This window comes from Orussus abietinus, unplaced genomic scaffold (assembly GCF_000612105.2).
Source record: "Orussus abietinus isolate OABI.00-Male unplaced genomic scaffold, Oabi_2.0 scaffold225, whole genome shotgun sequence".
Taxonomy (NCBI): domain Eukaryota; kingdom Metazoa; phylum Arthropoda; class Insecta; order Hymenoptera; family Orussidae; genus Orussus; species Orussus abietinus.
In genome coordinates, this window is record NW_019394375.1 from 1 (window position 1) to 72,089 (window position 72,089).

Below are 72,089 nucleotides of genomic sequence, written 5' to 3' on the forward strand. Positions count from 1 at the left end.
AGCCATCGCGATTGCGCGGGCCCCTACCAGAAATTCGTTGCGCCGCCCTTGGGGGCAAAAAACGGTGAAAGCTAACGTACGAAATCAGAGGGCAGCACACGATATGCGATCGCGCGACCCTGCCCGTGAGCAATCACCCAACTCATCTCTGTCAAAGAATACAGAAGTCTCCAGACTACAGATGCTGGAGACATCTGCATTCTTTGTCGTGACATGCGTGGCACTTTCTATTTTTCACTATGCGTCGTATTTTCAGAGCTAGATTTTACTTACCATCGGTAACTTCCCTACTAACGATAAAGCAGAAATGTACATCGATATAACATTTAAGTACATTAAATAATACATGTAACCTTATGGTGACACATGTTTTAAACATTATTCAGCATGCTGCAATTATTCCTGAGTTTTAACCAATACGGCCGTTTTCGGATCACATGTTAATAATGCCAGTCATAGTAGTCATCTTTCAAACGTCACGTCTTGTGTTGTTTACTCTAAAGGGCAACTGACAAATAAATAAGACTGTATATTTAAAGAATTATACGCTATATTTTTGTTCTAACATATTTCCTCTCATTTCGTTTATAAAATTCATCACTGAATTTGCCTCAAAATCCAAGTTTTTGTCGAAAAATACAGTATTTCCAACCAAAGGAGCACTCCACGACATCTACAGGCGCAGTCGTACATTCGCTTTGACAAATGTCATGGAGTCGCTGTCATACACTCGAACATAATATTGCAGGTTGAATCCTTGATGGTTTTTCCAATGTAGATGCAGGAGAGGACTAGGGAGACCTTTGTGTTCCGTCTTATAAGAGTATCTTCGTCTCTCTCGTGAACCCAATGAGAGCAACAGAGAGAAACTGGTCTCTCAGTACAGAGAGTGGGGGCATCTCATGAGGCAACCCTTCGGTAAGCCCACGTATGTATGCGGCAAATCGACTATCGTGAAGTAGGAAAATTTGTGACGTGCTCTAACCCACATCCTTTCGCGTGAAATGTCCGAGATTCTGTAATATTTCGCATCCTGACGGCGTCCCGAGAAGCCCGCGTAACTTTGCTCACGATCGCGTCCTGCCCACCTTCCCATCGAATCGTTCGGCGTGAGAAATAATGCAAAAGCGTAAAGGCGAACGCAAAGCACGATAATCCAGGGTGAGTGAATGCTTCGGAGATCCCGAGGCCAGCCCTTTAGCTCACAGCTGGTAGTCAGTCTTTTGACTCGCATTCCTCTAGATTTTCCCGGCTGCCTTGAGTGTTTTCCGCGACGTGGAATCTTGTGAAAGCCTTCCTCCGTGATTTTCGTTATATAATGCGGCCAAGTTTACTGTTCGATATCTTGATATCGAGAAACGCTTTTTCCCTTTCACTTCGTCTGGGCAGCTGCTTAGATTTTTCTTAATCTCTCTATACCGCGATAGCTAGTTGTCGCGCGGTTGAAGGCAACGCGGAAGATGCTTGTTATCCTCCTGCAAGGTGTTTGATATTTGTAAATAATTCCTGTAAACTGAACCTGGCATTCTTGACCTAAATGCAACCTCATACTCCTACGTAGCACTTTCTTTCCGATGTTTTACAACCACGTTTGAAAACAGCTTGGTGTGCGTTCCATTAGGCAACGTAATGTTGTGGAATACAATTTCCTCATCAGGTGATACATTCGATTAGAGACTTGACATTACTAATTGCTCTGTATGAAGTTTTAAAGATAAAATATCAATGAATTAGGAATTCCTTGAATATTCTCAATTCGGGACACTGAAAGTACACTTACATACTTCATTTACATTTCTTAATTATATCTTAATATTTTTTACTTTGTTCAGATTATAGATAAAAGTGAATAATTAAAGGAGGTCTAGTGGCGTCAATATGAGTGTAAGTTTTGCTTTAAAATTTGTTAAGATATATGTGGAGTTTTAGTTCTTAAGCTAATCAAAGCTTGTATTTTAGAATCCTTACCGAGGACATCAATACAAACCAAGAGATCATGCTTCGGCATCGAGTTATAGAATGTTTTCTCAAAATCAATGTGGACCTGCAATACCTACAGTTCAAGGAGATTTGCAATCGAGCGCTACGTTTCAACACTTATCACCTGTGGTGAATCAACAGCAGCAACAACCACAGCACCTACAACAACAGTGTTATAACGATCCTTGGGATTGGGGATCGGATGCTCAGAATAATGGCAATGATTCTTGGAACTGGAGTGTGGATCAACAATCTGATCCAAAGCAGCAGCAGCAGCAACAACAGCAGCAACAAAAGCATCCACAGCAGCAGCAGCAGCAGCAACAACAACAGCAACCGCAAACATTCCTACCACCGTATTCGAGTCATAGTCAGGTCCCATCAAATTCTATTCAAGAGAATTATTACAAAAATCAAAATGGGAACAACAGACCACCTGTAATTACACAACATTCTTCATCGGGTAGAAGCACACCAAAAATACATGCAAGTGGAGAACCGATCTCAAATCATGCAGGGCCATATAATAGATATACTAATTATTCTTTTAATCCGCAATATTCTGCACCTCCAAGGCCAAATTCAGCAAAATCGACATCTGAATCTAACGACCGGTCTCAATGGTCTAACGACCAGCAATCCCAAAATATACATGTGCAACAAAAATCTGCCGTTCATGAACAGAATACCAGAACTCCACCACTGTCAGAGATGAATAGTTATAATTGGAGTAACGATAAGCAAAGTGTTCACCCTGGCCAACAGGATTGGCAAAATCATTTGGATAGCACTACGAGTGGATATCGACATACAGTGAATGCAAATTTGGGGCAAGAAGGACAAAATGAGGATAACTTGATACACCAAGGAATGAATCAAGTTCCCTCTCAGTATCAAATTCCACTCTCTTATATGTCTAGAAGCGATTCTATGAATAATGATGTTTCAACGTGGTCAAATAGTGGACAGCAGGAATGTAATGTACCAAATTACTGGTCAAATCAGAGTATGGTTACTTCAAATCAGTGGCCCAATCAACAAGGAGACAACTTTTTGGTTAATCAATCTCAAGTTTATCAGTCTGGTAGTAATGAGAGTACATGGGATCCATCGAAAGATCCAAATATATCACAGAAATGGCCACAGAGCAATTTATCCAGTGCTTCAAGAGTAGATCAGTGGATGCAACAAAAAATAGAATCCAACGATGCATTAACGAGTAATATATTGCACGAAGATATTTCCAACAAAGTCGTTACAAGTGATTGGCAACAGATCAAGCCTCCCTCTTCTCATTTTACTTCTTCCACGTCAACAACTTCTGGTTCAGCCTCGACCAAATCCAATAGTATAGAACGACAAGATAGCACAGGGCAGGACGAACCGAGTAAACTCGTTTACGCTCAAATGACAAACGAACCTTTGGATGACGGTAAAACCATTGAAGATACTCTTAAAGATTCCATTGACTGTGATGCTCATTTTGCAATGAAATCTCAAATGAATGCAGTTTCCAGTAATTTGGAAAACGTCCTTCAGAATGCGGAGGATAAGTGGAACGTAACTAGAGATTGGGGTACTGTCCCTGCGAGTGAATTATCCAATGTATTTGGTCAACTAAATATTGGCCATAAATTGGAAACAAATGTCGAAGGTCCGGTACCCAATTTTGAAGAGCACATTGCAAGTCAACACCCTGCTTCATCAGAATGGAGTTCTCAACTAACTTCAGATTCTGAAATTATTTCCGACAACTTTACATCTGAAAATATATCCACGATACCATCTGGCCATGCAAGTGGTTCAGATCATACCAGTTTGGTCGAAAGTCAACCACCAGTTATTCAAGAGCGTGTGTTACCAGAAGCTACACATCAACCCAATGCTAGTAACATTATGGATAATACTTCACGAGGTGGATATGATCAATGGTACAACCAAAATGTTCATAAACAGCCTGGAAACGAGTGGCGTGTAAACGAACAAGTTCAGCCAATGAAGCAATGGTCGCCAGAGCAAGATGTCGAAAATTCAGAGAATATTCAACAATCGTCAGATTTTATTAATTTGGAGACAGTAACTGCTGGCTCACAAGCACATGACGTGTATCAATCAAATGATTCTGTTAATCGGGAAGACATAAATAAGGAGGGTAAGTCCACAGGAAGCGTGATAAAAGAAGGGACAAGTTCTAACGATATTCAACAAGAAACAAATGAAATAGAAATATCTTCGACACAACCTGTTCAATCTGTACCAGCCCAACCTCATCAAGTAGAGCAAGTAATGCAAAATATTCCTCATTACTATGGTTTAGTAATATTTTATTATATAAAACTGTTAAAAATATTATAATTGTTTTACAGACGTCCGACAGTTACGAATTTTCCTCAAACGACAGAAATACATTTTTGGAGACAGGAGAATTAACGGACTCTCATCAGGAGCATGAACTAACTCCTCCGAATCAAGATGACGAGAACGATGAGGTTCCTAATGATATCCCTTTTTTACGTGAAGTACCTGGACAGTCAAGCTCTGCAGATCCTAGAAGGAATGATCCTACAGGACAGGAACAGTATGTTCTCAACACATCACGTGTCTCTGATCCACGAAGGAATGATCCATCGGGTCAGGAACAAAATACCCAAAATAGAAATGTACCTGATAGAGCAGACCGACGAGATGTCCCTCCAGGCCAAGAAAGAAATATTTCTTTGGCTTCACGAGGGGATTCGGATACATTAGAGCGTAGGAATGATCCTTCTGGTAGAGAAAGATCTTTGCCTCCTCAACAGTCCCGTAACGATCCGTCCGGTGAGGAACGTATCTTGTCTATACCACAAGTTAGTCTACAACCAAGTGAAACGCGCGAAGTTCCTGGAAGAGGAAACGAACCAGAGGAAATCGTGCAACAAGTAGATAGTGAAGTTAGGCAGATTCCAGGTGGCGCATCTCCTAGCGATGTTGAGCAAATGACGGATGACTGGTTTCCTAGTGGTTCTCAGGAAGTTATGCCGCCAGTTTGTATGTATACAATATGTATACATCTTTTACAGGACAAAAATATGTCTTTTTAAAGTGAGTAAAGGTTTATGCACTGGCTAAATTATACATGATTTTAGCTTTATCGACGATACAAGATCAACCTACTGATGTAAGAAACAAAAGGGCGCAAGCTGTAGGTGCATCGATGGGTGAAGGTCAGCCAATTACAGCGACACCAAATCGTAGAGATTCTTACGAAGATGGAGACGATGAAGGATCTGGCAATAGCAGAGAAGAAAGTAGAGACAGACGGAGAGATGCGAGTCCTGAGAGGCGACACTATGATTATGATAGAAAAGGATCATAGTGAGTAGACAGTAATTTAAAATGCGACATGTAACATATGTAACTTCTACCCATTAATTTGCTTATTATAAAGTATTATTTTTTCATTTATATCGTATGTATAACATATGTCATATTTAATTTTAGCTATGATCGTGAGAGAGAATATGACGATGATTACTATTACGATCGGCGACGTGGAGCAGATTACGACAGAGCCTATAATTCTCGTGAGGATTTGGATCGCCGAGAGCCTTATAGAGATGATGATAGAAGACATCCAAGCAGAGATGATCTGGATAGACACGGGAGGGATGACATCGATCGAAGGGGAAGAATTAAAGACGATTTGGAAAAACGCGATAGCAGAAGAAGAGTGGATGAGCGTAGAAGAGTTGATGATACAAGGCGCAGAGAACCCAGAGAGTTTGATCCCCGATTTCCTAGAGACAGGGAGTACCCTGATCGCGATCGCGATAGAAGGAGAGACGATAGACGAGGACGAAGGTATAATGATTTCGAATCTAGAGATCAATACAGAAGAGAATACTACGATGATCCTTACGGTCGAAGGTATGTAACCGAGTATCTTATCCTTACAATGCAGGATATATGATATAATAATTCTTCGATTAGTGTACGTTATTCACTAAATAAAATCCTTATTTGTAGTTCCAGACCATCGAGTCGATCGTCTTATAACGACAGAGATAGAGACTATTACATGCGAAATAGGGACCCTTATTATGGTTACAATGGTAAATATATTTGCTGAGATTTCTTTCTTTACGAGGTATTTAGTGGATATCACCCTATACTTATTGTAGGTTACGGTGGTTACGATTATGGTGCAAATTACTATGCGTATCTCGAAAATTTGCGAAGAACTGATCCTGCTGCGTACGCCGAGTGGTACCATAAATACTATTCCAGTCAACAACAGCATCAGCAGCAAATACCGAGAGGGGTAGCCAGTTTTCCAGAGGACAGAGCCAGTGTCCATTCAGGACGTAGTTCTTGTGACGAAAGGTTAGTATTCTAATTATATTTTCGTAACACGTGTTCAGCTGAATGGAACGGGATTGAACCTTATATAATTTTTTAAATTATAATAATTACAATAATTTCTAAGATGAAGATTCATTAATGAAGTATTTTAGGGTGGAAGGAAAAAACTTCATTTTTTTTTTAAACCTGTGTTTTAGTTTGCTATATTCATGGGCCCACAATTTCCTTATGCAAATACTCAAACTCTTGCCAACTCTATTGACGAGATGTTGTTCTTTTTTATCTGATCTTTAAAACCATTATATTTATTTCGATTGTATATCAGATTGTTTGTGAATCCAAGCATTTGCGTCCGATCGCCGAACAAAGCATTGTACGTCCCTTATTTCGGATTTTTTGGATGGCCAAGATTTCCTTTACGGAGGCGCATGGCGATATGTCGTACTTCGAATAGGTGAGACCGAGTAATCCAATCTCGGTTTGGTAACCAGTACGCCAGAGATTATAGTATCTTAATTGAAAAATACTAGGCGTAAGACGCAGTATTATGTATTTGTACTTTCTCGAACTGAACTATCGCATTTGATAAATATGCTAAGTAGAAATGCTCGAAATTCATGTTGCCGTTTACGTCGTTCTCTGCAATTATGGACTTATTAAAGTTAAAAAACAGTTAATACGACGTTAAGAAGATACACTAAAAATGCAGTATCATCTTCTTATATTTTCTTGGAGTAAATTGCCGCTTCTAGTTAAGAAAAAAGTAAAAACATTTGTAACTCAATTTGTTACACAATTGTTTTCGCGTGAGTGAATCGACACCTATTTCACGTTTTCTGTAGTCAATATTGCTGTAGATCTGTAGAAGCTAAGAAATCATTCATGCCGTGAATGAAATTTCACATTTTCTGTTAAATATATTAAACTAATCATTGTTTTCAGGACTACGGGTGATAAGCGGGCCTTGGGTGATACTTCCTTGTTGGAGGACTCGAGAACTGCATCAGCCCGGATGACGCCGACTAAATTCTCAACTTCTCATGTATACGGTATAACGTGTTTGAAATATTATCGCTATTTGTTGAGATATTTTTTACCTAATTCAATTGACGAAGAAGCACATTAGAGATTACCAGGAACTAGGAGTAAAAAATTGAAAATATTCAACTAATATCATCTAGTTTTCATTTTGTCAGTACTTCTGTTTTATCAAGCCAAGTTTAATTATCCATCCAGTTGTCATATTTATAACGTATTAATACTTTGTTTCGTGATTAGGGTCATTTTCAATTGGTTCCTTACTACACGTGCACGCAAGTTACCCAGCTGATGGGGAGAGGGCAAAAGTGGACATTCTCCGCGTGGAGAATCTGTTACTGCATGATCCTGTTGCACGTGAGCTGCGAGCCTACCCTGGACCTCTAATTAAGCAAGTGTAATAATTGTTCGATATAAGCATGCGTGGAAAACATTCAGTATTTCATTCTAACATCTAAATCTTTGAAATTAAATCAAACGTACAATTTTATTAAATTTACATTTCGAGTTTGCTTATACCTTTACTAAAGGATATTGCTCTTCAAAATTTCGTATCAAGAATATTATCTAAAATTATAATATTGACATTTGGAAACTGATATGTTTGTTAAATAGCGAACAAAATACTTTTATATTTAAAATGGTTGTAAAACCGCCAGTTGATATCATTGTTTTATAAATTTGAGTATGAGTTTTTATCTCGCGTGCTGTGTATTTAAGAAGGCTATTTGATTTTCACCTTATATTATTATATATCTTAATTCCATAAATTATTGAGTAAATCATATTTATATAGGGGAGTTACGCACAAGAAGACGATAATTGAATATTGCGAAGCAAAGATTAGTAAGGCAGCGGCCAATGAAGAAATGGACGATCGTGCGTCTTATATACTTCTTTATCAGTTGATGATTATGTTGATTCAACAGAACGGAGTAAGTTTATCAATCGTATACATGAACATGACAAAATAATCATACATTACTGGATCTGAAATTCCTGTTTAGAACGTAGTTGGTGTAGATATAGCGTCTCTCCTGCTAAGGAATAAAGATGCATACCCTTATGAGTTGAACAAGCATGTGTCAAGAAGGGAATCGGTAATGTCTCAGCGAACTGGTGGTACTGGCACTGATGGAAATTTGAATGATACCACTCAAACATTTGAAAAAAGTGAGGATGTAAAGCGAAGGAAAACCGTTGAACGGGTAACTGATGAATTCAGAAATACGCTGCTCTGCGGATTAGTTCAAGAAGCATTGGGTGAGTTTTCAATTTTACTTATTAGAATTTAATTCATTGTTTTCGAAAGGATTGGAATAAATAAATATAATTTAACGTATATTCTCGACAGAGTTTGCAATGAATGAAGGATTGTGGGGTCATGCTCTTTTCCTGGCAAGCAAATTGGATAAACGCACCCATGCCTCGGTCATGACGCGCTTTGCCAATAGCTTACCGGCACAAGATCCTTTACAAACATTGTATCAACTTCATTCTGGACGTGTACCATCCAGTGTCACCGTAAGTATAATTTTCTAAATATTTTTAATATTTGGAAAATTTTTCTAAATATTTTTAATATTTGGAAAATTTTTCTAAATATTTTTAATATTTGGAAAATTTCCAATAAATCTGACCTAACCGCAATTTTATAAAACTAATATTCTTTCTTTCATAATTTTAGTGCGTTTCTGATCCTAAGTGGGATGACTGGAGACCTCACTTAGCTATGATCATTTCAAACACTTCTGCTAATCCAGAAATTAATCGAAAGTCTATTACGACTTTGGGAGACACGCTTGCAACCAGAGGGAACATACATGCCGCACATTTCTGTTACATCTTGTCGCAAATTGATTTTTGTTCATACAACACTACTTCTGGCAAACTGGTTCTAATAGGCTCGAATCATCATAAACCCTACGCGGAATTCGTTACCACTGAGGCAATCATGTTAACTGAAATATACGAATATGCCCGCAATCTTAGCGAGCCGGGCTTTAGTTTGGTGGAGCTTCAAACCTTCAAGTTCGAATTGGCAGTGAAGATGATTGATTACGGTCTGATGGAGAAGGCTTTGTTGTACATAGAGCAAATAGCTGTGAACATCAGCAATTCACCCTCCAAGTACAAGAAATCCTTCATAGAAGAGGTGTACACCCTTGGCGATAGAATCAAATATCAAGATCCAGTCTTTAAAGACTCTGAAGAAGACCCAGCGAACCTTGCTTGGCTTGACAATCTTGCCGAGATTGTCTGTAAATGCCAGGTAGAAATTATTATCATTAAATCAATAATACGTTTAGAATGGGGTAGATATAATATTTTAATGTATTCGCACTACTGCAGGCTGGGGAAATAATTCAAGACGATGCTCGGAGTCACGTAACAACGGACTTGCATACTGCAGTGCAAGGTCAAGACCGCAATGAATTTCAACAACAACATCAAAAATGGATCACTGCACAACCGGATTATTCCGAAGGATCAGTTTCTTTGATGGAAGTCCCTCCGGTGGATTCCCAGTCAGACTGGCAACCCATGTCTTTGCCAACCAACCCTCAGGATCCATACACTATGAACACGCCGAGCACACAATTTGCAGGTAGTGGCATAGAGACCAATCATTATCAACAACAATCGCAGCCGCAGCAAAGTTATTGGGAACCACCGCCGTACCATCAGCAAGAGTACACGACCCAAGAGTATTCATCTAACGAATGGCAGCAACAATCATCTGCACAGTATCAGTCCGAGCAACCGGATTTGGATAACGCCCAAGATCCTGGCAACTGGAATTACGAGGTAAAGTAATCCGATACCTTGCATTTGCTACGCCATACATTAAAGATTTAAGTGAACTCTTTAATTGCCACATGAGGAAATGACAGGTGCCGGAAAAAAATATTTATTTAAAAAAAACACTTCACAGAACTATTCGCAATTGATTATGAATTATTGTTCTGCTGGCTTTGTATCGATAAGGGGCTACTCTCGATTTTTGTTTTCTGACCAATCATGAGTATCCCCTGATCTCGGTGCCTACACAATTTATGTAGAATTAACATGTTTCGCCTCCTTCTTTATGCTCGCGTTGGACAGTCGGAAACGGAAGAGAAGTCGGCGACATCCGAAGTAAGTAATCCAACGCTTGCTTCGTCCAATACTCTCAATCAGAAATGGTTGACGGAGACGTCTACTGCTAGTTCACTACGTCGTCGTAAAGTCCCATCTAAACCGGAAACGCGTACTTCCTCCGAGCCTACGAGTGGCAGCGACCCTGTTCAAACAACCGTACCTCCGAAGGTCGACACTCCCGATTTGCATACCGTTTCCAAAGAGAAGTCCCAAAGGCCTATAAAGTATCCCAAGATAATGTCGGCATATCCACCGATTCTGTCGAATAAGAAAATTAACCATAAAGATCCTCCGAAACCGAGAAAGATCGACCCTACCATCGTGAGACCGCCACCTTCGCGACCACCTGTTTTCCTGAAGTGCAAAGTGCCCGAGAAAAATGAGGAACAATTCTCCAAAGAGTCAACCGAAAGAGAACCGGAAAACGTAGAATCAGTCACCGCTAAGGAAACAACGGATCTGGATATCCAATTTAGTAAACTGAAGCTCGATTCCTTCACCCCGCCCGATTCTTCGACGAAAACCGAGAAACGCTTGATCGTTGCTCCGAAGAGTAACAATCAAACGTTTACTCAATATTGTAGCTTTGAGGAGAAAAAGGTTGTAAGGGTTGCGCCGCATATTCGCCGGAAGGACGTTATTTGCGACACGGTTGATGCTTGGAGCGATGTCAACGGTGGACAGAATGTTGCAGAAGTTACGCGTTATAAGCCGCTCGTTTTCGGTGGAACTTATCCGATCGATGTTCCTCTCAGAGGTAGAACAATCGGCCGTGTTGAGCAAACTAGAGTAATCGATGCCACTGCACGCCATAGCGCAAAAACTTTTGACATTGACGCACCGATGAATTACAAGTGAGGAACATCTTAGCGGTGTTGGGTATATAACAGGCACGTTTGTACTCAAGTACTGTTGTTATAACAAATACAAATGATAAATGGGGTGTCAATAAATTGGTTATTGGGTAAATAAATTTGCTAATACGTGCGATTTGTTTATCTCTGCTGATTTCGACTAGGACTACATAAATGTATTCATATTTTGCCGGGTACTAAGCTGTGTATAGTATTTTCCGAATTTGTATTTATTTGCAAAATAATTAACCGATTGCAAACATGTCCATCCCTGGCATTTACTATTTTTGTAGAATGACCAAGGGACACTAATGTCACTTCGTATTTCAAGTTTATGTACCGCATTTGCTTCCTTTGGTGTACTGCAAAATCTTACTTTTATTTATTCTCTAAATATTCGCAGAGTGTATAGCACATACCGGACAGCCTTGTGAGTCGCGATGCTATTTTTGTTTAGCAATTCTGAAGTTAAAACTGAATCTTTAATACCCGTGATATATTATCTGCCACCCAGAGCAAGCTATTTCATTTTAATATTTAAATGTCACAATGTATATACGCTTATTGTTACATAATATGACATTCGAAATAAAATATGTTATACCGCACCTCGATTCTTATTTTTCAAGCGGGCAATTAATTGATATACCAACTTAGATGAATAATCCGATACGCCTTCGCGTTTCTTTTGTCTTCTCTGCGATTATACCCGTTTATTATAAAATTGAGATTCTTTCGATGAAGAGAATACGAACTGTAGTTAATAATAATGCGATTATAATTGTTTCAAACTTGATGCATGCAAAGTTTCTCGTTGTTTACTGTGATAGTGACGCATTGTAGTAATGAATATATTTCATTCACTGAGCTGTTTATAAGCTATTCGGAATCGGAACTGTTGCAGTAAGCGGCGATGAACTTTGCAGGAACAAGTTTGCGATAATGAAATGTATATTTTATTTTAGCCCCAACCGACCATTTCCATGGCGCCGTCCTCCTCCAAGCAGTATGACCCTCTGGAGGAACTGGATGCCTTGGAAACTCCGAACCAGCAATCGAAATCGGGAACGGACAACAAAAAACTCCAGGAAAAGTCAACCGAGAAGAAGACCTCCGCCGGCGCAGGAGGATCCTGGTTTGGAGGACTTTTCAGCAAGCTTGCCCCAAAACCGAAGAATCAAATGATTTTGCCCGATGACAATAATCCTACGGTAAGAATTACAGCAATAATTGACAAATGTTAACCTACTATATAGTTAGTACGGTATAGTGGATGTTTCACTTTTATGTTGCTAAGGGCTCGAGAGGATACTTTTGGTAATTGTCATCTGTGATCATATGACGGATCGAACAGGAAGGCCAGTATTATAAGGCTCTGAGTGGAACGTTCAATGAAAAACTAACAAACACTAATTCGTGTTATTTATTAGTAGCTTAGTCGCAGTTATGTTAGCTTCCATCGTAATGAATTAACAATTATTATTTAATTGAGGTTCTCTCGGCCCAATGACTTAATTAGATGTATGATAATGTGTCATAATGAAGTCGTACTAAACTTAACTTGAGAATATTGATTACCCACGGTTGTGATTATTGAGAAAAGAAAAATTATGACGTAACTGTATGTTGATTTGTATATCGATGTGTTCTTTAGATTGTTTGGGATCCTGTTGCCAAGAGGTGGATGAACAAGGACGAGGATTCAGAGGGTAACTCGACGTTACTAGCGCCTCCTCCGAAAGCTTCCGACATGGGATTTAATCCACCAGTAATGGAACTACAGAAACCTTCATCGACAATGCAACCTGCAGGACCAAATGAAGAGTCAAAAACTACGAACAGTTCAAAGCTGCTTACCGGCAGTAATAATATGTTCAAAATGCCAAAAGGTCGAAGTATGCGTGCCAATTACATAGACGTAATGAATCCGAATACTGGGAAGAGTAGCGGACCGTCTGCTAATTTGGTGACTCCAGCTACGTCCTCTTTGATGCCTATGGCTGCTTCGTCGCCCCAACTCTTTGTCCCCACTCCGGGTATTGTTATATTTCCTTATTTAATAATGTTAAAAATTATCAGATTTTACTCTGGTCAACAGGCTTCTATTTTACTAGCTTTACATCCTAAAGACTGGCAGCAAAAATGTTTTCCGCGATTTTTAATTTTTTCTAACGAAAGTTATACTCTTAAGAGAAAACAAATTACATGAGGGAAAGATTGTAATATACCCGAAACAATTTATACTACAAAGTATGTATTAGTTCTTTTTTATTAGGGAAATCGAAATTAGACTGAATTGTAGATGAGAGATCTTCAATGACATTGAAACAAATTCTGTACATAATTTAATAATGAGCGCTATTAAAGGATAACAATATATAAATATTGTTATTATGTTGCAGTAAATGATCCAAGTGCTCCAGTGGACTTTATAACGACTACATCAAGTGTGACGTCTACAGAAAGTGGACCGCAAGGGGTAAGTTTGAAAAACATTTTTACTCCATCGGTAGCTATTAAAAACAGGATGTTTTTCTTAAAATTGTATGTTATCTCAGTAGGATGGAAATTAAAAATTCAAAATGAATTCACATTTTTTATTTGAAAGAACAGTCACTATAATATGTAATTGGATCAGGTTAAACTATACTAAAAGCATCATTTGAAGTTCCTATCATTTTCAATATGATCTACTCAACATTAACATTGCAGTTTTCTACACACGTACTTCCGTTTTTCAAGACAATACACAACACGTATGCTTCAGTTTATATGATGCACCATGGCTACAATATTTTGCTTTCTCGTAACATCATTTAGACGTGTTTTGAAACTGTAATGTTATAAAGTTTGTTCATCGTCACATTCATTAACATAATTTCCTCATTAAGAACCTTAATATGCCTGCCTTTGAACTGTCTCCCCGTTTTGTTCAGTATTCGTTTACGTTAACGCGAACATATTATGATCTTTTTGGGACTATGTTAAGTATCTGTTGTGGTACCTATCAACCGTAATGCATGTTTCCTTCGAGTAAGGGGATATCAAAGTAGTTGTGTCTAAATTCTAAATGAAAATGTTTTTGACAATGATAATCCTTAGTGGATGTAATATTCTAGCGTGTTGTTCATAATATGTAAGCCTTCTTGCGTATGACCTATGTTTAATTCATTTCATGTTCCTTTCCGCAAGCAGTCAGGGAAGCAGAATGACGTAGCCAAATAACAGTTATTGCCAATAGTAAGGAAACCTCTTTTTCATTTGTTTCAATAAGTCGTTGCTTCATGCTAGGAATATTTTGCATGCCCATCGGTATGTTGTGTTGTGATGTGATGTATGTGGCCATACGTCTGGAACCTACGTATGGTATGTTATGCTACACCTGTATTTGTGTGCTTGCTGTATTTGTATTCTCTGCACTGGTATCCTGTCTTTACATTTTGAGAACAGCAAGTATTTTGGATTTCCTTCCTGTATGATCTCTATAACCTCCTGCCTTCATTAACTAATAATCTATTGTGTATTTCCAATGCGTAGGAATTCTGCGGTACTTGAGAAAACTGAGTAGTTATGGTGTAGTAACAGAGCCTTATCTTATTCCTTCTGTGTAATTATAAATCTGAAATTTTGGGTTAGATGTACTCGTACTCTTGTCCTCAGAATTAAGTAAAGTTCCGCACGCAGTCAGGGCTGAATTTTGACATTTGATGCTAAAGATTTTCATATGTGTCATCCCTAACATAACAGTATGTATATGCTTAGTTTGAGAAGTCTTTTCAATGCAAACGAGTTAAATAAGCCGATGCAATACCGATCTTTAGAATGGTATGAAATTTTTGCGTATTTCTTAGGGAATACATTTAAAAGTCCCAGAGCGTGTTTGAATATTAAAATTTTGATATTTATACATTCCTCAGTAATGTCTGAATGTTCAATATATCGTTAGACAAATGGTATTAATTATTGCCAACAGAACATATTATAAATTTAGTTACAACTGTAAATAGAACAATTGTAATTCTAATTACCAATTTTTCAAGAATTACCCTATTGTGTGACAAATTGTAGTATTGTGTATTGTTGACAATCGTAGAGCAAACATTTAATTTATTCGACATCAGAAAGCACATATTCGTTTAATGTCAGCATATATCCTAAACTTGTATTTTTGTATTACAGTAATAACATGCTTGACTCAATGAAAGAGTTAAAAGTATTTTAATATTGGAGTTTCAAAGGATTGTACCAAGTGTCAAAATTTTAAGTTAATCGTGAGGGTACTAGTATAGACGTTGGAGTGTAGCATATCACTTTTATTAGTTTGTGAACGCTTCAAGCCAATTGTGAAGATCGGTGCTGAGCTCTTCAATTATAATACTTTAATATAACAGCTTTGGGCGAGTATCAGTCTATGAGACGATATTGTTGTGTTATATATGGAATCTAGCTCTCTCGATGGAGCTCGACCAGCTCACTATCGCGAGAAGTGCAGAGCTACACGATGAGAGATCCGCGCCTCCTCCATCGGGAAAAGGTAAACATTTCCAGCCATATCACTAAGCTTGGTACAATATTGGTCACTGTGTAACAGAGCAACTTTTATAACGACAGCGAGAAAGGTGAAGGAAGTAAGAGCTTCAAGAACGTAAGATTCATTTTTAACAAGCGATGTAGTTCTTACACCATAGTGGGCCGCAATTTATCTGCTGTAATGGTTTGTCAATGATGTTCCTAATATGCCATGGTTAATATTCCTTACACCCATTTTATAATTTCGCACACAAAATGTTGCAGCAAAATTGCGGAAGAGCTTGGTGAAGGTTATGTCATCATTAGTTTTATGCTTTCATTTCTTCAAAATGTCTCCTTTCACATATAAGTTTCTGTCGTCATTACATCATTTACACTACTTTAAACCTCTGTAGCAAAGACTTTAATTATAGATTAATTAATGCTGTTCGATTTGTATTGAGAAGTTCAGGCCTGATATCTATAATGTATAACATATCAAACCTGGATTTAACCTCTAGAGAATATATATATGTGTGGGAAACGCAATGGTACTTAATTAAATATTTTTAATATCCCCAGGGACCAATGATGTTTAATCCGTCGGACATGAAAGATCGATCAATGAAGAATCCACAGCGCAGCAGATACCCACCACGGTAAAGCAGATATGGTTCCTGCAGATAAAGCTACCTTAAATCAGTGCTTCGAAAGATGTGCATTGGACTTGTTAATGTCTCTGTGAGGCATTCTTCGCAACAGCTGTAGGTTTCTGTAAAGATTTCAGGGCTGTAGAATTTATTGTAAGACAGTAGGAAAGTATCACTGCCGCTTGGCATCTAGGACAATTTATAATTTTGATCGCAAGTCGATCAGTTTGTATTCTACTTATGATCTATGATTATATTCAGAATGGAATCACTGGTAAGACATTTTTCAAAGCAGATTAATTAGGAACATCAACGTGGAATGCTATGGTGCAAAGAACATTGGGTCATTGAACTTTTGTACATCATTCTTGTAAGATGATGCATTCACGAGTACTGAGCGGTAATATGTAAACGTTCCATTTCCAGGTATGTAGATAGAGGTGGTATAGCCATGGGATCTTGTTACCGTTGGTGTTAATTCTTAACGGACTTTATACTGTCGGGATGTTTTTCAAGACATTTTATTGTATAAATACGGCTTTCTATACACGACGTTCGATTGGGTCATTACAAATGTTTTGTGTTTTTACATGAATTCTCTTGAAATCTTGTTACAATCATAAAGGATGTTTGCATCATAATCTATGAGGTGAATATCTGCACTATTTTTTTTTGCAGTAGAACGTTCACGGTACCATATATAAATAAAATAATTGTAGTTAGGATTTAATTACTCAATCTCCATTTGTTCAAAGGATTAGATCGTTCGGTATGGAGTAAAGGTTATATAGTTATCAACATAATCCTAATTGTCGATTGTTCTGTAACTGGACTTAAACGCTAAATCCTTTGATGAAATGTTACTTGCGAGGGTCTATCACTAATAAGACTAGCAATGATGTCAATGGGAATTTGTTAATTATGGCCTGAAGGTGTACGCTACGATCTAAAGTCTGATTTTATAACCTGACAAAAGTTCGGTTATTGCCACGAAGATAAGAGTCGCTAAAACCCTAATGTCAGATTGGTCATGGTTTCGTAAACTTTGATCTTGGATGAACCTGCTTAAGAAACTGTTGACATTATTTATGCGATGTGGAATTTGATCACAATGGTGCAGGTCAAGAACTGCACCATTTCGATCAAACAGATGTACAAACTGTCTGCTAGGATCAAGTTTATTCAAGCTTTGGAGAATTGTGAATGTTGAGAAAGTAGTTAATGATCTAACTTTCTTCTGTATTTCATGGGCAGTGAAAGACATTTGAAGTGAATCAGAAATGGCCAACGTTGCCTGACTATCTTAAGTTGCTTAAGACCTCTAATATAGTTTAAAGCTTCCAAGTCGTTACTTTAAGTTTTGCTCCGTGTTGCTAGAATTTGTATAGTTGTCTCAAAAACTTCTATATGTATATCATATGCAGGACTGCACTTTTTAATTTTTGGGCTTGCCATGAAGATACCTTAGTTTTCTCAGGTTAAACTCTATTTGTCTATTACATACTTTTGAACGAACAGCTATAAATCTTGTAAGCTAAATGTGGAGTGAAACAGAAGAAAGTTATTTGGGAATCTTGTCCACTCTTTACTTACGTTTGTGAGACATTCACAAGGTTATCTATTTATATTGTGAATAATAATTATTGTAAATAAATAGACGGTTCGTGGAATTGATTACCGATCACTGAATATGTGTTTGGATGAAGTTCATGAATATCGATGTCAAAGGGGAACACATCTTGTAACGTTTTAAATTATGGCTTTCGAAACATTCCTTACTATACAGACATATGTTTAGTACCTTGGCTACGATATCTTTCCTAGAAATGATTGTCCAGCTCTGATTTCTTTTCTGAGCTTTTGTGTCATGCTGCTCTTGGGATCGACAAGTCATTCCTAGGTAAAATGTAATTTTATAAATTGTTGGCTACTGTTTTTATTCATCAGACATGAAAAATTATTCTTCACATGCTGTGTATTATTTGTAATATTAACTTATAATATTGTTTAATAGCAAGTAAACATGCAATTCAGGTATAATTTGTAAAACCCCTTAATATGTTAAATTCGTTACATCGGGTAATGGATAAAAGTACTTTCTGTGTGTTGCATTCGTGTGGATTAGATAGCAATACAACTGTGCAAATATAATTGTAATTCCTTTCAACCAAATTAACTGTGAATCTGTCAACAATTCCACTTGTCAAATTTAATGTCCATACTTCTTTCGAATTTTTATTTGTTGTAAGGTCTCGTCTATTATTCACAATAATGTATCTCTAGAAATCGGCCTTAAGCGTAACATTATTATTATATATATATACATAAATGTATTATTAAAACAGTGATGGGTAAATAGAAATATACTTTATTCATAGTTTCCCTAGCTTCATTCCATTTTTTCAATTTTAGGGTCACGGAGAAGTGTAGTAAGGAATATTTATCTACCATCTTGAAACTTTACTTATTTTTAGCAAAAAAGTTGAGATGGGACATTGTCGGTAAGCTTCGGGTTAGGTAACAATTCCAATATTAGTATTAATATGAAGGTGTGTATGTATTTAGCAAACGACTCTAGCAAGTTTTCTAATATTGAAAAGGAGTATTAATTGCACTGTACATTGTACACGTAACAAGATGGGTGTTGCGTATCGGCTCAGCTTGAGACGTAACATTATACTGATAATTCTTTATGTCCCAGTTAAAGTTAATATACATTTATGAAAAATATGGTTAATAGTGTATAACCTATAACATCTCATTCCATTTATCGTCCCGTGCTGTACCAAAGGTAAAGTCTAAATTATGGTAGTACCGTAGAATTGAATTTCTACTACACTTCATTAAATTCAATTGAATTGAATTTCGCGCCATCAACCGTAGTATGGTGGGGTAGTTAATGTCGCGTCACGGAGGTATCAGTCAGTATCAGTATTTGTCGGTTACCGCTTGCTTCGGTGTACTTCTACGAAGAATTGTTATAATAAACTAAACGGTGTTCATTGATAATCGTCTAACATTCACAAAAATGAGCAGAGGAGCGTTAATAGTACTGGAAGGATGCGACCGGGCTGGAAAGTCAACTCAAGTTAAGATGCTCGTGAAAGCGTTAAATTCTCAGGGCATATCTTCGGAAGCTCGAGTTTTCCCAGGTAAATTCAAACGGTATTATTTTATTCATAATAAATTCTATAAAATTAGATACTTGTCTTAATTACGTACTTTTAATTATCAGTGAATAATTCAATGCGTTGGGTACGTGTTTATAAACTTGGCGGATCCGATGTCAGTGGCATGACTCTGTCACGTGACTTCCAGGGCTGTCCGATATCTTACTCGGGGTGTCTCAAAATTAACGGCTCACTGCAGAGATCAGTTGAGAGGTTGCTCACGGGCAGGGTCGCGCGATCGCGTCCTGTGCTGCCCCCCGGTGGAGGATGTGGGCGGCTAATGCCCTTGCCACCTGATACCCCCCAATGGCGGCCCAATTCAGGGATCCTCCTCATCTCTGTGATAAACATCGTTTAAAATCTTTTAACATCTCTTACTAACAAGTCCAGCAAGATCTGCGGCGTTGAACCACCATGATGGTTTGAAAAAAAAATGGATCCTGTTATGATCCACCTAAACCTGGAAAGGGGCACAAAAGAACGGGCAGACCAAAACATAAAAAAAAATCCAGGAAGTCTGAGATTAGACAGCGAATAAGTTACTAAATTCAAGAATATTAATGGTAGATCGATCTCGTTAAATTGACTGAACTGGTATTTTTCATATCACTAAGTAGGAGAAAATTAATTTAAATGTAGAATCGACAAAATATAATCGAAATGATCGCTGTTCGCCGTCTCTTCTCCGTCAATCCTGACGAGTGACATAGAAAAAAAATAGGAGGGACAACGTGGTCAAGAAATGGATGGTTGTCCGAAAGAACGGAAGGCCATCGTAGTTGCCTTCTTCTTATGGGGCCACTTCGGCATATAGCCTCTTCGACTCTTGCACTCTCATCGGGCAGAGCTCCCTACGTCTCGAATACTTGGCAATCCCCTGATTTTTCGCATTAAAAAAAATTACTCCGCGAGCTAATTTGAAAGCGAGCAAAACGACGACCTACGATTCGAGGATGCCCAGTCCGGGCGTATTGCACATTTATCCGGATTCCCAAGCAGGGTCTAATTAACTTCATTCCTTTTCAGGCCTCGCCCAGTCCGGGAGCTGGATTGCGATACTCCATTATTAGAATAAATTATAAATTATGTAGTTACGATTCAATAAGGGTAATTTGCACTCGGTATACATTTTTAACGGATTTGCTCATTTACTATTAATCATATTAGAGAAATGTTATTTTTCTAAAGCCTAGTAAACGGAACTATATATTTACATAACTTTGAAATATCTCTTTACTAGTTACCGCAAGAAATTGAGTAGTTCATTAAATGGATTCCGAATATCGGCGCAAATATAACGAGTTATAAGTGAAGTATGACCAAACGATATCGAAGTATTGGTATCCGTTATTGTAATTTGATCTGAAACTGTGCCGTATAGTACTTCTTTTGATTAAAAATATTCAAAGAATAATGTTGATCGTTTTACGTCTTTGTTCGTGATGTTCTATAGACAGGACCACTCCTGTGGGAGAGTTGATCGACAAATTTCTAAAGTACAATAAAGACCTTCCACCGGAGACAATACATCTGCTCTTCTCGGCTAATCGTTGGGAATGCAGTAAAGAGATGATAAACACTTTGAAAAATGGGACCACCCTTGTCGTTGACCGGTACGTATGTTGCTAAGATTTTAATTCATCTGATAAAAGCGATTGTTAAATAACACATTATGAAAAAAAAAAATGTATTCAAGGTATGCAGCATCAGGTGCAGCATACACCGCAGCTAATACAGGTAGAGAATTGGCTTGGTGCAAAGCGCCCGATAAAGGCCTTCCACGACCCGACATGATAGCGTTTCTGGAGGTTGCTGAGAAAGAACAAAGTCAAAGGGGTGACTGGGGAGCAGAAAGATTTGAACACCGAGAGTTCCAACGAAAAGTAGCGGCGAATTTTAATAAATTACACGATGACACATGGAGATACATAGACGCGAACGAAGACGCGGAGAAGATTCATTCCAAATTACTGCTCGAAACTCTTGAAGTTATAGCGAAGGTTAAACATTGCCCTATCGAGCAGCTATACGAGCCGTAATGGTCTGCCGATTATTCAGATCTGAAAAGATATATGTTAGTTTCTAAGCGAACACGTTGATCCGCACAGATTTTCACGGATAGATAAATAATCGGCTAAACATTTCTTTTATATCGTTGACTTGTGCTTCAGTATTATGAGGGTGTTTTTTATAAACCATGGTAGTTTGCAGACAATATTTTCCCACCTATTTCCATTCTTACAGTTTGACAGTTAGATTATTAATTGACGAAGTTGCCTCGGGTAGTATTTGCACTTTTTATGTCGTCTTTAACGTGTGGGGCAAATTGTTTAGGTCTTAAGGATACGATTATTAAAACAGAAAAACAACGTTAAAACCGTACTCAGAGTTATAGAACATAAGAAACGGTTAATTTTATTTAAATGTACTTATTTTAACGTGCGGTACTTCAATATTCTTTATAATAACTTGTACTATGGAAGGGTGAAAGAGAACATTTTAATTACATCAGTCTGACAAAGTATATGTCTATTTGTTCATACCCTCGAGTGAGGTTTCTCTGCAACAGAATGATCCTTATCAATTACGTTAATGAATCCTTCCTACGAGTAATCAAATTCCAAGAAAACTCAACTTTATCGTCCCTTTCGCGCGTAGCCCGTCTTCTCTCTTATATTCATTAAATTTTCTTTTATTTCAGAAACACCTCGCCAATATCCGTTCATAGCGTCAATTTAATCGATTTCCGTTCAAGGAGATACACTCTGGTGCGATCAAACCCGCGTTCAGGATTCCCCAACTGCAAGAAGACGTAGAAGATTACGTCGTTTTAACGCGTTCTGGACACTTATAAGAAACGCGATTTGTACACATTTACTCCATGCCTTACGTATGATACGCTCTTAACCGACACCATAAATTATTACGAGCTCGGCGACATGGCACGCTATAAATCTTATAACATCACTAGCACGCAGTTCCCATGTCGGGACGGTGCGGTATCCAATTCGCATTATTCAAGGCTAGACAACATCGGAATAATGCACTGTAGGCGTCGCATGCGACAGGACTCAGTTGATATTAATAAAAGCTCGACAGTAGATCACAACTCTCCGAGGAGTCCGGAACATGTATCTAGAGGTGGCGTGTTCAACATGTCCATCTACTGCTTTAAGGGGGGAAACCACATTAGGAGGCTGATTTTCAGCCGTTTTTTATGCATTTTTTTTTCACTGTGAAAAATTAACTGCTATTCGATCTAACTTTTACGTTATTTTATTGATACTTTGAATTACATTTACAAATTTTTTCAAGTTAGTTTTGACGAAAATGTCGAATTTTTGGACTGTTGTCCACCGAAGGTCGTCGTCCGAGTTCGTTGTTCGCGGGAAATGTGGAGGTCGCAATTTTTATCTCAAAGTAAAATGGTTGTTTTTTTTTACATTATTAACATGTTTTCGAAGAATATAAACCTCATTGCGAGTAGAAATTGTACAAATTGAAGTGTTGACAGGTGTTTGAAAAAAATGTCTCGATTTTCACCATTCTTTTTTTATTTTGCAATAATAAAACACCTTTAAAATGGCATATACTCAAGACCTATCGATATTAATTTCCGTTAATAAAAATCTACACAGGGCTCCGATCAAAGTAACGTCAAAGTGAAAGATAAAGGCAACATTCTTTCGTGGGCTTAAAAAAATGAAAATATGCCGCCAGGATTGATCTATTCTGCCCCTTTTTCAATACCTGAAATATTCAGAAATTACGTTTCGTCCCAATGTTGCGTGATACGAGTTATTAGGTAATACAGGAGCACTGTAATAAACAATGCGATGGTACCGAGTAGAAATTGAATCTTGAAACTTATGAAAGGCTAATTACAGTGACTTTATTGGACGTCATGTCAAGACGAGGATCATGTATGTTATATTTTTCTACACATTTTCCATCGTAGTTATCCCCTCCCTTCCATAGTAAAGATCGTATAAAAAAACCCATTTACAAATGCATGTACACTATCTCGAAAGGACCATTCTCTAACGCTAGGCCATTTATATCCAGCCCTGCGTCCGTGGATCTTTCGCGCAGACGTTTAAGATGCATCATCAGAGTAGGGACATAATGTAAGGTCTCAGAAGTTCCTCCAGATCTTCGATTACGTTTCTTCGAACTAATGCACCATTTTCGTTCATTGCAGATTCATTGCCGGATCGTTACTTCTTGGCCGAGCGAGGAGGGCTCGGCGAGTTTCCGCTCATCGTAAAGATGCATCTCTTCTCGACTTCGTTACTCCTTGTCTGAGTGTATTGGGTCTTCTCGATAAGTTTGCAACACTCTATGACGCAGTCATCGTCAACTTCGTCGTCAACGTTTGCGCTCCTTTGATTTGGAGGGTTCGACGAGCCCGACCCGAACGCAAAGTTCGTCTGGTACTGGAGGTGCCAGTTATCTCCAGTTTTTGCCCTCTTCTCGGCCGGCTCTTCGGTGTTGTCTTCGTTCGAAGAATCCTTACTTCTTTTCCTTTTCGCCGAGAGCACCAGAGGATCGTCATCGTCCGAGCCATCGTTCTCCAGAGGAAGAGCCATGGCTGATGTCGATTGCGCAGTCCCTTCGGGTCCTTCCGATCTGGTCGTCGGTCGAGTCTCCCGATTGGCGAGGAACAATTTGACAGGATTTTTCTGAAGGTCTTTGGAAACAATCGGATTGATCCCTCCTTCGCCAGGGTCCTCGTCTAGATCCTCGCTGTCGTAGGGGTCCTTCCGTTCGTCATTGAAGTCCTTGCCTTCCTCGGTCAGAGACGCGATTTCGTTGGGGTCTTCGGGATCGTTATTCGAGACCATGCTCGATTCATTTGCAAGTGAATGTAATTTTTCAGGAACGTTCTCCACGTATTCACTTGCTCGTCCTGGCGATTCTTTATCACTGGACATATTGTTCGTCCTCCTCCTTTTCTTCGCTCGACTCACGTCTTCGGGGGTGTTACTTAAGAGAGCGTTGGATTTTCTTAGAGAATCCGAAGACCTTCCTGTAGTCTTCGGGCTTATTATCGGCGAGGTGGTGGAATTCTTAAATGATCTTGCAGAAGTATTGGGAACGTTTTCGCAGGACTCAATCCGAGGGGAGGAGTCCGCGTTATGGCTGGTTCTTCTTCTGTAGCAACAGTGTACTTTACTGACTGTTTTTTTAACACGTTTCTCCCCCAACTCGGAAGCACCCGAGGTCGACGGTAACGTTGCGAAAGTCTTCATGCCTTCGTCGACGGCGCGAACCGCGTTATCAACCATTTCTTCAATTTTCTCTTCGTCGTCACAACGGTCCCAAAGTTCGGAGCGGAAATCCTGAATGAAGTCGACGTCTTTACCGCTTCTTGTGGTATTTCGTACCGATTCTGTCGCAGGATCTTCTCGACGTCTCCTTTTAGATCTAGTTTCAGGCTCCAGGCTGTTAAGCCACTTCCTGAAGAACTCGTCATCTTCGAGAGGCTTGACCTGATTTTCGGCGTTCTCTTCCTCCAGGTCAACGGGTACCTGTCCACCCCTGGAGTAGGTTTTCCTGAGGTTGTACCGGTGCCGACCTCCGGCATCTCCCATTGTAGGTGTGTCCAAAAGGTCGTCATCAAACGTGACGAACCTCCTGAAAGTAATCCCCGCTTCCTGGTTGTCCCAACCGGTACAGTCGAAGTCGAGAAAACAGTCGTCCGATCTAAAGTTCGTCCTCTGGAAGCTGAAGACCACCAGATCTCTAGGGATCTCCTCCCAGGAGGCGACCAGATTCTGGATAACCGTTTCTGGGTCCCAGAGAACGCATTCTGGGGTCGTTTTAGAGACGTATTTCCTGCGGTAGATCATCTTCATGTACTGGAAGACGTCCCTTCGAAGAGGCCTCAGCTTCGGGGGGAAAGCTTCGGGGAAGAAGACCAGAGTTACGTGACTCGGGTTGACGTTCTTCAGGGTGTGGAGTCGACTCCTGTGGAGCAGAAGAAGCACTCGACGTCCTTGACTGGCCATCTGCTCGTTGAATTGAGTCAACCACTCGTTGAAGAGCTCTTCGGAGATCCGCGAATTCTCGTCGTAGCGGTATCGGCAATTTGGAGGACCAATGTCGCCCTGATAAGAGCCACTTATCACGAGAGGAAGTTTCTCCGTGCCGGTGGCGTTGCAGCAGACCAGGACTGTGACTCGGTTGGTCTTCGTCAGGTCGTGTCGGTGACTCCAGGAGGAAATCTTCTCGGGCAAGATGTCGGAGTACATCGTCATCTCGTCCACGTGGAAGAGGTCCTTGTACCGATATTGGATGAACAGAGGCTTCATCAAGTCCACCCACACTCTATAATCCGTAAAAGTTGGGCCACGGCAGTCAGTTAGTGTCGATGAGAAACCGTGCTTCTTCAGAAAGGACATCAACCAACTCTCTGAACACTTGAAATCTGGAAGGAGAAAGATTTACCTTTAATTAATTGTATTAATAAGTAAATAGTCGGGTGGAAAGGATGTGGAAAAGAACTATTACTATATTATATTACAAATACTTAACTATACACATGCGCAGAACTTTTTGTGTCTATTTTATTTATATGATTCAGTTACTAATTTTCCTAAACGCTGTATCATTTGTTACGTAAATGTTTAACATTGATAAAGAGCATCAAGTAAGGTTTTTGACTGATAGATAAGTGGCAATTAGGTTCAGAGTATTTTCAAAGGGTTACTTGTACCGTTTGTTTCAAGATGGGCCGACAAATCAAGGGCCTTATCTCTCAGGATATTCCTATCAAGAGGACCGTTGATAGCGTGCCTTTTGCATATCCATTTCAGGAGTTCCTCCCTCAACCTGTTCATGGAGCTTTTCGAGGAACGCTTTTTGGAGTACTTCCAGGGTGACATATTTGCGAGAATCATTCTTTCAACCATATTGTTTCACGTGCAGAACCATAAAGTGTCCCTGGGGAAGACGTAAACGAGCTCTCCCAAGATGCGAGGAACCTTGATGAACAGGAGGCGTGACTTCCAGTGACAGTATTCTTCTTTTTTGCGAAATAATGGAAAGTCGACAGTTTACGTTGGATGTACGACGGAGTGTCGGTTCAAGCGGGGACTTGGTAAAATTTTGGCGTTTTCCCGGATCCTGCAAACTTGTAGTTTTGTTATTACGAATATTATGTTACCTCCGGAGAAATGACTTCTCTAAATTTTGGTTAAGCGGACTGGTGTGTTTCTGTGTATTTCTCTTTTTTTTTTTCTTCCGAGGAGAAAGTAGAATGTCGGCCGAAAAGTAGAAGGTCGGTACGTCATCGCTCCTTAACTGGCATTTTGACTTTTGGGAAATTGTAAATAAACGCTTTTTCGGGAAAATTACAGACCCAAACATTTCTGCGCAACTGAAATGTATTTATTAGCTTAAAACAAATGTTGTTATGTTGAACGGAAATAAATAAATAAATTTCACTCCTCTGTTATGGTTAGAAATTTTAAAGGACGTAATGATTCGTTAACTCGCGTTGTTTACCTATTAATTTCTTTCATGATTCATCAAATTTAATAACATCTTGTTATTGGCAGGAGAACATGGTTTCTCATATAGGTAAGTCTTAGAGATCGGCAATACGGTCGTATAAAATTAATTTCGTTCTTATTTCTAGGATGTTTTGTCTCCTGTCACGTAAAGATGCCTTCTTTTCATCACGCGCGTTATCACGCGCCGTCGTTACTCTCCCTAATCTCCATGAAAAGCTTAAAACTCGTCTGACGTCGCGACGCAAGTCGTCGCCACGATGACGTTAAAAACCCGTGTAAACGTCGCCATATTCATTGAATAACATTCTTAGGATATTTCTCACAATTTATTAATCCCTATAAAACCACCACTGAATCAATTTTTATCATTTAGGACAAAACAGGCTTAAATACTAATTACGATTATATTACACATTGAAAACTGTTAAATAATTCATGCTTACATGACACGATAAGAAAATAATATTGTTGAACTTCTAATTATAGTACATGTAAATATGAATATAATAGATATTTAAAAAATACAGATAGACTCGAGTCCTCTTCCGTACTTTTAACGTCTTTCCATCTTCTAACCTTTCCTGCTTGTAACCCACTACTTCTCAACAATTTTCAATTTACAAGGTATGTACCTATATTTGCAATATTAATAGACAGGAAGTGTTAGTGATCTCGTTCTTTCATATAGCGAATACGTAATTCGGCGAATAAACCCACGTGAGATGGAAGTACGAGAAGTGAGCGCTCTCGTGAAAAATATAGCGAATACGTAATTCGGCGAATAAACCCACGTGAGATGGAAGTGCGAGAAGTGAGCGCTCTCGTGAAAAATACGTAATAAACGCTAAACCACCAATTAGTACATAGATCAGTGATATAGGGTAATTTCAACGGGTCAAGGCGAGAAATCGCAACTTCAAGGCATAACGTAATCACGAGTTTACAGAGGAAGGATCAAGCCCTTCAATGATAAACAGGAACTGGCTAAGGTTTACGGTAATAATGTTGTCGAGAAGGTGGGTGGGGTTCTGAGGAACCAGCAAGGATTAACGACCTCGTTAATTCGGAGTGATCGAGTTGATGGCGACACTAAATCGGGAGGACGGCCCACCCTCTTCCGGATGCTGCGGAAGAAGGATGATTAAAGCCATCGTGCTTAATCCGACTGTTGCGATTGTTAGGATAGCCGGGTTTTCGCCCTTCGAGGGGTGGATTAATCGTCGCCGATAGATCGCCCATCGGAATTAACGGCCAAAGGCCGATGCAACGGGGACGATGCAGCGTTAAACGCTTTATGAGGGTTGTTTCCCTTAGATGGACCACCTCGACCTTCGGTAAATCGGCGAAGCTTTTCGTCGCAAAACGAGCTTCTACCTCTTTGGGGAAGAATATTAAAAATACCGAGATCCTCGAGATGGATGGTCACAAAGCTCTAAAAGCTCTAAAAGCTGCCCGCTCCCATTCCTTCGCATAATCTCTACGGAATGGGCACCTCGGCTTGCTGCTGGAATCTTACATGTTCAGCTTTATTAATTCGGCAGAGAGAACACATACTCCGCCGCATTTTGGGCATTCGTTGCGCGTCTTGCATATTGTAATTACAGTTTTTCCAGGGCTGGAATTAAAGTTAGCCCTGTATTTTCAGTAATTAATGGCGACTCGCGTCAGCGATTTCAGGAGGAGCGTACAATTAATACGATTAAGTGAGAAGCTATTTTGTTTCAAAATTGTAAATGCATTGTTGCATTCGGTTGCTATGAGTGTCGTAGATGCTAAAATTTCGTTTTATTTATACTCGCACTTTTCACAGAGCTCGTTGCATCAACGTTCAAGTTAGAATTCTTAATTAAAGATTACTTAAAGCGCGGTGAGAGTTAATCGCTGGATTTTTTTGGTGATTATCTAACAGCTGATTTTAATCTTCGGCTGGGTAAGTTTTTAGGTGTAATACGAATTGCAGTTAACTAATAATAGCTAAGAAATTCACGCTAATCACGGTTGATGGAGCCGGTCATTAGTGAACGATAAGAGTTCTGTATTAGAGTAATTCATTTTTGTAATCAGTTTAATTGGATGTCGAGAAAGGCCGCAACGCTTGAAAATTCTGGAAAAAAAGTTCAGGAGTGAAATTGCGTGTAACCTGAAATATTTCCATTCGCTCAACGTGATTTTAATGCTCGTTCCCTTACGCGGTTTCGAAACAAAATCGTATTTTGTCGTACAGTTGCAGCTTTATGGTTGCCGTGTATCGTGGTTGCTCGGGCAAAATTGCATTTGCCATGCATGTACCGTTTCGTGTTATACGGATATGTAGCCCAAGAGGGGGCCAATGAAGTTCTCGCGGGTCTTGTCGCGGGAGCATCTCGAGAGGAGAGGAATGCAGGAATAATAAGTTTTCCCGGAACTTCCGGATTAGTTTGAATATTATCGTCGGATGCATTTGAGGGAAATCCATTTTTTCTTCACCGACTACACGAAGGAAGATATGAATCCCATCCAGAGGCTGCATGCATAATATCGAGTATTCCGAGGCAGATCTTTCTCGGCAGACTCGAATACTCCGAAGGAAGCTTCGAACGTAAATCTCACTTCCCTGCAAGGAACCATTCGGAACGTGGTTTAATAAACGGCTCCATATATCTCGATCTTAATAATTCTTTTTTTGTTTCTAAAGTCTTAACTAAGCTGAAAATACCACGAAAATATTATTCATTCGTGGATGAAGGGAAATTAGGCAGATTTAGATTGAATTAGGTTGTCTTTTGATTTTGGTCTGTCTCTTTTTTCCGATTAATGACTTTCTTCGAGGGAGGATCATGATCGTCAGGGTCAAAGTTGCACTCCGTGCCTCGCAATGGGTCTCGATACTTATTCACACCTTGTCCCATCCCCTCGAACGCCAGTTTTCCCCTTTACCTCGCTCGATAACTCCCTGCTGCGACGTGGAATAATATTTAATCGTAGCTGCTGGCCAGCACGCGAATGTGAGCACTGTGTTTTCTTTCCTGATATCGCTCGACCAGACCGGAACTTCAGAGCTCGCGAGGACGATCATGGCCTCGGTCAAACCTCCGGAGTACAATCCCATGTACCCCATGCAGGTACTTTTCGCAAACTCCATATATTTCTCCTCGGCTCACCTGCTTACTTTTCGCTTCCACCGCTTTTTTGTTTTTTCGAAATCTTCCTGGCCCCATTCATTGGTAAATAAATCCTTTAGATATATATCGAAACGAATTTATTCAGAAGGATGATCATGACTTCGGTCAAACCTCAAGAGTACAATCCCATGTACCCCATGCAGGTACTTTTCGCAAACTCCATATATTTCTCCTCGGCTCACCTGCTTACTTTTCGCTTCCACCGCTTTTTTGTTTTTCGAAATCTTCCTGGCCCCATTCATTGGTAAATAAATCCTTTAGATATATATCGAAACGAATTTATTCAGAAGGATGATCGTGACTTCGGTCAAACCTCAAGAGTACAATCCTATGTACTTCATGCAGGTACTTTTCGCAAACTCCATGTACTTCTCATCGGCCCATCTGCTTCATCTTCGCTTCTACCGCTTTCTTGGTTTTTCGAAATCTTCCTGGTCCCCTTCATTGAAAAATAACTCCTTATCTTCGAAGCCAATCTACCCTTATCTATCGAAACGAATTTATTGACAAGGATAATCGTGACCTTGCGCAATCCTCCGGAGTACAATTTCATGTACCCCGTGAAAGTATTTCCTACAAATTCCCCTTCATCAGTAGGTGTAGGATTTGCTTCTTCATTTCTACCGCTTCTTTGAAGTTTGTTCGCTATCTTCCTGGCCCCCCTTATCGGTAAATAATCCTTTTCACAGTTACCTCTCTTCGTGAAACAGATTCATCCACGGGGACGATCGTGACCACGGTCAATTCTTCAAAGTACAATCCTGGGTACTTCTTGAAAATCCGGTGTACTCTTCGTCAGCCGATCTAGGACTAGCTTCTTCGCTTCCATCGTTTTTCTTTCCACAATCTTCCAAGTACGCTCCCTAAGTAACAAGTTCCCTCTTCCTTATTTCTAATCATCTTCGTTTCATCAAACGGATTTATTACTTTTAATATGAGCATTTTTCTGTGTCAAGACAATGTACGTGATCGGTGGTATTTATTATTTTTTTTTACAGATCTAAGTGCAATCAATCGAATTTGTATGATTGGGCAAATATGGGTACAAAACGTAAATATTTCATTCATCGCGATTGCTTTCAATCGACATTCCTTTGATTATTCTTGTAATTGATATTGTAAGTCTTTGAGCTGTGAGAAATGTTTGTGCCACAGCAATAATAAAAAATATACTAAAGAAAGTCATTTTCAATGCTGATTAGGTAGGTAATCGGGTATTGCGGAAGATTTACTTTTTTTGGTTGGAATCAGCAGTAAAATGTATAAATCCCCGATAGACCTCTATGTGTTCTGCAAAAGCAGCGCTTGCAAAAACAAGCACGTTCGTCCTCGTGTTTAATTTAATCGGAGCTTGCTTACTATGCGTACATTCGCTCTGGTTGTTACATGTAATGCACCTGCAAGTTTTGGGAACAGCTTTGTACGTACGTTACTACGTTTTTCTATTTCCAAGAAGCTATCTTTCCAAACTAAGCGGTTTTAATTCGTAGATTCCCATTGGTACAACAGTCACGCATATTTGCCGCTATTAACGAAAGTAACCACCGATACGTGGTTGCATAAATACCACTAAATTAAACATTCATTTCTCGTTTCGGACGTTCGATTGAGATTACGTAATATTTACTGGGTATACATGACGATATTTACTTGATTTTAACCGTCCCGAAATTCTGTAAGCAGCACGCGAAGCGTATTAGCAAATTCTCCCGTAATTATGCAAACATGGTTTAATCGTTCAATATGACAGTAAATGTTGGTACAAATATTGTATTATAATATGGCAAAATTAAGTAATTAAATTGAACGGGAGGAAAAATGAAAAATACATAGAAGCGCATTTAGAGGAGACACGTAGACACGTCCTTCCTGTATATTATTTTTGTAATCACTGCTGCAGTGGGAATCGATAACACTCGTTGGCTCTTGATGTGACGTGAATAATAGCTCGTCCTGGGAAACTTGTAGCACCGTTGGCATTGCACGGCATGTTATTCTCGCGGATACTAATTGCACCAACAGAAGTGTTTCGATTCAAAACATAATTTGTTGGCTTTCATGGCTGGCTAGCGTAAGGAGAAACTCGCCATTTTTCAGATACCCTTTCAGGAAGCTGAATTCCGGCGAAACGTTTTTAACGTAGAACCAACCCTAAGGAAATCTGCAGTTTCTGTGGATACAGATTTCATTTCCGAAAGGAAAAGACACGTAGAAAAAATTCGAGGGCCAGAATCTGCTCTGTATTCTGCGGTATGTCCGATCGTATACGCATTGAGGATATTTGGATTGGCCCCCTACAGGTTTTCGAAGGATCAATTGGTACCTTCGAGGTTCAATTTGATTTTTGCTTTTGTCTTTATGGGAATTTACAGTTATATTATTTATGGTATTCTTATACAATTTCTGAACGTCGAGAGAGGCAGTCCCGTGCTTGGCCATATAGAAACGATAAAGGTGAGATAAAATGATTACTATTATTTCAGACGCGTTCGTATGTATCGGCCTGGCTCGAAGATTTAGGACGAAAACATGAACAAGTTTAAAAAAGAAAATTATGTTATCCAAGAATTGCATGGAAATTAGTCCGATTCAGGAATGGTTATCGAGATTTTAAGGGGGTCGTACTATGTGACGGCCAGTTTTTTCAATTTTTTCGGGATTTTTTTTGGGGATCATTAAATTACACAAACTTGAAATTTTTACTACATATTTACTTGCATTCGTACACTGTACGTGTCACGTCACTGTCATTGTTAACTTGATCTTGCGGTGTTTGGCAAATCTGTGCAAAGCTCTCGGAAAAGACTGCTGTAAAAAAAAGTAGTGAAATGGCTGCCACGATTCCGGCTGTTCTCCTCATTTGAAATCAAACAATTTAATTGATTATTAATCGATAGATATGTGGTTATAACTGGCATCGGAATTAAGTAAAAAAATTGAAAATTAAAAAATTGAGCCAGTTTTTAAAATTAATTGGAAATTTTGTATTTTTTTCGATGAAATTAGCGTGAGCTAAAAAAAAATAGGATAAATATCACTAATATTTTGGTGCCAGTTGTAACTGTGTCTGCTGAACATGTCATTGAAATTTGAGCACAGTCGGTTCAGTAGTTTTTCCTGAAACTTGGCAGTCAATTTGAAAAATGTAGTTTTGAGAAAAACGCGCTTGAAAGTTCATGTACGCATTACACAAAGATAATTTTGACTCACCTTAAACGGCTTTTGCTTCTTAACGACTTCGAATACGGGGAAATCCTTTTACAGACATATTGTGGGGATGATTTGGAAGTAATTTAGCCAAAAAAAGAATTTGATTTTTCGGACCCGACACATAGTACGACCCCCTTAATCGTTCTCGTTATTATAAAATATGTAAAATGTGTAATAACACGCAAGTAATATAATGAATACCGTTTTTCATTCTATATCAGTTTTTTATGGTGATCTGAAATGGCATTGTTAACGATTCCCCAGCAGAAAGGAACATGGAATTATTGAATTTTTAATTTTCTACAGGTAGTATTCAATTATTGCGTAGCAATGTGGGATATTATAATAACTATTCGATGTAGCAACAACTTTACAACTGTCTGGAACGCATATCAAGACTATGACGAGAAAGTCAGAAATTTAGGATTCGCTCGGAGCGGAAATAAACCGAAATATTGGGCCTGGTCGATGCTGATTATAAGTTTCATTTTGTGGACGATCATTAACCGAGCTGGAATGGAAGCATTTGACGAATCATGGATCTTTAATGTTCGTTATTTCATAACCTACGTCGGTACTTCCGCCTCGGTGATCAAGTTTTCTGGGATGACTCTTTTACTTGGCCAGAGATTTTATCATCTTAATAAAATGGCTCTTCAAAGTGTTCCTACAGCCACGAGAATAAAAGGAGTACCCGTTGTAGATTTAAAGGTATACCTATCGTATTTAATGAAATGAAAATGTAACTATTATAGTAGCTAATGACAGGAGTCTGCGTATGACGATTAACAAAGTTTTCGTCCTCGGATATCGAAGAACTTTTCTATTCAAACGTCACTTGAAAATATTTTCTATTTCCTGATTATTCTAGTCGTTCATTAGCATTTATTTATGATCATTCAATTATAGCCACGCTTATCATGCAACAAAATTCAATGCTTCATCAGCGGACCAGAAACATGGACTCTTTGATTAATTCATGGAATCGATTAGTAATTGCGCTCATCAGATTTTACTAATTTCCAGTGACCTATTTGTATAAGATGAGTTCTATGAAACCTTCAGAATAGGTGGAATGTAATTTCTACGATCACGTCCATTCTCTAATCAAGTACAAATCACACAAACAGTCAATGACGCCCACCCTGATGAGAATATGTTACATGATAGGCTGTCGAATTTCTGATTGAGGACTGCTTTCCCATTTCCGATCTTATGATTCCTCGTCTAATTGGCTAAATGAAGCTTTGCAGCAAATGTATCTTACCGATTTTGGAATCGCTGACAAGAATCATACATGGGATTATTTATTTGCAAACATTGCTCGATGATTAAATCTTATATTCTATCGGGGTGGAGAGTATTTTTTTATATCCTGATATTTAACTTTAGGCACAATTTTTGTTTGGCTTCCAATTATTATATTAATTTATCTTCCTCAGGTAATTGAACGACTACACGGGGATCTGATGGTGGCTGGTGAGAGTCTCGATTCCCAATACTCAAATTCGGTTTTGCTCTGGCTGACGAATTTGTGCATTCACATTGTGAGCAATCTTTATTTCGTCATTGACTGGACTACTTCAAGAAGCTGGGATGACGTCCAATGGCGAATAGTGATTTGTCTAGTGTCTTGGCTGATGGCCTTCGTCGGACAATTAGTTCTTCTTAACATGTCCTGCCATTTTACGTCCAGCGAGGTAGTCAAGTATTTCTTTGTTAGCAACATTTATTATATTTTTGCCCATTTTTGTTCCCACGGATAGCTATCGTATCTTCGGGAAAGTTTATACCAAGATGGCCGACAAAGCGCTCCTTCGAAGGGTAGTCCATTTTGGTACGCGTCTAACTTTTTCCTCCACCATCCCCAAGGAAACCGACTCAAGCTATGAAGCAACCTACTGGACGAACTCTCCCCGGGAAGGGAAATACTCCCTTGGAATCTTCTTCGGACAATTAGATCCAAAGTAACCCCTTGTTAAACTTATTTCAGGCTAACTCCATGGGGTACATACTGATTAACTGGAGAACCTCGATGATCCAACGCGATCGCAATTACGTGAGTAGATTTCCTCTTATAAACCACCCTCAAAAGATACTAACTAGAAGCTCAATTACACAATTCAAAAGATTTAGTTTTTATACCATGGATATACGTTAACGAAATTGAAAAATTGAATAGCATAATAAGAAAGATATTCGGAGAGTGCAATGATATTGGATTGAAATTTAGTTATTTTCCTAATTATGTTTCAATATTATTATACATGATGCTTTAGCATAGATATTTAGGTTGAACTGTGTTTTGGAATATCAACTATTTCCAAGTGTCGTGCTGAATATAATATTCATTAAATTCCGCCCTGAAATTCGCAATTTAGAGTAATGTACTGCATCGAGTTCCATTGTGATTACAGAGTATGGAAACTTCTCTCCATTTGATGAATCGCAGATTGAACTTCTCGGCGGGTGGATGCTTCTTTGTGAATCTGCCACTATTGCGATCGGTAAGGGAACTTTTAATTGAATCCTGGAAATCTCGTTTACAGTGCGGCGGGTTTTATACGTAATGTGTTCCCCTCTCCAGGGAAATATCAAATTCGCAAATCATTTGCGCCTCGACAATGGTCGACGTACAATAGATTTTGGAAATTGCTCGCTACGAGTTTAACTGGAGACTCATTTCTAACTTCGGGTCTGCAAATTGCTTTCCTTTGCGGATTTTCTAATTACCAAGTGCAGTTCCCGTTTTTCCTTTCAGCAAAATGTGCTCACTTTTCTTATTCCTTTCAGACCATAGGATTACTCACGACGTACTTGGTCATACTCCTTCAACTTCCTGATTAAACTCCGAGGTTGAAAATCGAATAAAGTCAAGTTTGAAAATCTTTTGCTATCTATTTATTCCTCGATATTCCTGTAATGTTAAGCTTGATACCCATTCGTATAAGTCGTTTTTGTTTTGCAAATTTATCATTTACTTCATTTTATAACTAGGAAGTCCTGAAGAGATTTTTTCGTGAAATCGTTCGATGTATTTTTTGTTATTCAATAATTGACACTCGCAAGCAGTTCCTGGTTGCGAACTGAAGATAGACTTTGAGAAACCGAGATATTACAATCGGTTCTCCTGGGAAATTCAACAGATATGAATCGGATATATGGGACATCATGGTTTCTTGAGGTTTCAGATTGTCGATCTCTCTTGCGCATCCTTCTTTAGTTTCATTCTTAAAGAGATTTCATGCGGATATCCGAAACGTTAAATATTAAATTCCTTACCTATATCTTTGTTCTTAAACATTTGATTTATTATTGGTGGAATAGTCGTTTTGTACTAGCCAAAACATTCGTTAATATTTCATACTCAATACGTTTCCTAACGACCATTTTTTAATGTGACTCGTACGTATCTTGTTTAAAACTATATTACTTGAAAATTTCCTATTGGATCATGATTAAATATCCCAACGATATTCTCTTCCCTAACATCTTCCATTATTACAAAACTATGTCCTATGCTGTAACATACTTACACGTACATAACATTTCACTGAAAAAAGTACATATACCAATGCATAGTAGGCATTAAAAAATTATGAAAATACCTTCGAGAGAAAGAACTGTCCCTTATTATATAACAACGCGTAATTTCTTCCCATCAGAGGTATAAGAATTCCTTCAAATTAATTTCTTCCCTCCCGACAAAAGCCATCTCAATTGAGCATAATAATTTCGTCGGGTTAATAGCGAATCATTTCTGCAGACATATCGCAATGTGTCATTGCGCTCTCTACAAGGTGCATCGATTTGCCACACCATTGCCCCGGAAAATTGCCGCTTTTCCCACGACCCTTGGTCTTTTTGGTCGATGTCGCGTGACGCGAATCCAAAATGTCGCAAGGACACTTGACAAGAAGTCGTGCACGTACACAAAAGCGTCAACTTAAGAGTCCTGTAGTATTCCAGTGCACTTTGGGCTGATACTTTCGCATTCGCGTCCCGTGGCCCGAATGCGAAATGCTCGTAGAAATGCTTTTTGGACATTGACTCAACGGTTTACGTAACTTTGTCAATGTTTTTTATCGAGGAGTTATAACAGGGGAAGAGTGCACTCACTTTCCTTGATCCTTCGAACGTGTGAACGCAATTTACGTCTAGGAATAAGCCCCCTGAAAAATGTTTGCACAGAAAGTGTTGACACAGAATTGGGTTCTTTTGGTTACTTTTTTATGTTTCTGTGCACTAACATTAACCGTACCAGGCCGGTCAAATGACCGGTTTCAAAGTTTCATTTAAAATTGTACATTCGTTATTATTTTTTTTGTTCATCTACCTTGACGTAAATTATTATATTATCGTATTAATCAATTTGTCGATTATTAGGTTTTTTTTCCTTCTTTTTTTCACTGAAGAACAATTCGTCACCTGGCTTGTTTACCGCGACCGGTCATTTGATCGGTCGACGAATTTACATGTTTTTCTAATAATATTCAGTACATTGGTTTCGTATAGAAATATAAAAAATATATGGTTGATTATTTTATTATTACATCAAAGTTATGTTGTGCACCATTTCCTCCAAGAAATTGACAATTCCTTTAATAAAAATAAGTCTATTTCGTAATCGGTCATTTGACCGGTCGCGGTACAAATAGGTATATATTAAATCTCGGTACGTTTAGTGTTAAAGGTTACGATTTCTTTGTCAACGTTCGTGTTTCAAAAGAGATAAGCATGAAAGGGTTTCGTTTAAATAACGTGATTTGTCGCCAGAATTGTTCATACTTTGTTGGTGCTGCGTTTAACCGGACGCAGTTAAATTTGACCGAACAAGGGGAATTACCAGCTTAAGCGCGGCTTGAAAGTAGTTTTTACATCATTTATTCGAACAAAATTCGTTGGGAATTAATGACCTAGTTAGTGGAACCTGTGAAACACGAAAGATATTTCGTTTGCTCTCTTTGATATCAAATTAATGAACGACATCTCTAAACCCAATTAATGTGATAACTTTACAAGAGTTGGAAACGTTCACTTTTTTTTACATATTCTGATGTCTTTGATAATTAAATGCAATTCTGAAGTGTGATTTTCTATAATTGCTCAGCTCGAATGTTTTCTAATTGCAAATATAAGTGAAAGAAAACTTTTACAAATTAGATGAGTTATGAAATTACCAGGGGAAATTATGTATACGTGTTGGGATCGGATAAATTAAATTAATTGTTTCTAGCGTTTCATACGTAATTGCAGCTAATCCCTATCTAACTTGTGCTTTAATTAATCGGAATTATTAGGTTTCCCGTATACCTTGTAATTGGTACGACTCCTACGAGTTTATCGCACTTTAAATATCATTTGCTTGTCACAAGGATGTATTGTATTTCAATAGATTAAGAAATTTCCAATTAAAAAAAATATCGAAGTTTTTTATTTACAGAGGAATCGGTAAAATTAAGTAGAACATTTATACAAGAATATATCTATAGGAATAGGTAGGTCTTGCGGTACTATAAAGAATGTACAATTTGTTATTCTAAAAAATACTTATTCTCTTCAAGATTTACATCTGAGAACGGATTACGTTCAGCGTCCTCCATCATAGATACAATACGATTGGTCTTACGCTACACTTAAATCTAATATTTTACAATTGGGAACGGCAATTAGACAGAAAGGTATTGAAAGTAGATGTCCATTTCTTAACGCTATTACAATAATTTGCGGAAGGACATCATATGCAACTTATGTAATTAACGATCTTAAGAACATCATTTTTGAATTGATGAAAACGCGAAATATGCCTGTCTGTTCTAAGATATTTTAAACTTGTATACAGTCTTCCAAAAAATATAATCATATTACGAAGAAATAAGTACACACAAAAGATTGTTCGAACGATTACGTAAAAGGCAATTTGCAACATAAGTTTTAGTTTAATACTATTTATACGATATTATTTTGTTTTTATTGCAATTTATACTTTTCATTTTTCGACCACTTTGTGCATATTTTATACGGTAATGTACTAGATTATCTCAGAAGTTTTTGTTAAATATTTCTCCGAGAAATACACAACACTTCTTGCAAACTATATTTCATTAGTGTTGTTTATTTTTAGGTATACAGCGAATGCAACTCTGATTTCCCGAGATCATGTTGAATATTTTTTTACAATATTTCACAGGACTCATAATTTTGTATACAATTCATTTACACGAACTTAAAGTTTTTGTCAAATATTTCATGCGGAAATACACCAAACCCCTTGTAAATCACGTTCAATTGATAGTTTTATTCATGACTTTAACGCGAGTGCGATTCCGATTTCCTGAGATCCTGTTGAATATTTCATGTTAAAATATACAGGACTCATTTCATACTCGATATATTTATACATTCTTGGAGTTTTTGTCAAGTATTTCACATGGAAATACACAAAACCCCTTGTAAATCACGTTCAATTGATAGTTTTATTCATGACTTTAACGCGAGTGCGATTCCGATTTCCTGAGATCCTGTTGAATATTTCATGTTAAAATATACAGGACTCATTTCATACTCGATATATTTATACATTCTTGGAGTTTTTGTCAAGTATTTCACATGGAAATACACAAAACCCCTTGTAAATCACGTTCAATTGATAGTTTTATTCATGACTTTAACGCGAGTGCGATTCCGATTTCCTGAGATCCTGTTGAATATTTCATGTTAAAATATACAGGACTCATTTCATACTCGATATATTTATACATTCTTGGAGTTTTTGTCAAGTATTTCACATGGAAATACACAAAACCCCTTGTAAATCACGTTCAATTGATCGTTTTATTCATGACTTTAACGCGAGTGCGATTCCGATTTCCTGAGATCCTGTTGAATATTTCATGTTAAAATATACAGGACTCATTATTTTGTATACAATTAATTTACGCATTCTGTGAGTTTTTGTCGAATATTTCACTCGGAAATATACAAAACTCCTTTTCAATTATGTTTAATTGATTGGTTTATTCCTAGCTTTAATGCGAGTGCGATTCTGTTTTCCTGAGATCCTGTTGAATATTTCATATTAAAATATATAGGACTCATATCATACTTGATATATTTATACATTCTTGGAGTTTTTGTCAAGTATTTCAGGCGGAAATACACAAAACTCTTTGTAAATTATATTTAAATGATTTTTTAGTTTCAACTTTAGCGCGAGTGCTATTATAACCTCTTGAAATCCTGTGAAATATTTCACGCGAAAATACACAGGACTTCTTTAATATGTAATAAATTAACATATTCTTACAGTTTTTGTTGAATATTTCTCGCAGAAATACACAAAACTACATACTATGAAACTTAAGGAACCCTTTCACATGTTGTGTAGGCAATATTGCACGCAAAAAAGTAATTCTATCGGATTTTTAAACTACATATAAATATTTCTCACCGAAATAAACAAGAGTCGACTTAATCGTACACTACGTTGCAATTTTCATTTACTGATAACACGATATTTCATAGAGAAAAACTGACATTTTCGCAAGGAAAAATCGAAATTAATAGTGGTTTAAAAAAAATATATATAGTCAAAGTTTAATAAGTGACATCGCGAAGAACGATTGATTCTAAATAGAAAAAGAGAAAAAGTATCGAAAAGAAGAGAAAGATGTGACTAGAATACCTATAACCAATAATAAAAAAACTAGAATAGTCCGAGACCTGACACTTTAAGACACTACAAAAAAAAAAGCAGGACTGCAAAATTTTCAAAAATTGAATTATTAATTCAAACGTAATCTAGTCAAGTCTGTAAATGTATACGCGATTAAAATACTTCTAATCCTTTTCCGCCTTTCTGCCAATGGATTTCGAATCTTGAAAACTTGTAGAGTGGCAAAGTTCATCTTAGCTCCAACGGCAGTAATTGTGGTCTATGTATGGGACACAATTTCGGAAGGCGTTTAGCTCGGTAACCTTTTCTGGAAGATCTTCGTTGGACCTCGTCACCCCCGTGTAATAATTAACATTCACCCTGTTATACCTTGGCTTGATGGTGGCATAAAGTGGTTCCGTTTTACTAGGAGAAGCATAAAAGTTCCCAGCTGAAGCAATCCACGGTTCATTTCTCCTCTTCAGTGATACAGCATCTTCGTAAATGCTGGACCTGGGTCTGATGATAATCCTCGGGACATCGTAAACGTTCTCTTCGAGTCTTCTCATAGAAGGAAGCTCGTTCAATTTCGGTTCCGACTTCGACACGTACCTTCTGGGCACATCGTACACACTTTTGATCGAACCCGAAGAGGAGCCTGAGTTTCTTCTAGGTATGTCCCTTTGAACCGGAGGACAAGGATCAAGATGTGGACTGGACTCTTCTGCCTCGTCCTTGGTCAGCGACACGAAGGGGTGTTTCGGTATCTTCGAGGCCATTGGATGTTTCGGCAGGGGGTTCAAAGGTGGAGTTGGAAGGACCTTGCATCCTGCAGAAATTTTGCGGTCCAGAGACATCGTCGCGAAACCCGAGGCAGGAGGATAGCAGGGTCCAAGATCGCTCTTCAGCTCCGATCTTGGAACTTCGACGAGCTTCAGTTTCCCGGATCCTGAACTACGTACATTGTAGTTGTCGTTCTTTTCTTTCTTTTCAAGGTTGCTTTCCTTCGCGGTGGACCGCTGGAAGGTGGAAAACCTGTTGGATCTTACGTCGACCTCCATATAGAAGGGTTCCTGGTGATAGAGCGCCTCCGTGATGGAGGTCAGGGACGAAGAGGAGCACGAAGAATTCTCGTCGTATCCGGAGTCCTGGAGTTCCTTGGGCTCCTCCAGCAGATTCCTGTGAGAGGTGTACAGCAGCTTGCTCCTCTTTTCGCCTCCTTTCCTACCGGTCAACATGGATAGCAACCGCTTGAAGGACTTCTTCCTGGGCAGCCTCTTCCCGGTGATGGGGATCCAATCCACGGCGGTCTCTTCTACTTCTATGGGTCGCTTCAAGTAAGCCCCGACAATCTTCGGGCTGTTATCAGTAGCATTGGATGTTTTGGTGGTTGCAAAGTGATTAGAACAAATTTCTTCGTATACGGCCACGTTGGTATCGTTGACATCGTTCACGAGTGGAGTCTTGAGCGTTGGTTCCTCTTGGGCTGTCTCCGCATCCTCGAAGACTTCGACTCTTTCTTTAATCCTTGACACTTTCGGCACCTCCACTTTGGCGGCATCGGTTGTGAGCTTCACTTCTGACTCGCGAACCTCTGCGTTCTTGCAATTGTTGTACAGTTTGTACTTCTCTTCGAAGGCAGCGACGATCTTCTTCACGAAGCGGCCAGGTTTCGCCTCCTCCTTTTGGGTTGGCTTTCTCGGTGATAAGTAGCCCTGCTCGAACTCCCGAATTATCTCCTCGAGGTCCGGCAAGTTAACAGATGGCTTCACGGTTGAAGCATTGGGGCAATGTCCATTGGTGTCCCCCATGCTTCGATGTTTTGCACCGTTTCTCGTCTTTGATGGAGAGTCTGCGTTTTCGGATTTGCTGGGCGAGGCACCTCCGAATCGCTTCTTCCAGAACCTCGTGCTCCTTGGACTTTCGTAAATCGGTGGTTCGCCGACAGGCAACTCCATCTCTTCACTGTCAATCTGTAAAAACAAAAAAAATTAGTTCTCGAAAACGACAACTCAACATTCAAATTAACTAATGTAACGTTTACTTTAATTTTTAATTATGAAATAAACGCGACTTGTAAATTTATTGGCAAGACTACGGTTTCCGTGGCGACAAGGTTTGACACTTGATTATGGTTGTGTATGATATGAACTAATATCATTTGAAAGGAAAGAATTGATATCTCAAATAGTTTGGGAGATATTAATGATTTTCTTTGATTTTAGATATTTTAATTTTTTTAAACCCCTGTAATAATGTGCGAGATACAATAAAATTTCATCTTATCCTTTCGATAGAAAATGTGATTCCCTACAAGAAAGATAATATGCATTTTTATCGTATCTTGCATAGTTTTTTTTAGATATAAAGGATTTACTTAAAGATGCCTATTCACGCAAAGTTCATGTCAGTTTTTTCGAAGAAATATGCAAGATACGAGTGAACAACATCCAACCTTTATTATAGAAAATTTAATTTTCTACAAAATTGCTTCTACGTCTTTCTTTTGTGTTTGTTATAGTTCTTGAGATATTGCGAGTCGAATTTCAAAGGAACGTGTGTTTTACATATATTACAGTCTTGACGCCATCTTTGAATTGGGGTTTACGACGCTTTAGTCCCGCCGATTCGTCCTATTCAAATCAAATTCAAATTAAATTAAATTCAAATTTGTGGGCCATATGAAACACAATCATAATCAAGTGTCAAACCTTGACGCCACGGAAACCGTAGTATCCCCATTCTATTTTACTGACACCTATAGATTAACTGAATTTACGAATACATTGAAGCTTTACATAATTGTAACAACTCAGCATTTAAATGAACTAATGTAATATTATTTTAATTTTTAATTAGGAAAGAAACTCGAAATACAGAATTTTTGTTACCGATGCCTACAGGTTTATTGAATTTGGAAATATTTTGAAGCTTTATATTATGACAACTAAAATTTTAAATTAACTAATGAATCGTTTATTTTAATTTTGCATTAGGAAAGGAACTCGGGATACAAATGATTTCTTTTACGGATGCCTAGACTAATTAAATTTACGTGTACTAAGAAGCTTTATACTATTACGACAAAACTCAAATTGTAGAGTTTAATAGTGCATTTAAATATTTATCGGAACAAGGATTTAGTTCCCTACACTACATAAGTTATATCTCTTTCAATGGCATTCATCCAACGGATTATAAATACTGACTATACAAATAATTGTTAAATTAACTTTTATTTTTCAGATTTTATAGGTACTACTCTGTGAAATATTTCGTTCTTAAAGCATCTTAAATTCGTGGAATCTACTGCCCAACAATAATTATAATCTCACATTTGGATACATTAATTTAAACAAAACGATCTGTGTCGCTTTCAAAGCGCAACATGAAAAGCCATTCGCCTCGAAATCACTTTTTCCGTAGTTTGAAATTAATAACAAAATTTAACTCTTGACTACGAATTCCCCTACTGCAATTTCATAAATTTCACAAGAATTCTCTTTCTATTTCGAAGATTTAATTTACAAAAGCTTGTTACAATCGTGACTCCTTTGCAAGAAGTGAAACTATATTCAAAAGAAAAATAAACTAACACTTTCAAATTTATTAAACTATTTTCTGTAAATTTATACCTGCATGTAGACAATTTCAAAGACGGAAAGAATTAACAAACTTTACATTTCCTACGCACACTTTAGTTTTTCTTTTAAACTTCGCTACAAAATAAAATAATTACATACCTCCTCTTCTCCTTTCTTCAGCATGCGCATCAAGAAGCTGTTCATAGTCGTGGTCGTCATGACTGCCTCCTAAGAGCTTCTTTCTTGATGATCACCGTTCCACGAACTTCAAGAACACCGAAAGAGTTTACACTTTTCGGCAAGTGATACTTCGATCTTACAAGATTGCCGCGCACTTTAAAGTTACTCTCGCGAAGTGTAAGTCACTTTTGACTTGGAAAACTATCCGTACAGGAGTTAACTCAAACTGCAAGAGGTCTGCACTCGGCACTACTTTTGCAATGAATAGTTGCAGAAAGGTACGGGGTGCTCGTATTTATACCTGTGAAGTCCTTAGGGGTGCACTTGAACATCCGGGGGTGGGGGCGATTTTCCTTAAGACCTAGCTCCGATTTGTCCATTGACCTGCAATTTCCTACCTGCGATTGGTCAGTGACTCGGCCGAGCCCTTCCCCCCCCCCCCCAAAATGTTCACTTAATGGGTGATCGAATTTGCAGAACGTGCAAATCCCATTTAATGCGATATTCAATAATTTTATGAAAATTACTGAACGACTACTTGTTATTTTATGTCGTTAATGATGATTCACTTTTCAGGCATATTTATTAATATATATGCAGTTTCAGTTTCGTAATTAAATAGGGATTATTAAATTAAGTTCTCGCTTCATCTTGTAATATATTAAATATGATTTACTTTGTTATATTTAATTTAAAGGCGTCGACTGCTGTGGCTTTGTTTACATGGTACATTTATTTTTTATACATTTATCAAAGCGCGTTGTATCTCTGCTGGGGGGCCAATATTTATAGAATGTACCGATCGGTCGTGTACGTGCAAGTGAGGGTATTACGTTTAATTAAATCTCATGACGAAGTCACATTATTCCGTGGAAATTGATCGTGCCGTATCGTTTGAATTTTTACAATAAACAAACTAGAGTTCGTTTCATCATTTATATGCAGTTCCCACTCTCAATGCATCAAGAAGAAGATTATGCGATATCTGGCATTATCTGTTTCACGTAATTTACAGTTTATACATTTTTAACTTAGATTATTCAATTATTTAGCTTTATATACACTTGTCCCTCTCTTTAAATAAATATTATTGATTTAATTGAGGTACGCGAATCATTGAAAATGTGACATTCCGTGTTAGGATCTATTTCTAATTTATAAATATTATTTTCCATTCATTTGCACAAACGTAGAAAGTTTTATGTGCGTTAATTTGTGGAAACATTTCAGATGTTACAAGTAATCTCTGAGTGTAACATCAAAATGTGATGGAAGTGTTTATTTTAACAGCACACTTTTAATTAGAATAAAGTAGGAGAAGTCCATGTAACGTTATACAATATAATTCAATATTTCTTAACATCGTAATTTACTATTAAGGCAGGTTTAACATGAAACACGATGAAATTCAAATTTTGATGCAACCTACATTTACGACACTCATATTGTGCTTGATAATGAAAATGCACTTGTTACAACGACGTCAATTTCAACATTTGTTTGAAATCGTTCATGAAGTAATTTGTTCTAAATTGCTACGCAGTAGAACGACATTTTAACCGTACCAGCATTACTATTTCTGTAACTAAACAGGGATATAATTTTGGGACGTACTTTCCGCGACAATAAAGCGGTCAAGCCAGGCAAATTTCGAAGCACCCTAGTGTTAATGGCCCACCTTTTGCGATAATAGCACTGCGAAACAGTGCTATGACATTAAATACAAATTGCAGTCACCATTTTCGCTTCCCTATTGGCTCCGTTAAAAAATTATTTGAAATTTCAACGAGGCCCGACGAAACTTTTCATCGTGATTAACAAAATTGTCGCAAGTCCATGCCTAGTAATTTGATGAAATTCAAATCTTGTAATTTAGGGATGCATTTTAAATAATAATAACATAATGAAGTCGGACTAATTTCGGACTACCTGAACATCCTTTTCTAAGGGATGGCGATTCATTAAAAGGGAATCATGTCAATTGCGCAGTATGTTCTGCCAATCTTTTCTTTTCAATGACCTCTCAACTCAATTAAAATGATTTAAAATTTACGTCACGTTGTAAAAATTAATTCGTTTGCTGTTCACAATTTCTCGCTTGGAAGTGCGATTAGATTAGATGGAGCAAATTTCCAATTATCCTAATATCTCCGTGTTAAGTGTACCAATCAGTTTCGTTCATAGTTCGAAGAACGCGGAAAAATAGTCTCTATGACCTGGTTAAAGTTGATATTACTCATTCAAGAGATTCAAGAAGCGAAATTCTCTGTTCATTTTGACGCGCCAGGCTAAACGCCGCAGATAATGATTAGGTCAGAGTTTCTTAACCGTTGATAATGAATTTACAACACATGAAGAAATAACAATATTTAAATATATAATTTTCACTTCGTTGATCTACGTGACTTAGTTCACGCTCCATCCAGGATTTTCAGTTTTCCAAAAATTCGCAATATAATCCATACCTTCGGAGGGATTAAAATTGTCATAATTTGAACGGGACGTGCTTCCTGCGAGGAAAGAAAATGGTTAGGTCGGGGGACTTTGAATTACCCTAACTGTTAATGGCTCACCTCGGGGGGGATAACGCCGCCGAGGGCAAAGGACCCTTCCATGAAGTGACAATCCTGCGGCCTTTTAATCCCGGATTAACTGTACCGGATGCGATTCAATCGGGCTGGCCCCGCAATAAAATGATCCTCTTCAAGTTTCCGCTGAAAGTATAACTTGGCTGGCCATGGGTCCTCTCCTCGATAATTACAATGGCTTTACTCGGTACTCCCTGACCATTCAAGTTTTATGGCGCTAGCTGGAGACAGGTACAGCGAGTGCAGTAAAATGTACAGAAGGAAAGGAAATTCCACGTACCACTAAATGCGCTATTAAATACGACCGAGGGCAGGAATAAAGAAATGAAGAAGAAGCTCCGAGCGGACCGACAATTCTCCACACAGGAAAAAGGTGGAAACTATTCTTCTTCGGTAACAATGGACCGACAAATACAGTAGGGGGGTGAAATAATGTTGTTCTAATTACGAAGGCAATTGTAGGCTTTTATAAATTAGAAGAATTTGTAGTTATATTAACTGTAGCTCATCCTCGCTATACCTCGCAGTTTATTTCTTTCGTACGTTACCACTGTAAAATATAAATGAGATCAAATGACTATCAACCGTAATATGTAGTTTTAAACAAATTTACAATTACATTACAACTGAACTCAACTAAATTTTGCTAACTTTAGGTGGTGCAGCGATTATCGTAACAGCTTAATAATTATTTCGTTCCGTTTATGATTTTCAATAGCGATGCGCCATCTTGGAAGTCATCGGGACTCGAAGTTGAGGCATAATTAAAATCCAGTTACTCGTTTCCATGCATTGTTAAATTTTAAGACGAGTGGTGCTTAAAGCCGATCTTTTCGGCCGGTTGCAGAAATCCGACGTGGGAATTTCCGACAATTCTGTTCGAACGGAAAGTAATCGAATTCGTGTACGAACGTTTATGATTTTCAATAGCGATGCGCCATCTTGGAAGTAATCGGGGCTCGACGTTGAGGGACAATTAAAATCCAGTTACTCCTTTCCACGCATTGTTAAATTTTAAGACGAGGGGTGCTTAAAACCAAGCCTTTCGGCCGCTTATAGGAATTCGAGGTGATAATCCCCGACAATTCTGTTAACAGAAAACAATCGAATTCGTGCAAAAGATCGTTTATGATTTCGCCATCTTGGAAGTCATTGGGTCTCGAAGCAGAGGCATAATTAAAATCCAGTTACTCCTTTCCACGCATTGTTAAATTTTAAGACGAGGGGTTCTTAAAATCAAGCCTTTCGGCCGGTTATAGGAATTCGAGGAGAGAATCCCCGACAATTCGGTTCGAACGAAAAATTAATCGAATTCGTGTACGAACGTTTATGATTTTCAATAGCGATGCGCCATCTTGGAAGTCATCGGGTTTCGAAGTTGAGGCACAATTAGAATCCATTTACTCCTTTCTACGCTTTGATAAATTTTAAGATGACAGGTGCTTAAAGCCAAGCCTTTCGACCGGTTATAGGAATTCGAAGTGAGAATCCCCGACAATTTGGAAATTGGAATTTGGAAAATTAATCGAATTCGTGTACGAACGCGCGAGCACAATCATCGGTGGAACGGGTCGACGCTTGGTCAGGCGGCAGCAACAGGCACCAAGAGTAAACATCAGAATTTATCACCCGTTGCTGCCCGGCCGGTTGCGGGATCGATCCCTGGACCCTTGTTTCTTTTTTCGCTTTTTCCTTTCGACGCACACTTCACGAATTTAAATTGTCCGCGTGAAACGAATGCCAGGGTACAGGGGGAAAATGGCGAGTTGATAAAACTCTCCCTTACCGAATCGCTGTTCGCGTACTATAAAAGTTATAACATAAATTACAGTTAAACGTGTTAATGCATATTGCGCCAAGGACGTCTTTTTTGTGTTATCGTTTAATCGAGGGTAACGTATAAATTGAAAAAAATCAGGTCTAATAAGAAATCATCTATAAAACAATTGAATATAAATAAAATTGTGTCGTCCGAAGGAAAAGTCGAAGAAAATTAACTCCGCGTTTAACGTGTTATTAAAAGAAATCATCCTATATAAAAATCTACGTACGATGCTTTATCTTAAATATATTTATGAAATACTTGAATTATGAAGAGAAAAGCACCCCCGAGACCATAATCGACCGTTTTTCTTCCAGCAAGACCGGATCTCAATTACAGGAAGTAATAGGATCTCATTGCACTTCCATTATCAGGATATTGTCTGTTCTTGAATGAAATCAGAGCCCGGGAAGATCCTTAAGGATGGTTCTCGTCGCTTAAGCGGTGACGGGAAAATCGAAGCCGGAGAAATTTGGAGGCTCGAGGAAATGCGCGGTTATCAAGGCGGAATTGAATTAACCGAACGGAAGGACAAGGACAACGATACGTTCTAATTTCATTAAGTCAACCAACAGGACGACTGGCGTGTTTTAACCCCAACCACATCGCCCCCAACTCCGACATGTAAATTTCGTGACGTCAGCCGGCGAGACTCGTTGCCATTATTCCGACCTTGGTGCACTATATATGCAAACACGTACGCCATGAAACTATCGAGTGCAATTTTCCCCAGACTGGACGCCGGAGCGTGACTGTTACGCTAATTCGGTGACGTCATGCGGATAACAAAAATTAATGTTCCGCGAGTAGGAAGTTTACCTTCAAATCTCTAACCTCCGTTCGCGTTGACCGAATTTTTCCGAGGACGTGAATTTTTTCGATTTTATCGCCCGTAACGAAAGGTCACATAAAATTCTGGATTGCATCGGTGGCGATGGCTCTTTGTACGAAAGAGCATTTAGTTAAAATGTAAAAATTGAGAAAAAATAGTCTTCATGCAAAGGTGTGAGGTGTCCGTGATTGATCTGACTTTTTATAAATTCTGACTATATTAGAGACTTCATTGTATTTCATCCTGTATAATTGTTCAAAAGCAATGGGTAGGGCAGTATTTTATGTCGAAATGCAACTTGTTTATTCAATTCGTGCTAGAGTTTAGTTTGAAACCTCCCTTTCGTGGAAATTAGACCGGAAACATTATTTAGAATCAATTAATTTATACAAAATCAACAATTTTAATGAAGCGCATGCAAATCATGCATCCTTGAGATACTTTTGAACAATAACTGAGACGAGGTTGGACTGCCAGCGTTGCATCAAATTACTACCATGAACAATTCGGCGATATTTTTGTGATAATATTGTTGTCCCCTTAGTATTGAAATTTATTCTCTATGGGCCCACTTCTTTATTAATTCCATCGTTCCATGAAAATGCTTTTGTACAAATTTAATCAGTAGGTAGCATTTTTTCAAGAAATTTCTATATATTGCAAATCAGTGAATCATTTTGATTACATTTTTCTCGAGGTAGTTCGAGAATGCTACGCAGGAATTAATATCAATAATTTCGACAGGAAAAATGGTGTATATGTTGAGTGCAATTTTTTTCTCGAAGCAGCTGCTGTAACAGTGATATGAGGTAATGCTAAGGTACTACACAAATAACAAAAATTAATGATCTACGAACAAGCTCTTAATTCACCCGCCAAGTATATATCATCCATAAAAATAAACGAATTTCGATGCAACAAGCGATTACTCACGCGTTAACGTAATTTAGCGGATAATAAATGAATCGTAAAAGCTCCGCGGATTCTTTAGCACCTTCGTGATATACGGAAGTGTCGAAAGCGGATCACATTCGGAATTATTTTCAAGAAAGAAATCTACCGAATGCAAAACAACTCTTTTTCAAAAGTTCTACGAATTCTCGCCTCGTTTAAAATAGTATGAATTTTTATGAACCATTTTTTTGCCATTTGTTTTCAATTATCCCACCGTACCTCTTGTCAGCTTATTAATCTTTTATAAATAGTCGTTCATTCGTTGATATCATATTTTAGATAATCTTAGAAGAAGTTCAACCCTTCAATTTCCTTTGCTGTACATTACTGTAAAAATAATTTGAAACGTGCTCTACTTGAGTATGATTTTGAGCGTGAATATTTAAATCGTATTTTTGCATTTCAACCTAAATTAAATTGCATTTTGTATCAAAAAGCGTTACGTAAATCCTTATACATTTTCTGTCTGAGATCTACGAGTTCTAATTGTAACAATAAGTCAGCGATAACGATGATAACAACGACAACGAGCACGGCAAATGAGAGCATACGTTCCAAGGGATTACGATTTCACTTCTTATTTACAGAAGCTGTTTCTTCCCCGAGATATTGTTATCCTTGTTGAATCGTTTGTCTCTTCAAGGTACATCCTGCCCAGAAGCTGTACCGAGAAAGATAGTTTCCGAACTTGGCAAAGGTTCACCTTCTTATCAAGGAACTCGCCGATAACTCGATTAAAATCAGCCGAGTCGCTCGGGGATGCTTAGTGAGGAAATTCCGAGAGAGATTTATTCGCTGTTAATCGCAATACATCTGTTATAAACAAATTTATAAATACTTTTATAAAACAGAGAAGTATGTTCGAGTCCGTTCCGGAAATACTTTATAACATAATTTTGCAAATACTTCCGTATCACTTCGAGGATACACTCTTTAAAGACCCAGATTTTTGTCCTTTTTTTACATTTTAATATGCCTGGAGACACTCAGAGATAGATTAACATAAATTTAACGGCTGTAATGTATATAGTAACCCTGGTGACTTATTAACGATAATTTCCAGCTACGTAATTAATATAAAACTTCGTCGGCAGCGGCATAATTATTAATTACTGATTAGGAATTAACTTTGAGACATTTCAATTCCGTGAATTTGATCACGGCACGAAATTTAACATAAACCATTTACTGGTAATTGACAAGTAGGTATTCAATATCTACGAAACGTTTTGCCTAATTATTCTCGGTCATTATGCAATATTGAAAATGAAATCATTATCCAGTAATCAGTAACATGATTATTAAATTACTCCTCCGATCTTAAATCTTGATTTTAATAAATTATTACCCTTCTAACTTAAGAGTTATCAGTTTTTCCGCTTCCTCCCCCGGCTTTTATCATTTCAGCAAGAGTCGGAGAACTCATCCGGTTGTAATTTTCAAAGAGTCAGGGCGGACCATAAATGTTTATTAATTGCCATCCCGGAACTGAAAATTCATTAGGGCTGATTACCGCTTTCCTTTCCGCCTAGCCGAGGCGTAACGCATCGGTATTCTACCCCGCCACCTACTGAATATTCAGAAAGGGCAGTTTCGTCGGCACAAATACAGGTAAAAATTAGCTAGAAACGGGAAATTGGGGATGTCGAGGGATCGTGCCAGGTCGGGCTATCCGCTGAGATTGTTTCTTCAAAGGGGTTAATGCGATTGTCCCGACACAATGGCGACCTTCGGACAACGGAGAACTCGCGAGGGCAACATGCTGTGACAATATCGGCATTATTGTACTCATTAAGCTTACGAGCCACTAGGTATAATGACGGGTTTTCAAAATCCAAGCAGGTACGAGACTCACCGGTAAATTTTATTATACGTTTACCCTGAAAAGGCTGCATTTGTTATCGATGAAGCGGTAACAAGTTTAGCATAACTGGAACGGGAGCGATTGTTGGACTCATTTCATGGCATTTCTCGTTTAAGGGTATTTATAACACTTGCCAAGGCGAGTTGGTTTAGCTGAGGATTTTGAGAGTAAGAACAGAATATTAATTTTACCTCAATTTTAGTTGAGAAATATTTCGAAACTGCCCAATAATTACTGCTCTGGACGGACGGGGAATTTCTCACGTAATATTAACTTCGTCAATAAATTTACTATTGTTTTCAATAATATTCAATTATTTTGATATTTTGCAAAGAACAAATGTCCATGAAAAGGGATGTAACGGCCGAAATAAATTATCAGAATATTCCTGAAGTCCTTTGAAAAGAGTTTGACATTTTGTCTAATAGGTAAGATTCTTGTCATATACCTACCCTTACTTTTTCTTTGCATTCGAGGGGTATATGGCCGACGGGGTAAATCGCGCGAGATAATTCTGATTTGAGGAAAGTCTTTTTTCTCGGGGACACATCGATTACCCTCGAGCCAAGAACTTTGTCAGGACACCCACGTAGACTCGACAGGGTGTTACGGCTCGTAACGCACCGTTCGATATGTCGGTCGATCATTGCACTCGATACGTCCCTTACGGGGTTGATCAGATATCACCGACGTGCATTTATACCGAATACGTGACTCAAAAGAGAAAATGTCAAAGCAGAGCGATTCCTCATAACGCGCCGAATATGGCCCAGATATTCGCGAATCGGATCGATCGACAATACATTTTGAATCGACAAAGACGACTGAACTTCCGATGCGAGCCGATTAAATCTGCCAGTCCATCGCAACCGAAGTACTAATTTCAGTTATCCCGAAATAACATTAATTTTGCTCCAATTGAATGAATTGACTTGCCGAGAATATGACTTTAAAACACATTTCTTGTTTGAGAACATTTACGGCAATAAAATCGCTTTGAATTTTCTATACGTTTTAAATCAGGAGTTATGCGAGAAAGATGCGAGCCGATTAAATCTGTCAGTCAAACGCAACCGAAGTACTAATTTCAGTTATCCCGAAATAACATTAATTTTGATACAATTGAATGAATTGACTTGCCGAGAATATGACTTTAAAACACATTTCTTGCTTGAAAACATTTACGGCAATAAAATCGCTTTGAATTTTCTATATGTTTTAAATCAGGAATTATGCGAGAAAGATGCGAGCCGATTAAATCTGCCAGTCAAACGCAACCGAAGTACTAATTTCAGTTATCCCGAAATAACATTAATTTTGATACAATTGAATGAATTGACTTGCCGAGAATACGACTTTAAAACACATTTCTTGCTTGAAAACATTTACGGCAATAAAATCGCTTTGAATTTTCTACACGTTTTAAATCAGGAATTAATAAATTGCATGCAAATTAACTCTTAAGCGAAATATATATATTAGAGAATGTATTTTCATTCCAATGTATTTTCCGAATTGTCCCACGCTATGATAATTTTTTAAGTCGTTCGGGTTAAGAGTGTACATTAGATATTCTGACATTTTCCCAGTTTCGAAATATTATTTCGTTCAAATATCACCGTAGAGTTGCAACGTGCGAGTTGATTGCAACAGTTGTATAATAAATAGTTTCGGGTCTGCTGCGAGCAGTTTTAGGAGCAAACTCGAGAAGTTCGTATCGCGATTCGAAATGGCCAGTATTACGGGAAAACGCAGGTGGACGGCAATAGTTAATGGATCGGGTTCGCTAATTGAAAGGAAATTTCGATAAATCACGAGACACTGGATGTCGCCTGTGATTTCGAATTCGGCTTAGCGTCGATTCCCGAGCGACTTTTCCCGACGTGGCGACACCGTAAATTTAGTTTTTTCTTCTTTTTCTTTTACCGGCAAACCGAAAACAAAGAAACTCAGGAATTATCCAGGGTGATACCCATGTACACTTATACGATATTGCGTCCTGAGGGTGCGGTTCGAAGCAAGGGATGCAACTCACTCGGGGAGTCTCGAAAGGCGCAGAAAGGAACTTCTTTCGGACTCGATAAGGACTTCTTCGCCGTTCCGAAAGAAAAAAGAACAAAAAAGGAGAGCAAGAGAAATTAACGAGAGTTAAATCCTACGAAGGTCATCGATAATCGACCCTCGTCTTTTCAGATATCCCCAGGGTGTTACGCAGGATGCGATACTCTAAGGGGGTGGGACCCCCGTAGGAAGATAAATGCATTGCGTATGGTAACATAGTTCAATACAAATATGACATATACGTTAATGCGATATTTGTTTAAAAGCTAATATTTCACTCTGAATGACTACAACAGGTACTACTAAATTATAAATTCGCAACATATGAGAGGGAGCATCTCTCGCCATTTTTCTGACGTCCTGGAGATGTAGGATGGTAAATGCATTGCATGGTTCGATACAAATACATCTTGTTATATTTTTCTGATTGTATTGTGAACATTAGATTCTAGGTTATTATGGAAGCTACAGTTAAATATTTAATTTAAAACTTGAGGGAGGGGATATAAGTCATGGGAGGGAGTGCTTACTTCGTCCTTGGAGGGTAAGGGAGGAGGTAACTGTCATTGTTCCTCACGGTGGTACTTAATGATTGGTCGAACGGTACACCTTTGACCAATGAGAGATGTTCCTTAAATAAGGGTAGAGGAACTATATTCCAGCAGGTTATTTGAGGATCTTCTGGATGAACCTTCCTCGTCCAAATTTCCCCCTCCCCTCTTGCAGAACGAGCTCCCTTCTCTTACAATGAGCGGACACTTTCAAAATTCAAGTATTAACGAACTGGACTCCAACCGAGGTGCTCGTCAGTTGTCTCGGCTTAGTTTGCTCTATATTATCCATCGACCCTTCTTCCGTTCACTTTTTTCCATCTCGTCAAAGTGAAAAAGTCTCCAAGGTGTCAGCGAAAGGATCCATCATGTCCGGATGGATGAGCAGAATGAGGATCAACCCTCGCAGTAATTCCATCAAAGAGCGGATAAATCGAACGATGCCTGCCAACGCATTGTCAAAGCCGTTGTCAATGTCTCTGTCGACAACTAAAGATCTGCAAAATGAAATTCGAAAGTGCGACACCACTTACCCCGTGCCCAAAATATCGGAATCCTCGGGTAAGAAGCATAAGATCGTCAGCAAGATCGCTGCTTCGTTCAGTGACAAGTTCAAGGATAAATTGAAGGGAAACGCGAGTCACTTGAGCGATCGATCTATAGATGTTTCGAATAATAATTCGAAAAATTGTGCGTCGGTTACATCCGACTTTGGAGACAGTACCATTTCGTCTGGAAAATCGAGTGCGAAACGGCGCTACAGAAAAGCTTTGAAGATGATTTTCTTGATCTCCAAGCGGAAGGACAAGTTGGAAAAGAGTGTTTCCGGGAAAGAAAATTCGGAAAAAGTGATCGAGAGGTGTTCGGATCTTCCCGAGGACGAGGGCGATTGTCTGCAGCCTGGAAACCTGTCTCGAGCTTCATCCATGTCCTCAATCTGCCTAACTGATGGGGACTTCCTGACGTCCTCGCCGGTCTCGAAGTACAAGGTGGAACTTCCGCGTTTCTGCGAAAGCTCGCCCCTGGCCAGGAAAAAAGTTTCCTCCGAGGTCGATTCAACCTCGAGGGGAAAGTTGCAGAACCGGAGAACGCTGTTATCAGACTCCTTGGGAACAGTTAGCGGCCAGAACATCAGCAGCGAAACTCGGGACCAGGAGTTGGTCCCTCCTCAAGGAGTCCCCCAGGAGACGCAGGACCTTCCCGACTCCATATCCGATTTCGAGGTCTTCGGAGAGCTCGATACTTGTCCATTTGAAGGTATCACGGCCTTCCGTTCCGAGCAAGAAGTCACCTCAAAAATGAAGGTCCTTCACCTTGACGAGAGCAACCCAGAGATGCTGCGATCAGATTCTGATATGCCGAAAACGTTGTCGGGCTCGAAGTCTGCTCCAAATCTTGAAATGTATTTTCCATCGAGTTTTGAAAGGAAAGAGCAACACTACGAGCGCATCACCAGGAGTTTCGAGAATTTGTTCCATAACGGAGAATATCCTTTTGAAGAGCTGCCTCTTTATTGTGGAAGCGGCGACAATGGAGGCCTTCAGAGGAGGAGATACGAGGAGGAGGAGAAGAAGAGTCCGTTCTGGCATTTTAAGGAACAAAATAGCAAGGAAGATCTAGATGCCTCCATGGAACTGCAAGAGGACGACGACGTATTCTATGCAAATAGTTCCTATGTTATAACCATGTACGTGTGAAATATATAATTGTTTTCCAATATTTGCGAATAATGTTGAATTAATCGAGGAAAGGAGAGTTTTTCAGTTAACGGACTTTGGTAAAAGAGGATCTTTTAAAGTTTTATTCGAAGCAAGCACAAGATATCGCGTTGAATTCATTAGGAGTATCAGGTGTATCATTTTATAACTGAGAAATTTCTTATTATACGTGCCGGTTCAACATATACTACGTCAAAGTTATTTCTTGGGAAATTAATAAGACGACTTCGATAGTCAAGGAATTGATGCTTTAATACGATATTTGTACTGAAACAGCGTTTGCGTTGTCAATTTATTACTTAATAAATCTGGCGATACCTTTAAGAAAATCGTACTTTGTTATATCATAGAATTTGTACATTTCGATAACAGTATGCATCCAGACTTAAAATTTTATTGTCAATGTTAATATTTGGCAACGTTATATCATTGAATCACGTCTCGTACGCATTGGTCAAATTCATTATCGCGATCGATATCAAGTTGTTATTTGGACACATTCATTGATAAAATATATTCTTCGCCGTTGTAATCGCGCATTTTTAATTTATATGTAAGAACATGTTGAATATAGTATTCTTCGAATTGTATTTTTATAATAAAATATATTCATCTTATATGAAGATATATTTCTATTTTATACTTGACACCCTCGCTTATACCATAAGTCATGTTGATTGATCTCATACATTTGCGTAGAATGTATGCTCCGAAAAATTGTCTCCTGAGATTGCACCGCACGAATGCATTTCGGAAATTAGTATCAGAAGCAGCCCAAGGCCTTGTACTCGAGGTTCATGATTAACGATGGTTTTAGCGGAGTTGAACGTTGATAGATTCCCTAACAGCAAAGTCTTCCGCAAATTTATGGGAACCTCTTCTCATGTAAAAGGTGTGACACGTTTCTCCGTCGACCCCGCGGCCACTACATACATTGATATCATAGCTTTTTATATGATGCACTATTCATATTCATTTCCACGAGAGAAAAATCCATGACGACACATAAAGCATGTCAAATACCCTTTTTGTCAAAGACTGAATGTCAAATGTCTTCTTAATTTACTTTTTCTAAATAGTTCTACCAAATAAAGACACGAACGTGTCTAAATTCTTAAAGGCATCTTATTATTAATATGTCATTATCCTACATAAATCTAGTCTTGATTATTATCCAGAATTTAATCTAATTTAATCTTATGACAGCTTCGTCGCTTTCAAAAATTGAGGTAGCATTTTTTGTATACGTGTAAATCAATTCTGAGAGGGAAATTGTATAGATTCCGTGTATTGTACCATGCAGGATGCAGTAGTCAATTAATTTTCCCCGCGCGTGTAAATCATCGATTTTTAGTTACTGGTTGGAAACCGCGTTCGATTTTCCAATGCAATAGTTCGAGGGAATCGATTCCATTTAAATCGCCTCCTGTCAATTGTTAAAATTTAAAGGCGACGTGATCGACGAGTGCGGTTACCCTGTAGGGCTTGGCAAGAGGGTAAGGTACAGGAAACGTCTAGGGGTTTATTTCCTCCAGGAGGAAGTTTAATTCGTTTTTATGGACTAATTATACCGGTACTGTTAAAGTTCTTCCGAGCACTGCAAAGGGTGAAAATAATTGTCGTTTTCCAGAAATTTAATTCGAATGGTGCCTCCGAAACTGGTTGAATACGAAGTACTGCAAAATTGTCGAAAGATGTCGCAAGTGCGATAAATAACTGGTGAAGTATGATAACAACAGCTTTTGTGGGAAACGGTTTAATTACCTACAGCTCGCTACTTAATATGCTACTGAGAATAAAGGGAAACGATGTTATAAACCTCGATCTTCGTTCACCTTTAAGAAATTATTACTTTATTTAAATGATGGGGGAAATTTATACTTGAACAGATCGTCTGTATATTTTATTGTTCCTACGTAGGAAAGTAAGGTGGTTGATAGACGTGGAAGTTTATAACTGGAATGGAATTTTAGCCTGATTTAATTGTTTTGCGAGAGGATCGAATAAATTGGGGCGAGTGGTTCAAGAAGTCGTGGAGGTACCTCACTTTGGCAGAACAACTCACATTCACGAACGGGATGTATACAAATTGAGTTATAAACTCATAACTGCAAGTAGCTTGAGGTATGTAGGACGATGAAGGCTAATATTTCAGTCTAGTTCAGTTTATTCAATTACTTGAACCTGTAATTTCTTCTTAATTCTTTATCCAGATGAAATGCAACTTTGTGATAAAGGTTGCAAGTGTCCTTTATCATCAGCATACGGAGTTGCTAAAACGAACTAAACCGCTCAGAAATTACGCGTTTAGGTGCGTTTTAGCTTAGTTTGCAATTCGTAGGTGTTAATTGTTAACAGTTGTTGACAGTAACAATTGATAGGAAGTAATAATGTATTTCAAGCATAAAACAAAGCTTAAAATGCCTTGTAAAATAATTGTTTATCCTCTAAGAAGGTACGCATCAAGCCTCTTTAATATCGCAATTATTGTTGATACAATCGTCATAAGCAATTGAAATTACGATTTATTTTATGTCTTGCCATTAAGCCATGAGCTATAAAAGCTCAGCTTATTGATATTGTTTTGTATAAACTTTGAAACAATGTTACGTTTTGTATTGTTATTTTATACGCGTAACGAATCTGTATAAAGGTGTACTGGTATTGAGTATCATTATTAGGAGAATGCAAACATCCCGTGCAGTTTGCAAAACTTATATAAAAGAATAAAGATATTGACATAAAGAAAGGATTAAAATAGTTTACAACTAAAACAATAATAAAAGTCGTTTTGCTAATGAAAAGATCGTTAACACGAAACAGTATCCGTCCTCGATAGTCTTATCTAATCCTTGAAACTTGGCAGATTTCCACAACCTAGGTCAACATAGAGTTCTGCATTCTTCCTATATAAAGTCTTCTTTTCCGGCTTAGTATGTAAAATACAACAACTGAGAACATCCATCATCCTAGAAAGTACGCAAGATAGGTATTCTGCGTTTATGGAAATTCAGCCCAGCAGATCTTCCGGTGAAGAACGACTTTTCGATCGATCTAGGAAGTTGGCAGAAATTTTACGAACTTTTACAAAAGATTTCATAAAAAATGTTATCCCATCGTTCAGCAAACTGTAGTCAGTATATTGAGATTCATTGGCATATTTGACTCGGCATTATTAGTGTAAAAAAGTTGATCTGCCTTTTTCGTTGAGTCCACTCAGCTAGGAGTACCTAATGATATCATTCTAAAATATTTAAAATCATTTTTACACATACTCAGATGAGTAATCAAAATATGTGTTTGTTTGGCGACTTTATTTTATATATATTTTTTTTTATGACCACAAGTTTTATATTATTTCGAAAGATGCGTAGAAGTTGGACGGGTAATGAAAAACGAAACCGTAAAATTGGTTTCCTCCTGGACGAATGACAGAGACCCAATCGAAGTCAAATGACTTTTTTAACATATCACCTATCTGGGTCAGGATTACAAATGTTGACAGGCAGATGTTTCGCTTTTAATCCTTCGTCGAGTAGGAATTTAATCAAGCATATGGAAAAGCCGATGTAATTGTCCTAAAGTGCAGTCAATTAATTCTCAACTTTTAAAAATTCCGTTGTTACAAAAATGGAACACCATAGTACACGCTACTGCTACATTATATTACATTAAATTAAATGAAACCACGAGTCTACTAACGAAAACATTAATAACTCACTTTTTAAAATTATTAATAATAATAAATTCACGACTCTATGAAATTTCTCTTAAGTAACATGGCGAGAAGTAGTCTAACCGAATGTATTCTAAAATAATTTAACAAAATAACTACAAACGCCACTTACTTAACAATGTACCAAGCTTTCACTGCAACAAGTGCAACACATATGTTCCAAATATCCATCGATAATCATATTTCATTACGAACGATAAAAGTAAGAATTAAGTGTACGCTTTTGTAATGAAAAGAAATTATCGAAGAAAGTTTGGTCGCGAGGTTAATTCGCAAAAACCCAGTTATTGCCAGGAACATTCTCAAAATGTTCTTTTTTCGACGACGAATGTCGAAGGCTCGATCGAGGCATCTTCATATCTTTGACACGTCGGTGTCGGGACCCTCAGTCAGGATTATTAATGCCAAAAGGTGAGCAAGTACGTGCCGTAAGGTGCGAGGTTCTTTTCCTTGGAAGACCTCTGACAAGGAGCAATTCGCGATATATGTTCCCAGGATCCCTGTTCCCGGAGTCCTGGAGGACGTCGGGCGAGTTCGGTCCCTCTTCCCTCGGGAACACGTCCCCGCTTCTATTTGTAACTGTCCAGGAGTGTTCTCCGTTTCTGGTCTCGCTCTCATTATCCAGAACGATTTTTCAGAAGCGCTAAGAAACGGCTACGAAACCCGCAACGAAGTATACTCGGTCAGTCGAGAACATTTTGGAGCGAGGAAATCCCATTGAAGTCCTGCGGATCCTGCGGGATTCGCTGGGAGTATGCCCAGCGCAATTGTCTGAGTATCGCGTGAAATTGAAGCGAGTATCAATGGACCTATTATATAAAAAGCACTCGGAAAGCTATGCCTAATCGTACATTTGGAATTTACATACGGAAAAAACGGAATTTACATCAGTCAGAATTTTGTTACGATAATATTCTATTTTATTATGCCCAGTACTGTGAATACAAATTTTAATTAATTAATTTATTTTTTTTAATTAGTAAAATTAACAAGATGAAAAATGTTCGGTCATTTGTATGTTTCGCTAAAAAGGCTTATTTGAGATCTAAGGCGGAGTGCTTCAAGAGGTTGTTATTTAAATAGACAATGTTCTTCATTTAATAGTTCAGAAAAATGCAGTCATTTTGTCACGTCGATCGGTTTCCAAGTCTTTTTATATCATTTACCGGGAAATGCTTTACAGAGAGAGGGCGAACAGTTAAAGCAAGGAAATGGTAATAAAGTCTCGTTAGGTCCTTCAACAATAAGCGAAAGCGGAGGAATTTTCCGAGTAACGCTCGAATTAAACGCCAAATTGACAGAATGCGAACTAACAACCCCGCTGTTGGTAATTTACGATGCAAATTAATTTCGCGACGTCGAGGCAAATATACAATTAAAGTAACACATTTCTGCTAAATTAATATACACTTCTCTCTATGAAGAAAAACTACCTGGCCACGTTTTTACGGATAAACTCTCGTTTCTCTCAGGCCGGACAAAAAGTATGACTGCAAGCATACAAAGTCTCTAAATATTCATCAGAAATACGCGGAGCGTAAAAAACTCTAAGTACCGAATAAAAGCCATTAACATTGCTCCTATCAACAATCTACACGCTATTAAGTGACTCGGAGAAATTTATGCAAAGGGATTGTTCCAGGCAACAATACTTTCCTTCACATGTCACGGTAATTAAATCGTTGAATTAATTTCTTACGGACACGTATACAAAAATGAATTCTCTTTCTATATGAAAGGCAAAATGTTTTTTTAACGGTACAATTTCTCACACATACTCGTCCTTCACTTGGTTTCAATTTCCTTTTCAAGAAGAAGGGAAAGTGCACGTGAAAATCATAATTTAAATGATTACCTCGAATTTAAAACTGGGTTTAGGAATAATTCTCGAGGTAGATTTAAACGATAAATGAGCGGGTTCTCGGTTGCAAAGTTGAATGAAAAGAGGAAGAGTTTGTGCAGGATGGATTTAAAGTTAAATTTCCGCTCGGATTTGTGTGTCGTCGAGGCTGAGTCCATCGGAGTGAGACCCGATTCGGGAACCGCGCTCGAGTTAGCTGAGAAGAGAACCATGTTACCAACCGAGGTGCAGCTGCGTCCATTTGGAAAATTCCCTCGGATTTAGATCTTTCTATTATTTCGCAGTCATTTTCTGCGGAAGATAATGCGAGCGTATTCGAGTCTGGCAGCAACGTCGAAAAGAACAATAGTATGTTTGCCGAAGATATAGAAATATGTAAATGTCATAAATTCAACTTATTTCAGTTCAAGACAAACATATCTTAAAAATATTCCAATTTCGCTTTTTCCTCATTTTTTGCCAATATTTCTATCGTGATTCTCAATATTTGGGCATATGCTAACGAATGAGATGTTGGAAATTTATAAAAAGTGTTCCACTGAGCCTTGATTAACATTTTCTAGGAATTTAATTCTTGAAAATAAGGTGCCGAAACTGAATTTCGAGAATGAAGGTTTCGTTTTGAGGGAAAAAAATTAATGAATTTATGTAGAACTCGGATGCAGGAAAATGTACAATTTGTGTTATTATAACTATATCATTTTTTGCAAATTTGTATATAATTTAACCTCTTAACTGGGCAGTCCGCTTATCAAAAACGCACTCTACATGTTTTATAACCTACGTAATCTTCATAGATCCAAATCGAATTAAACTCGTCTTACGCGCTGAAAAAACATTTTCCAATTACGACTTAACTCGACCCCGGTTAAAGGATTAAGTATTTATCTACATCAACCTTTTTTAAATATTGCACTCCACTTTCAGATAATTTATTTAAGAATTTCTTTCAAAATTTCTAGGTTTTTGAATCCTTATTTTTACAGATGGTATCTAAACTTATCACTGCAGCCGAATTTCTGCCATCTCGGGAAATCATCCCTCTTTTTATCCTGAAAGTCTGTCCGTCTACTTGAAAGATAAACTGTGTTACATCGACCCAGATGCAGCTGCGACCCATTTAAAAAGTTTGTTCCGGTTGAATCATATCTGCTCTTTGTTGTGGTTTTCCCTGGTGAGAATTCTCAAGGTAATAGTGCCTACAAGTCATTCCCAAGGAGGTCAACGACCCCAGAGAGGGTTCGTTGACCCTTTCCCTCTATGATCCTGACAATTTTGTCCTTCGCAATTCCGAGGACATTTCAATTACGGAACTCCTTAAAATGACGTCCCTCGAAATGCTCTCGAAGGAGAAATCTCTTTTACAACGTCTTTTTATCTGAAGAAAGTGCAGGGAATTGAAGCCGATTAATTAAACTGTCCCTAGAAAAATACAGCACCATCCCAGCGTGTCCTTCTTCCGTCAATTTTGAACGCTCACTATAAAAATATCAAACGAGAAAAGCCTTACTACCAATTTACATTTGTTTGTTCGTTTGTCTGTCCATTCTTAAATTACAAATCCAATCGGTCCTTAGGACTGAAATTTTGAACTCTTGCAGAATCTTGATGCAGCCCACACGAGCTTATCCTATCCTGCATGTCTTACCGTATCCCACGTAATTGTTCCCTATCTCACATAATCTACCCCAATCCCAATCTCACCCTAATATATTACAAAAATGTGTTACAAAAGCTTGTATAACCAATGAGCACAATTTTCATGCTAAACAATGCGTTAAATGTGTACATATGCTGGGGCCATACAAGTTATGGTTAGCTAATATTTAGGTGACCTTTTGGTCATTTTAAAGAATATTTAAAAATCGTGCACAGCTTTACAAGGGATTGTACAAAATAATATTCTCGTCGTGTGGTGAATGGCAGGAAGTTCGTCGAGATAGATTGATATTTGTGGGGGATTATCGTTTATGGTCGGGATTATCAATGTCGAAAGGCGGATTTAATCGCGACAATCTGGAATACAGGAAACTAGGACTGCTTAAACACCGTTTTAGCGGCAGAAAAGCAGATAAAACTCTTTTGTATACTCACATGAAATTTATATTCTGGTTTATAAGGACCGATGTTTGATAAAGCACGAATGTCAGAGTTTTTAAATAGAAAGACTTTAAATACTTAAATATAATTAATCACGTACTTCATTACGCTGACAATCTTGTTTCCAGTAATTGGGAGGACGTTTCAATTAGAGAATTCTTTGGAATGACGTTCTGCGAAATGTTCTCTTAACTTACAGAAAGTCTCCTTTTCATCGTCGTTCTATCTTCGGAAGGTGCAGGGGATTGAAATCGATTAATTGAATCGTCCCTGTAAAAGCACAGAGCGACCCCGGGATGTTCGATTTCCTTTTCCCCACTTCTGAATTGTCGGAAAAATTCAAATGGAAACAATTTTTTAGAAATTCTGCGGATAGGCGCGAAATTCTATCAATTTTATGAAGTTGTCCATACGGTTGTTAATCCTTTGCGGTCCAAATTTTCATATTCGTCATAATTATAAAGGTCAAGTTGCATAGACGTAATGATGATCACGCTCTTCATATTACGCTCTTTATTTCTTGCCGCGCAGTTTGATTCGATTTTAGAAACTGCTAATTACGTCCTAGAATTAATTACCTTTTCATTTACTCCACTGGATTCGGAACCCCTCGAGAGGAAGACTCAATTCAACAAGTAGGGTGGAATAATCGATTATCTCAGGGTGTAAACAAAAAGTCTCAGTATAGAAAGAAATTACGATGAATAATCATTACATCTTTGTCGATAAAAATCCTAATCGCCTCCTCTCACCGTTTCTCTTTAAGAAAACCAGCTCCTAAGTACAATTTAAGAGAAGTTCAGTCTATAATTAGTTATTGCGCTTTGCATATAGCTACAAAAATGAATGAAACAATTGGATACAAAAACGATACATCAAAATGTAAGATTAAATGGAATTATACGATACAATGTCTAAACTTGCAGTCAATCTTGTACAAAGTCCCCCACACAGGGCAATAAGTGTCTACATATCAAAGATATCGAAAATTAAGGAGAGCCAAATAAATACTTCAACGCATACCAACCTGTCTTTTACTAACTTTACTACATTTAAATTGGTGAATACACTTTTGAGATCACTATTAAACTCTCCTACTTTAAGATTAATTCACAGATTCTCCTAACCAGCCTGAAAGTTCCAATCAATATGTAAAACAGAATGGTCTCCCCGATCCAGTTGGATGATCGACTTATCCCCCGATATCGAAAGTCGTTATCAACAAGTCTTCACTGCGCCGATAAGACAGCTTACCCTCTTCCTATCCAGATATACGTTCCCCAGAAGAAACTGTCTTCCACGGAACAAGAAGTGCAGAATTTCGAGGGGGTTGGCCTATCGTGACATCGCCCTGCGCCATTTTGGAGAACACCGGGAGAATTCCTAATTTCATCGATCGGGGTACCCCGAGGAAGATTTCGTGGAGTCGGTGCCCCGAATGTGGGATTTGCATAATGATCACTTTTCCAAAAATTCGTGCCCTCTCAACCCGGACTTCGCCGTCTCGTTGGGAAAGGTCAGGGAGTAGCTGGCGGTTCTGAAGAGTCAGGATTTTCAAGTGACAAATTCACCCTGGAGATTCGCAGAGGTGAAATGCCCCAGAGATTTCAAATATCTAATTTGCTGCCTCTCGTCGACTTAATGAGACAAATTCCTACACGATTTAATTGTTTGCGAAAGTAATTCGTGGTATGAGAGAGACGCTTATCAGTAGCTCTGTTTAAGCGGTATCCTAGAAAAGTCTTTGATGTCCCGGAAGCGAAATTGAAGTTCGTGCACCAGTTACGCGGGAAAGGGTGGACGCGCTTTGAGCGCCATTTGCGGTTTTCCGCGGAAAATGTTAAAATCAAAGATCTCGCGAAAACATTACGTAATTTTCCGCTAAGGGGCTGCGCTCTCATCGGTCCGCTGATTTTTATTTAATTTTTTATTAGCATTTTTAGTAATCTCGGAATTTCTTGACGTAGAATTATTATTTTACTCACACATGACTTTGGTCTCTTTTTAATTCATATTTTTCAGAAGGGTCAAATATTTCAATGCATTGTTAATACGATGGTTTTTATTCTTCTTTTCACTTGCGGATTAAAGAAGGAGGATCTTTGTGATATTTAGGTTTATATAGGTTCATTTTCAAGTGTCACGTGTAGTGTCGAGCATTGCTCTAGTTAAATATTCGTCTAATTGTCCTCTTTCGTTGAGTTGGAACTTCAGTCAAGCGAGAGACCCTCAAAAAGTCTCGCTTTAATATTTCAAATCGAACAAATGGCCTTGATATTTCAGGTCGAATGAAATTGAAGTTCGACCATTATTACAGAATCAAAAAATTAACACTACCGATCTGAACATTTCTTGAAGGGTGAAATTGCCGATTATACTTTCGAGTATGCGTTATTTTCGGACAATTTAACTTTGAAGTTAAAGATTCCTTTAATTATCACTTTTCTTTTCTTTGTTAAATCAGGGTGCAGGCTTTCAGTTCTTGATTTTTAATTAAAAATTTCTGTTTAAGGCATTAAGCGGTGTACCGTTAGTATGAAGATCATTTGTGTTGAATTGTGAATAACGTAATGTGGCTTTTCATTTTGTACGCTCTATTTTACTGAAGACCATTTTAGACATTGTATGGATTTCTCTTATTTGCCTCCACTAGACTACGTTTGCGAGTCGACAGATTCAGTTGAGCGAAAGTTTCAGAGAATCTTTTGCTTTGATGTTCGAGAACGAGCGAAATTGAAGTTTGTCTATCAGATGCCAACATAACAATAAAACTGCTTTAGGGCTGATTTGCATTTTTCTCTGAAAACGGAAAGTTGACGGTTTTGTATTATAAATAAAATGTAATTACGTTGAATAAAGAGAAGATTGAAGAACTTCAAACTTTACTGTAATATTTTCAGGACAACAGAATTTTTTCCTATGTATTTCAGTATTTAGTGAATCCATTTTTACAAGTTCTCCGGTATATTTATTTCCAAATTAACTCCAAAATCGAGAGTAACCGTAAGTAACAAACTCCTATCGACAATATTGATTTCGCACCCAAAATTCCTGCCCATTTTCTCTGAAAACTTCGCCCCGAAATCATAAATTTCAACATTCCACAAACTAGAGCAGCAAGTTACGTTCACTTTTATGAGAGTACAAATCGTCCTTCTGTCTCATTATTGGTAACATTTCTTCTGCAATTACGTTCCGCAAAATAGTAGCTTCTTGAATTTGTTTGTCCAATGTTCGTTAACTATAAAACAAACCGCGCAGTAAATTAACATTATTTAAAAACGATAATGCAAGATGAAAAGGCAGATATGCAACTTTCTTTCAGGCGTTCGAAAGTTTAATTAAATTAGAAAATGGTAAACAATATTATACAAATATATTGTACACCCGAACTTTGCACTCCCAAGTAAAGCGGGGTGTACGTGTTAACGACAATGGATCGGTGATAATGCATTAACGATAATGGATAATGCGATTACATGGTGCGCACGCGATAATTCCCCCGTGGGAGTAAATCGATACATATTGGCTCTATGGTAAATAATATTATTCCAATATATCCACTTTCCATTCTCTTTACTTTCGCACGAGTAAAACGGCACATATATACCCTCGGTAAGGATAATGAAGATCAGAGGATAGGCACGCGATCTTCCCTCGTGGGAACGAAACTATAGAGCCGCGAGTCGTGCTGTGATTTTAAATCAACAGGAATTTATTGGCAAACCCTTGGAAATCCCTGGAGAGGAAAATTGAGAATTTCTTTCGAAAACGTATTATCATCGAGAAGATTGAAAACAATGTTCAGTACCTAGAGTCATGAAGACACTTCCAGTAGAAATGATTCAGTTAAATCGCAACGTCACGGTGCTAATTATTTATTAATAATACTTAAGTCTATCTTTAATATGAAAATTACTCATTCGTTTAAATTCCTTTAAATATTCCTAGATAAATTTTGAAATTGGAGCTCTTCTGAATTAATCATCGAAAATCATGACAAACGGCAGTTAATATTATTTTCACTTATTAAATATTCTTCTTAAAAGCAGAGTGCATCAATTACCACAGTTTGGTATTTTACGCTATTTAATGACGAGTCCATAAATCAAATCCACCGTCGATAATGGATAACAAAAACCGAAAAATAATCACGCGGTCTTCTTCTCGTGAGAACGAGTTTATAGAGCCGCGATTCATGCTGGGATTTTAAGTTAGCGGAAATTTATAGGATATTAGAGAGAAACCCCATAGAGTCAGGTTTCAAATTGACCCTTGAGGTTTAATTCTTTTAAAAATACCGACACACTCAAAAATAAGATTACAAAATAGGATTGGAACAATTAGTTATAGACAGAAATTAACCTTAATATATAGCTACTCACACACTTTCCGTATATGATAATACAGTCACCGGATCGCTTTAATCCCTGCGGGCGTCGTTACAGATGTAATTTCTTAATATACAGGGTCAAAGCACGTGTATGTTATCGCAAGTTCTTGTAATCAGAAGGAAACTGAGTTGATTCAGTTTTTACGGTTCAAATGAGTTCCGGGAGGTTGAGGGTCTCGTAAAAGTGCGAATTATTAAAGCCAAGGAGACACTCTTGGGCAGAAGTATTTCTATGGTAAGGGAGTACTTTGATGAAATTCGAATGGTCGAGACTTGCGACCTAAATTACACCTTAATCGAGTCGCGCGTCCTTCGTAAAAGATCCTCAAAGAATTTGATCAGTAGTTAATTCATCCAGTTTCTCAAAGAGTTCGCGAGGGTTCTGGCGAGAGATAAATCGCCGGCTTTTGTACATCCTTTGAAAACTAACATAATAGGCAACTCCTCATTAACCCAACTTATTACAGGCTACATGCTGTCCACTATTGCATTACTTTTTCTTTAATATAGAAAACAGGTATGTTTACATATTCTCCACTTAAAAAAGTTATATTAAACAAACCACTTAAAACAGTTATTTACACTTTAATTTAGGGTAAATAAAGACTTACAAGGATTGCAAAATGTTCGGGAGTGCAAGTTTTACCCTAGTTCCTACCGAAATTAATTTTTCATCCGATATTTATTAAACTAATTTTCATTCTGTGTTTTAAATTTAGCTTCTGTATAATGTGACCTTACTTGAAAGAGAATTTAACACGTCACAATGCGCAAAACGGCAAAGATAAGTTTCGCGAGTGCAGTAAAAGGTTCATTTGACATTTAGCATCGCGAGCAGGTTTGGCTTGTAGAACTTTAAGGGTGTAAATTACTGAAACTGCCGGGCCTTCGCCGCAGCTGGGAGTACCTTCCGGGGTGAGAAACACCTTAATAAAATTCGGATTGTGGGAATTCGCGGTCTCAACGGGATCGTAATAGAGTTATGTCGTTCGTAAAAGTCCCCGCAAGAAGCACGTCACGGGGTAGTCGGGCGACGCTTCACAGAGGGCGCGCTCAGAGACTGTTCTCGCGAGCGATAAACCGCGGCCCCAAGGGTCGCCCTTAATAGGTACCATCGAAAATACCGCTTAGACGGGAATAAACTCGCCCTTTGTTCGATTCATTCAGCGACTGTCATATACGTTTGCAGAAACCCAAAGAAAACCATTCCAAACAGATAATCCATTTAGCCTCTCGAAATTGGTACCAGCCTCGAAGCATATCTGCTCGGTAGAATTGTTTCCGATTCAAAAGGAGCATTCCACTTATTGTTTTCCGATTATGAGAGGAAAGCACTTCGAGCCATCTCTAATCTATGACTTTTATAATAAAAATGAGTCGTTTCTATTGTACGATTTTTATAGGAAGCACTTCTAAGTATTTTCAAACAGCGAATTCTTTTAAAAAGGTTTCACGTTAACGTTAACTTAAAGTATATAGAGAGTTTCGTTAATTATCAAGTAATATGAATAAGAAGAAATAACAAGCATTTCTCAGGAGTGCATAAAGATGTAACGTAATGTAACGTTTCATCTTTTCACCGGTTAATTTGTGTTATACTGTTCTTCCTCGAGATGTGTTTGACCGGTCACGCCGATTCTCGATTTATTCGCGCCTCCACCAGTCAATTTTGAAGACAAACGAAATGCCCCCGTTGTTGGACTTCAATAAAGTTCTCCGGTGCGGATCTCTTTTGGCCGAGACCGAACGATTCGAGGAAAAAGATATATCCAACCTCCGCGTGGCATCGCCGCAAAGTGCCGGTAAATAAGTCTCGTTTATTTAGCGAAAAGGCTTCGACTGTAACGTCGGGAACAAATACGATGACCCGTCCGAAAGAGAGGGTAGTTCACCCTTTCCAACCCCCAGCGTTTCTGGTGATGCTCGACCCTAATGCAGTTTCTTTCGCCTCATCTTAACTCGTTCCAAAATGATTGCAACACCCAAGAACACGCTTTCGTCCACATTATTTAAAAGTTTCGAAAATGTATATTAAGTAAAATTGAATAAATCAGTTAAACGAAATGTTTGAAAATTGTTTAATCCCGTGAACGTTTTTACCCGATTTTATTCTCTTCTTGACATGTCAGCTGATGCGACCCCATGTGTGCATGTTACCACCATGATTGTATCGATACCCCATGAAGATATTATAGCAATGCAGGGAATTGTCAAACCTAGAAAAACATATTCTGAAAGGGGTTTTAATTTATTGACAATTTATCGAAAAATATGATCAATAAATCATGGTTTCAATTTAAAGGAAATCGGATTAAAGGGAGAAGGAGATTAAAGAGGAGCGGCGAAATTAAAGGGGGTTGATACCAGATATTTCCAAGAATGGCGACCTTAGGTTGCCTTGAAAATAGGAAGTTGGAACTGATCGCACATGACTGAGCTTTTCTTACCCGTTTGCAAATTAACCATCACTTTTAGACCTTCGTGTAAATGGAACTTCCCACGGGATCGAAGAGGCGAATGTCCTGGCGAAGAAAGGTAAAGATCAGTCGTCGCATCCGATACCACCACTTCCTCAGTCTTATATATTTCCTCTAAAGCTCCCAGCAGCAAAACCACCAAG

The 72,089-nt window shown here is 38.2% G+C and overlaps 3 protein-coding genes across 11 annotated transcripts; all 3 read left to right on the plus strand.

Annotated features, from left to right (window-relative positions):
• Positions 1-951: 951 nt before the first annotated feature.
• Positions 952-18,894, plus strand: LOC105702982. Of its 9 annotated transcripts, none has more exons than XM_012431003.1 (20): positions 952-1,161; positions 1,833-1,884; positions 1,960-4,263; positions 4,347-5,007; positions 5,106-5,334; positions 5,461-5,886; positions 5,986-6,071; positions 6,141-6,342; positions 7,264-7,370; positions 7,600-7,756; positions 8,156-8,294; positions 8,367-8,622; positions 8,714-8,883; positions 9,047-9,631; positions 9,712-10,167; positions 12,320-12,565; positions 13,009-13,390; positions 13,757-13,833; positions 14,550-14,594; positions 16,446-18,894. In XM_012431003.1, the coding sequence occupies exons 2-19, from the start codon at positions 1,879-1,881 to the stop codon at positions 14,577-14,579; spliced, it is 6,519 nt and encodes a 2,172-aa protein (XP_012286426.1). In that variant the 5' UTR covers positions 952-1,161; positions 1,833-1,878; the 3' UTR covers positions 14,580-14,594; positions 16,446-18,894. The 9 variants fall into 9 exon arrangements, with proteins under 9 accessions (XP_012286426.1, XP_012286423.1, XP_012286425.1 ...); XM_012431000.1 differs by lacking the exon at positions 14,550-14,594 and adding an exon at positions 15,802-15,888; XM_012431002.1 differs by lacking the exon at positions 16,446-18,894 and adding an exon at positions 15,802-15,885.
• Positions 18,895-19,427: 533 nt separating this feature from the next.
• LOC105702981 (thymidylate kinase) lies at positions 19,428-22,207 on the plus strand. Its single transcript, XM_012430995.1, has 3 exons — positions 19,428-19,665; positions 21,137-21,296; positions 21,380-22,207. Exons 1-3 carry the CDS (start codon positions 19,542-19,544, stop codon positions 21,720-21,722), a joined length of 627 nt encoding a protein of 208 aa, XP_012286418.1. The 5' UTR covers positions 19,428-19,541; the 3' UTR covers positions 21,723-22,207.
• Positions 22,208-30,253: 8,046 nt separating this feature from the next.
• Positions 30,254-36,418, plus strand: LOC105702979. Its single transcript, XM_012430993.1, has 9 exons — positions 30,254-30,301; positions 30,421-30,504; positions 30,623-30,706; positions 32,459-32,815; positions 33,878-34,282; positions 35,014-35,271; positions 35,565-35,630; positions 35,989-36,078; positions 36,365-36,418. The coding sequence occupies exons 1-9, from the start codon at positions 30,254-30,256 to the stop codon at positions 36,416-36,418; spliced, it is 1,446 nt and encodes a 481-aa protein (XP_012286416.1).
• Positions 36,419-72,089: the final 35,671 nt, after the last annotated feature.

Excerpts from the sequence above, each read along its gene's own strand:
- LOC105702982 (XM_012430996.1), top strand. Across the intron at positions 5,008-5,105 it reads GGAAGTTATGCCGCCAGTTT|CTTTATCGACGATACAAGAT; the intron begins GTATGTATACAA and ends ACATGATTTTAG. Across the intron at positions 9,632-9,711 it reads AGATTGTCTGTAAATGCCAG|GCTGGGGAAATAATTCAAGA; the intron begins GTAGAAATTATT and ends GCACTACTGCAG.
- LOC105702981 (XM_012430995.1), top strand. The coding sequence starts at position 19,542 with ATGAGCAGAGGAGCGTTAATAGTACTGGAAGGATGCGACCGGGCTGGA. Across the intron at positions 19,666-21,136 it reads GGAAGCTCGAGTTTTCCCAG|ACAGGACCACTCCTGTGGGA; the intron begins GTAAATTCAAAC and ends GATGTTCTATAG. Across the intron at positions 21,297-21,379 it reads ACCACCCTTGTCGTTGACCG|GTATGCAGCATCAGGTGCAG; the intron begins GTACGTATGTTG and ends AATGTATTCAAG.
- LOC105702979 (XM_012430993.1), top strand. The coding sequence starts at position 30,254 with ATGGCCTCGGTCAAACCTCCGGAGTACAATCCCATGTACCCCATGCAG. Across the intron at positions 35,272-35,564 it reads GCCATTTTACGTCCAGCGAG|GCTAACTCCATGGGGTACAT; the intron begins GTAGTCAAGTAT and ends AACTTATTTCAG. Across the intron at positions 36,079-36,364 it reads ATCTGCCACTATTGCGATCG|ACCATAGGATTACTCACGAC; the intron begins GTAAGGGAACTT and ends TATTCCTTTCAG.